Source organism: Elaeis guineensis, chromosome 2 (genome assembly GCF_000442705.2).
Source record: "Elaeis guineensis isolate ETL-2024a chromosome 2, EG11, whole genome shotgun sequence".
Lineage (NCBI taxonomy): Eukaryota > Viridiplantae > Streptophyta > Magnoliopsida > Arecales > Arecaceae > Elaeis > Elaeis guineensis.
The window spans coordinates 5666104-5738192 of record NC_025994.2 but is presented as its reverse complement, the minus strand read 5'-3'; the positions used below and the strand labels follow the sequence as shown (position 1 = coordinate 5738192).

The following is a 72089-nucleotide window of genomic DNA, read 5'->3' as shown; positions in this document are numbered from 1 at the left end:
ATAGAAGATGGAGCACTTCGAGATCTGTGTAACGGATGCATGATAGAGGATGAAGTACTTTGAGATCTGTGCAAGTAAAATAGAAGATGGAATGATTTGAGATTTGTGTAGATGGATGAATGACAAAGGATGGAGTGATTTGAGATCTGTGCAAGCAAATGGATGATAAGGATGGAGTGCTTCAAGGTCTGTGTAGTTGGATGGATGATGGGATGGATGCTTTAAGATCTTTACAGAAGGATGGATATTGGAAATGAAGTACTTTAAGATCTTTGCAAATAAATGAATGATAGAAGATAGAGCGCTTTAAAATATATGAAAACAGATAAACGGTTATGGACAGAGCGCTGTAGGGTTATGTAAAAACTATGATCTGGCTTCTTTGAGTTAAGAATATTTTTGGCTTTTTTCTCAGATCATATTAGATATTACAATGAATTTGAAACTGTAGCTAATTAGTAATTTTTAAACTTTTGATTGGCCCAAATTTGGATGTTTTTTTTTTATTATTTTTTTTTATTTTTGGTGGAGAATTATCCAAAATTTTAATCGCAGCTATGCTCGCCTCGCACGCAGCCATGGCAAATTTCAGTGTTAGCATGAACCTCGTGAGCGACAACTTTCGTGACCGGACAACGACATGCCGTTCATGCTTAAATTCGTTCATCCGGCCCTTCTAATATGCCTTTTATCATGATCCCACTGCAGCCTTTTCCTTCATCATGGTGAAGCATGACAATATCACATCACTCCTCACCAGCACCCGGCGATGCCTGGGGCGGTTACAACCAGCAAGTAGTCCAATCGAATCAAGTTTGATTAAGCCCAGATATTGAAATTAATTTTATATTTTATATTTTTATTTTATCATTATTATGGCCAAGGGCTTGTGGTTTGAATGGGTCGGTTTTCGACAATGCTAGGAGCACTATGTTACAGTGTAGGAGAGAGATGACATCATTAGTTTCAGATTGATTGTGAGTTAATAAAAATTTTGATTTATATGGGATGAGACCTTCTCTCCTCTATGAGACTTTTGAAGGACAAAATCATGAGATCTTGTGTTATAATGGTCAAAAACTGAAACGGATAATATCTCACGTACGTAAAAATAGAGACTGATCTATCCGAGCCATAAGCCCTTAACCATAATATTGGTGTGCCAGATAAGAAATCGATATATCTTCAATGGATTGTAATGCGCCTTCTGCAATCTTATCCAGAATCTCTCTTGATTGGTTGGTAAAATGTCCGATGTTCTCTTGGACTCAGGGGTACAATCATAAGTTGAAGTGGATAATATCTCACATATACATATATACGACAGTGGAGACCAATATATCTTCGACGTACTATGGTGCACCTTCTGTAATTTGAAGATATGGTTAGAGGTCAAAATAGATAATACCTCGTATATTCAGCAACGGAGACTCAATCATTCGAGCATGGAGTTGATTCAAAATGGATCCAGCCATAATTTAAATTAAATTAAAAATAATTCAACGTCAAATCAATGTTGGCCAATTAAAATCATGCCAACGTTTTTATGGGTCGGTTTTTTTTTTTGGTAAAAGGTTCCTGTGGTTCGGGTGCCATCAATCAATTGAGGCATGCAATTTTTTTTTTTTTTTTACCAAAAAAAATTTGCATGCCTCTAGTCACACTAACTAGCTAAATATGCACTCTGACAGCAATCCACGACGCCCTCCAAATCGTACCAACGTGCAACACTGCGAGTCTGGAACAACAGGTCATGTTAACCCAATTCCATCATGGATCACGTTAAGTTAATCATCTCCAGCAGAAGCTTTCCAGCTTCAAAGCTTTCCGTGTCGGTACGAGCTCCGGCTAAAAAGTTTGACCGGTCGATGGAATGCCACACAACGTCCGGTCCACCTCATTTTGTTATATTTCATTTTCTTTCTAGACTAATATATAAAATTTCGTTTAAAGATATCGTAAATTAACAAAGAGAGGCTGACGGCAACGTTTTCCGTCTATTGAGTCTGAATGCTGAGCTGGAGCTCGCAAAATTCCGACGGTGGCCGAGCTGGCACTCGAATATTCCGTCTAAATTTCACGTCGTGGATTCGCTTCACGGAATGGAGACAACCCGAGCCAGGGAAATTGGCGGACAGAAATAGGCCAAAAAAAGAAAAAAAACACCCATATCTCTCTCTCTCTTCTTCTTCGAGCGCGCTGTGCTCCTGGAGAAGAAGGGTGGCCCGAGGCAGAGGCGACTAGGGTTTACAGTCGCGCACCATTCCCCAGGTTTTTTTGATGTCGTTTTTTTGGGTTTTAGATAATCTGTTAGTTGGATTCGTAGATCCATCAGTTTTCTTGGTTTTTCTCGTGGAATTTGTGCAGATCTTTTGTTCTTTGAGGTTTCGAGGGTGTTGATTTGTTTTTGGGGAGGGTTTTAGTAGCCGCATTTTTTAGTTTTCGGAAGATAGATGCTTTGGATCAACAAAGCTCGAATTTACCTGTATCTCTTGGTGCTCCTTTTTTGTTTATCTTATCATGAGTTCTTTGGAGCAAAAATTGGATCAGGTTTCTACTTCGTTAACTAGAGATTTTTTTTTCTTTTTTCTCTTCTTTTTTAGTGCATGGAAAATTCTCGTGTGTGATTTGAGTGTACTGTGTGTGATTGGAGTGTACTGTGTGTGATTGGTATATCAAAATCCCTTTTTGGGGGTTGTGTGGGTAACTAGGAGTCTACTTGTTGCAAGAAAAAGCAATATGAATTTGAATGGAGATCTGCCTTGAATAACGTACAATATGTGTTTTAGCTTGTGATAAAGGGGTAGTTTTGATGATCTTAAAGGATTAGATGTGCTCTTTAGTTTGAGCTCTCGAATTTTTGCATCGGAATGGAAGTGATGAGCTTGACATTTTGCTTTTCAATCTTAAATGAAGTGTATGGATGGTTTGCTCACTTTATTTTGGTTCCATTTTTTATTTTTGTATTCACCTGAAACTGACTGAAAGGCCCACAGCAGCAAACTACCTTTTCTAGGTTTAACTTTTCATGCCCATGTGGTTGCTTCCCAAAATGCGTTTTGTAATCAGGTGCATACAAAAGAGAAACCATTGGGTTTGTTGGTTATATATCGGTTGGGGATAGTGATTGATGACCTCATCATAAATTTGGGATATATGCTTTTATTCGAATTGTGATTAGTTGTACCATCCTTAAGTAATGATGTCATGTTTTTCAAATTCCCCACCTTATAATAAGGATATATGGCAAGTATGGTTGAAGATATACATGATTTCTTCACACTTTTCTTACTCATTGCTTCATGTTTCTTGTTTTGTCTTCATTTGATTTTTCTTGAATTCTTGTTTCATGCTTTTTGTTCTCATGATTTTACTTATCTCACGATGCATATTTATGTGTTCTTCTATGGTTGCAGCCTATCTTAAAGTGCTCAAAATGGTTGCACAGGAGTTCACGGTGGACTTGAGTAAGCCTCTTGTCTTTCAGGTAAGATAAAACTTGTAATATCTTTTATTCTTTTGTAATGATCATTTTTCTTTCGCCATCAAAGGCACTTCAGTGCTGATGTTCTGAACTGTTTTACTTAGCACTTTTATATAATAGTGGAGAGAGAGAGAGAGAGAGAGAGCGCTCATTAGCATGTCCTTGCATTTCAGATATTGCAAGTGATGATTTAGAGTTATGACCCATCTTCCCTCCTATGGTATTATTGGCTACAGATGGATCAGTTGAGTCTGGGGTTTGCTAAACGCAATCCAATCTCATTTGAATTTAGATTTAATATCTAGATCCAATACAAGCTTATTTATCGGGTTGGTTCAAGTTGATTGCTCTGCTTTTGAAATCAGTTGGGGATAATATATTGGGGAAGGTCTGTCTAGATCCAAGCCCAACACCATATCTTTGGAGCTGGGTTGAGGTTGTCTTTGGATTTTTAAATTTTCTCAGAAAAATATGTTGTAGTTGTCAACAATCACTGATGAGACTATTACAATTCTCTTGTAGGTATGAGAAACTTAATTTATGCACACTACAGCTATGTATTTTAGATAAATCCATCAGAATGTTTTGCATTACAACTGAATACTGCAGTATACATGCTGTAATAAATAAGGAAATCTACTATAGAATTTGTAACGATATGCTGATCTAACTTTATTCTTCAAAGGACTAGTTGATAGGTGAATGCCTCGATGAGAACAACAATAGTTTGATATAATTATTTATTAATGCATCAAACTCAGTTTAGCATAATGTGATGCTTTCCCTTATTGAAATTGACTGTGTATTTAATTTTATGGATATTTGAATATACGATCAGGAGTAGGGTTTTAATTGGGTTGGATTTGTTAACTACCCAACCTAATTGGGTCTGTAGGGTAGGATGGACTGGGTTTGATCAGAGAAAAGAGGATCCAAATCTGATCCACAATATAAATGGGTATGGACCTTGAGCCAATTCTGACTGTGATTTTATGTTTTTGGTTTGGTTGGCCTTACTGGGTTGGATTTTGGGTCTGATCTTGGAGACCTATTCCATTTGCAGCCTTAGACTTTAGTAATTACAAACTATGAGACATGCATAAAAATCCAGCAAATCTTTGTTGTAATCCTGTTTAATACAAAATATATAACATGCTTGAATTTTACCTCATCTATATTTTTCTCACTTGCAAATTATGTTTCTATTTTGCTTTCATAGTTATAGTTCTTTGTGGCAAATTCTATTCCTGTTCTTATGGACTATCCTGATCTTATTTCCATACTGTAACTCACTTATAAATGCCTAACGATCAATTAAAAAAGCTTGTTTTATTGCAAACTTTAAAGGTTGGTCATCTTGGGGAAGCTTACCAGGACTGGGTTCATCAGCCTATTGTTAGCAAGGAAGGTCCACGATTTTTTGCAAATGACTTCTTGGAGGTATTATTGCATTGTCTTAAATGACTGAGGCACATTTGATACTAGCTTCTAACCCCTGTTATTCCAAATATCAGTTCCTAACATGCACTGTATGGTGGGCGATTCCAACAATATGGCTGCCAGTTGTCTGCTGGTTCATTACCATGTCTGTCCGAATGGGCCATACAATCCCTGAAGTAGCTCTGATGGTTATGAGTGGAGTCTTTCTGTGGACACTGATCGAGTATACTCTGCATCGCTTCCTTTTCCACATGAAAACAAAAACTTATTGGTAGGTTTATCTTTCACTTCAGTTCTCAATCCATGGCCCCAGATCAATCTCTTTCTGCCTGGTAAGATGAATAAAATATAGGTTAAAAGATTTTGAAAATTATGCTGCAGGGCAAACACAGCACATTATCTTCTTCATGGGTGCCATCACAAGCACCCTATGGATGGACTCCGCCTTGTTTTCCCCCCTGCTGCCACAGCTATTCTATGTGTGCCGGTAAGTAAATGCATTCCAACATCCTTACATGGCTGGTAAGAATTAGACACACTTCTCTTTCATGAGTTTATAAGCATGTTACTTGTCACTGATGCACATAGTTGTGACTGCATGGTGTTAGATTTTCTAGAATTTAAAAGATGATGATCATAAAACTGATGCTTACAAGATACTGATGAGAATCTTGGGAACAAATTAACTAGGGAATTCTTTTTCCACTCGATGCTACTACCTGAAATAATGAAGTTTAACTAGTGAGTAAAAGCTACTGACTCTACACGGATTGTCTTTCAGTTCTGGAATATGGTGAAACTCATTGCAACCCCATCCACTACCCCTGCTTTATTTGGTGGTGGTCTTCTGGGTTATGTTATGTATGACTGCACTCACTATTATCTTCACCATGGACAGCCATCCAAAGATCTAGCTAGAAATCTCAAGGTGAGAAAAATTATGGGCTATCATTTGGATTCTCATCTGACAATTCCAGATCTTTAGGTGTTATTCTAATAAAAAGTTGCTTGTCTACCAGCGGTATCATCTGAACCACCACTTCAGAGTTCAAAGCAAGGGTTTTGGGATAACTTCTAGACTATGGGACATCGTGTTTGAGACATTGCCTCCATCAGAAATTTCTGGGAAAACCTGTTGATTTTTTCCTCTCAATTGCTTAAGAGAATGTGATTTATCAAGGTAGACTCTGTACATCCCCATGTGGAATGATTTTGCTTTTATGATTGTACTATGTTAGTTATGGTGTTAGCTTTCCCAGTTCTAGCAGGAATTTCTGTCACCTTATTTTTCCTTTATGTGCAATTCTTTCTTGCAGATTGCCTGTAAGATTTGACTGGCAGTTCTTGTTTTATGAATTTTATGAATGAGTTAAGCATGGATACTCCTATTCCCATATTCAGGATGCTTGACTGATCTATGTTCCTGAGAATTACATGTCAAGAATTCTTTTATGATGTGCACTTCCATGGTATCTCAGATAAACCTTGTGTGCTGAATGTGGTTGAAGGCAATTACTGGCATATAATGGGTTGGTTATGTTATTTATTTGAGCCTAGTTTATCTGTGCAAAGACAATCTGGTTCTATGTTGAAGTTGGATTTTAGATCCTATCTTGCCTTGGCAACTAAGGAATTTGAACAGCAGGAGAACAGAAGCTCTAATACTAAATTGATATACGACAGAGGAAGAAGGAGAGCGAAGAAGAAGAGGAGAAAGAGGAGGGAGAGTGCAACTTAATATTCTCAAATATCAAAAATGCAAATTGTATTATCAACTACATAGCAATAGGTTTATATAGATAATTCAGAACAATAATAAGAGTCCACATAGAAATAGAATACTAGAGTTCTCATAAAATTCTAATCGTAGAGTCACATAAAAAAAAAAAAATCTAATTTCTACAGTTACGTCTGACAGAAGTGCATTTAGATTTCTTGTAGGATAGTCCTCCACCAGTAATTTTTTATATTGGGGAGTTGGTAATGTTGGTGAAAATAAATTTCTACGAGCACTTAAACTGACCCCTTAATTGCTTTATTCTGTTCTACTGAGGAGTTGTTTGTGTTAATAGTTGGGATAGCTAATTCGCTGCCGAACTAATTATTAAGATGTAAGCAATCTAAATATCACACCCGGAATTCTGTAGGATATGCTGATCCCTCTCCTTGAGCCATTGTACATTTTCGTACGCATCCTGGCATATATGTGGCATTTTTTTGCTTTCTAGCCATGATTTGCCTCAGCAGCGGTCTAAAATTCCATGAGAACGGTGGGGGTGCATCTTTTCCTTTCTTTTCTTTCTTTTATTTTTTTTTTCCCCTCTTTTTTTTGTGGGGATTGGGGCAGGTAGGGTTGAAGGAAGATTGCATCTTATGAAAAAATTTGCAGCATCCTCTCTTCTTCAAAGGGGGTTATAGATGGATGCGTATTTTAACCATTTTAGAGTTGTTTCTGAAAATTTGTGGATAGAAATTGTGCATTCTGAGACAACTTAATCCAGACAACCTTAGTTCAATTTTATCTTTTTTTGGGGAAAAAAAGAAGGGATGAGTTAAATTTGCTGCTGATTTACTTATAGCAAGCATGGATTTAAGCCATCAGGACATCAAGATGGAATACTATCCCAAAACTTCTGCTATTATCCTGATGTCCCGATAGATATCCTTTGAGATATCCCTATCTCAAGTGTCAAGAGGGGAAGGATGCCCGGACATCGGAAAATTGGACAGTTCTGTCCCATAGAATTTAAAATCTAAATTAGCTAACCAACATACACAGACCTTAGTAATGAAGCTACAAGGTTCTCAGTGAGTTATCACATCAATGTACTAAATTTCACATTGGAGTCTGCCTGGATGTTGGATGGAGCTCTTTCTAGCATCTTTTGCTCGGGAGAAAGCAAAAAAAAAAAAAAAAAAAAGGAAGAATAAAAGTGAGGAATCTGAGGTTGGGATATCTTTATTTTTTAATTATGAAGATCTCTTTTTAAGGTACTGCTTGTGCTTACAGCTCTATCATGTCTGCTTGTTTGCTCCCTTTCCTTTGTGAACTTCCCTCCAAGCAATGCTGTGTTTAATCCAACAGACCCTAAGCGATTATTTACAGCTAAATAGTTCCCTTACCATTCAAAAGCTAGCTTGCTGACGCAAGTCACTATTAGAAAAGATGAAAAAGACATTGTTCCCTCCAAGGTGCGACTTTTCCTTGCTCGTTGTACCGAGGGCAGCTGGAATGGCCCTACAAACACCAAAATATATGTCTTTGCGCGTTTGTACGCGGTGTCATCAACCTACAAAATTATATTTTATAAAAAATTATAAAGATATACCTTCAAATTTGGATCAGTTATATTTAAATTTTATAAGTTTAAAAAATTTCAATTAGAACTTTATTTTCATTATAACTACGGTATAACCCCATACATGCATGGGATATGATTTTTTTAAAAATAATATTTAATTTATTTATTTATTTTATTATATCTATTCTATATATATTTTAAAAATAATTAAAATAATTAAAAAATATATATTTTGTACCTAACCTGCATTATAAGCTATCAAACAAATTTTGTGAAGATCTGATGATCCTGATTCCATAAAGTTCTTTTCTAAACCTATCATTTCTTACTATTTTTATTTTAATCATTTTTAAACCCTTCTATCTCTCTTTCTCCTTCTATTTCATTGCTTTCTTCCCACACATCTAACTCTCCCAATGGTAGCTCCAATAATGTTGTCCGTCAAGCATTGTTGCTACTAATAATAGTAGCATTTTCAAGTTTGAGTTAGAAAAAAAATATACCAATATACGGAACTTGATCATAAAAATATTTTCGATAACCATATTCCCGTCTCGGGTGGGAAGAGGCAGCGATAAGCGAGAGTCTTGTGAGATCCCAATTAGGAGTTGGCTAGTGAGCATATCTTTAACTGATGACTCAAAAGAAAGCTCAACTTTAGAAATTAAGAATTTTTTTCGATATTAAAATTTTGAAAATCTAAACTTTAGAAATCTTTTATTTTTTAAAAAATATTTAGAGATTTAAATTTTAAAAATCTTTTTTTCATATCTTCTTCCACTTCTCTTTCGATAAGTCTCAATCGGATTCATCCTTCTTCCATCATTTAAGGGTTTTTTTTCCAAGAAAAAGATTTTTTTCCAAGTAATTTGTGATTCACAAAAACCTCGGATGATAGTAGTGAGGATTCCAAATCCACGACAGAAAGTATTCTTTCGCAATGGCTCTTCATTGGGTGTCATTTGTTGAGCAAACACATAAAAAGTTTACCTACCATGATCTCTTCTCGATCCTGCTTAACATGCCTCGCTAGTGCAGTTTATTGATGAATGGTGGGGATTAAAAAGCATGGGAGTATATTATTTGGCAGGATGCTAGGAGGATTTTTTTCAAATAATTTGCGATTTCAAGTAATTTATGAAGATGAGTCCATCATATTTTTTTTTCAAAATAAGATTTTTTCCACGAGCGCATAGCGAACGGAGGCTCTACTAAATAGATGGCATAGCGAACGGAGGCTCTGCTAACATAGATGCCTCCATTTTAATATATATAATTAGATGTGGTCCAACCATCTATCTACATCCTGACATCATTTATGCACCTACATAAAATTTAAAGTACTCAATCCTCTATTATTCATCTATCTGTATAAATCATAAAGCACTTCATTCTCTATTATCTATCTATTTACATAGATTACAAGTTCTTCATCTTCTATTATTCATTCATGTAGATAGCTCTCAAAATACTTCGTTTGCCATCCATTTGCTTGCAAAAGTCTGAAAGCACTCCATCCCTATCATCCATCCATTTGCATAGATCTTCAAACACTTTATCCTCTGCCATTCATTTGCTTGTATAGGTCTTAAAGCACTTATCCTCTATCATATATTCATCTACACAGATCTCGAAGTATTCCATCTTCTCTTATCGATCTACTTAGACAGATCTTAAAGCACTATCCTCTATCAAGATCTACCTGTATAGATCTTAAAGTACTCTATCATTTATCATATATTACCTATACATATCTCAAAGTGCTTTGTTCACTATCATCCATCCGCTTGCATAGATTTTGAAGCACTTTATCATTCATTCACCTATACAAATGTCAAAATACTTTCCTCTATCATCCATCCAATTGTATAGATCTTAAAGTGATCCATTATCTATCATCCACCACCTGTATAGATCTCAAAGCACTTCATTTCTATAATCCATCCACTTGCACAATGCTCCATCCTTTATTATTTATTTGTTTGTATAAATCTCAAAGCACTTCATTATCTATTATTCATTCACTCGCACAAATCTCCAAGTGCTCGTCATCTATCCACCTACACAATCTCAAAGGGCTCCATCTTCTGTTATCCATCTTTTTGCACAACTATCAAAGCATATTATCCTCTATTATTCATCGTCTATACAGATCTCAAATCTTAAAATATTTCATCCTCTATCGTTCATTTACCTGCATAGATCTCAAAGCACTCCATCATTTATCATCCATCCACCTGCACAATCTCAAAGTACTCTATTTTTTGTCATCAATTCATTTGCCTTGATCTCAAAGTGCTCTATCCTTTATCATTCATCTAGTTATATAGATCTCAGAAAATTCTATCCTATGTCATTCTATTCATTTATATAGATCGCTAAGTTAGTGGAAAGGATAGTTTTAGGAATTTAAAAATTTAGAGCCTATTTGGATGGTTGGGTCCAAAATCCTATAGGATTCATGGGTTGGACCAGTAGAACTATGAAAAAATATTGAATTAGGAGTGATTCCGTGCAGTGCAGCAAAATTGACGTGAAGCGTACCATTCGATCACAATGAACTACATAGCACAATTAATAATGGGACAGATATTTAATACTGTCAGTTTTTTCTTTCTCAGATTTTTAATGATAAAATACTCTTTTCCTCATAGAACAAAAAAAAAAAATATTATTATTTTTTGATGCCTTGTATGATTTTTTATAAATATATATGATATCCTAAATAAATGTATGACTTGCTATCTTTATATAATATCCTAAATAATATCATATTTTTCTGATACCTTATATGACTTTTATGAGTATATATGACATCCTGAATAATATATATGACTTTCTGTAATATATATGATATCTTGAATAATATATATAATTTTTTAATATCTTATATAATTTTTTATCAATATATATGATATCTTAAATAATATATATATTTTTTATAAATATATATGATATGCTAATAATATATAATTTTTTGATGCCTTATATGACTTTCTATCAATATATATGATATCCTGAATAATATGTATAACTTTTTATGGTTATAATAATCAACAGGAAGTCATATAAGCATCAAAAGTTATAATACCCAACAGGATGTCATATAAAGATATAACACATTATATATATTATTCAGGATATCATATATACTCACATGAAGTCATATATATTATTCAAAATTCATATATATTGACAAAAAGTCACATAAGGCATCACAAAGTCATATATATTATTCAAGATGTCATATATATTTATAGAAAGTCATATATATTATTCAGGATGTCATATATATTGATCAAAAGTCATGTAACGTATCAGAACTCATATATATTATTCAGGATATCATATATATTCATAAAAAGTCATATATATTTATTTAGGATGTCATATAAAGGCATAAGAAGCCATATATATTATTTAGAATGTCATATATATTTAAAAAGTCATACAAGGCATCAAGAAGTAATAATACTATTTTTTCTTTACCTATAGAGGAAAGGTATTTTTATCATTAAAAGTCTGAGAAAAAAAGCTGAGCAGTATTAAATATCTATCTCATTATTAATTGTACTACGTGGTCTAATATGATTGGACGGTGCACTCCACATCAATTTTGTTGCACCGCATGCGATGCACAAAGAATTTCTCATGAATTAGAAGCTAGGCTAAGCATATGTGTATGGCTATCCAAGACTATCTCTTATATGGGTTGGCTGAATCCCATAAAAAGAAAAAAATGACCTTAACAGGTCATTTTTTTTTCTCATTATAAAATTCAGGCCAGTCTACTCTAAAGGCCTCTAGGTATTGAGAATATGAGTAATTCTTTGTGCACTGTGTGTGGTGCAATAAAATTGACATGGAGCACACCATCCAATCACAATAGAGCACATAGCACACTTTATGATGGGATAAATATTTAGTACTGTTCAGCTTTTTCTCCATCCAATTTGCAGTAATGAAAATATCTTTTCCTTCATAAAATAAAGGACAAACAGTGTTATTACTTTCTGATGCCTTATATGACTTCTTATGAATATATATGATGTTTTGAATAATATATATAATTTTTTATATTTTTATGATATTTAAATAATATATATGACTTTCTAATATCTTGTATGATTTTTGTAAATATATATGATATCTTAAATAATATTTATAGCTTCTAATGTCTTATATGACTTTCTGTGAATATATATGACATCTTAAATAATATAAATGGCTTCCTAACACCTAATATGACTCTCTGTGAATATATATGACATCTTGAATAATATATATAGCTTCCTAACGTCTTATATAATTTTTATTAGTTATAATAATTAATAAAAATTTATATATATTATTCAGAATGTCATATATACTTATAGAAAGCTATATATTATTCAAGATATTATATATATTGATAGGAAGTCATATAGTCATTAAAAGTCATATATGTTATTCAGTATGTCATATATATTCACAGAAAGTCATATAAGGCATCAAGAAGTCATATATCTTATTTAAGATATCATAAAGATACGAAAAGTTATATATATTATTCGAAATATCATATATATTTGCAGAAAGTTATACAAGGCAACAGAAAGTAATAAAATTATTTTTTCTTTATTCTACGGAGAGAAGGATATTTTTGTCAGCAAAATTTTGATGAAAAAAACTGAGCAATATTAAATATCTATCCCATCATTAACAGGACTACGTGCTCCAATGTGATTGAGCAGTGCACAAAGACTTTCTCTTGGGAATATAAGTTTATCTAAAGCTTCATTTTTCTAGTTGAGCTAGTTCAAACCCATGAATCCTATGAGATTTTGGGCCTAAACATCCAAATAGGCCCTTAGTTATCAAGTGATTCTTATGTGATAACATTTGGTAATAGAAATAGATGCTGAGTCATATTACAATAAATTTGAAGTTTTAATAGTCGATACTTTTAAATTTTTAGAATCTATAAATAGTCCAAAATCAAAGAGGCTATCTATAATTTTTCTATATTTTATCATTGAAGATCCTCAATAGGTAAATGGACACCTACCTAGAGCTGTAAAGATAGGCCAGCCTGCCCTGACCTGCCTATAAAAGGGGGGAAGGGGGGGGGGGGGGGCGGCTAGCCCATTTAACTGGCAGGTTGGCAAAAACCCCAACCTAATTCGACCCGCCATGGGTTGTGGTTTAAACGGACCAATCCACCAAAATTTTTAAAAAAAAACTATAAACCTGCGGAAGCTTGCCGAGGAGTGGGAGAGGAGGGGTGGGGGGATATGAGCGTGACAGCCGTGGGGTGTCATGGGAAAGAGGCGCGGAGGTGGGGTGGGCTGCGGGTACGGGGGCGAGGGGCGAGGTGCGTGTGGCCACTGGGAAAGTCGTGGGGATCGGGGTGCGAGCGCCGGGACAAAAGATGGCCATCGTCGGGGAGTGGGGGAGGAGGGTGGCCAGCATACGAGCGTCGGAGAGCGCAGAGGAGCTCACGAGAGGTCGAGATGCGAGTGCTGGAGCAGAGAGGGAGGGTGGTGGGGGGTGCTAGGATGCGGGTGTTGGGGAGTATGAAGGAGCTCGCGGGGGTCGGGATGCGCTCGCTGGGGAGTGGGGGGAGGAGGGGGGTCGGGGGCCGTGATGCAGGCGCCGGAGAGCTCTCTCGGTCTCTCCTCTCTTTCAAATTCACCTAATCCTTGAAGAATGTTCGTGAGATGGGGGATGGGGGAGGCGGTCGCGATCGGGGCGACCCCACTATGATCGGTATTGTTGGATGTTACCTTTACCTTTCAGGAGTTGCCACACTTTTACCTTATAAATATTCCTTCGACTCATCGGTGTAGATGAGATAAGCCCTCTTGTTTTTATTCTACTTGGTTACTTTCACCTGCAAAGTACCAATCTTAACACAAATAAAAAAGAGAATTATCACATCTGAGGATCGATAATTTTGATACTAAAAATTGAAAAAAAAAAAAAAAAAGCGGACTAGCCCATCCTGATCCGCCAACCCAAATGGGCGGTCATTTAACCCGTTTTTAAATGGGTTGCTAAAACATGAACTTAACCCGCCCTATTTACTGACAGGATGGGCCAATCTGATGGACCCATTCCAAATTGACAGCTTAATTATCATGTGTTTTAGAGTTCAAATCGGATGGAATCATGTTCACAAGATGCATAGGCTTTTTTTTTTTTTTTTTTTTGGAGCCTTGACTTTGTTCACCGGCAAACCGATTTTTAATTTCTTGGTTTATATCAGGGGTTCATATCTTTTTCCATTTTATTAAGAAGTGCTGGTTATGGTGATATCACCTAGGCCTCGTGCCAGGATTTATATTGGATGGGTTTTGAAGGTAGCACATAGAAATTTCTTTTTAATTTCTTGGTTTATATCAGGGGTTAATTTCTTTTTCACAGCTAATAGCAGTTTGGAATTTAGTATTTAGCTTAATCTTTCCTCCTGTTCTCCTTCACCATCACCACATAAAAGCAGGATTAAAAAAAATTAATAAAATTATAAAAATACCCCCTTAACTTTAGATCAATTTCAAAAATACCTCTCGATTTTAAAAAATATTTAAGGAATCCTTCAAGTTTGCAAAGCATTTCAAAAAATTCATGCCTTTAACATTTGATCACAAAGTAGTATCATGTGACCATCATATAATAGTATAAACTTATAGTATGACCAAACTGCCCTTTATATCTTAAAAGGATTCATTGCACAATAGTATTAAGACATTTCTATTTGTACGGGTCTACTGTAGGATCATCCATCGTGTAAATTTCAAGATGCTCCAAACTCCTTTATTTATCCATCTGCACATATCCAAAACAACCAATGCATAGTTAGGATCATCCATCTATTTATATAGATCTCATGGTGACTAGTAGATGATCTACAGTATTCATTTGCTTGTACAAATCTTAGAACAATTGTATGGATGATCTAGATGGTACATTCTTTTGCACATATCTCAAAATAATTAGTGGATGATCAGAATTACTCGACCAAAAGCATTGACCTCAAAGCAACTGCAAATGACCTCAATGCAACCATTGATGATCCAAATATTCATCTCTCTGCATAGATCTCAAAGCAAATACAGACGATGCGGATAGTCATCTGCCTGCATAGATCTCAAAGTAACTATAAACTATACAGATATTCATCCATCTGCATAAATCTCAAAGCAACCATGACTGATACTAATATTCATCCACTTGTAGATATCAAAGTGACATGGACGATCTAGATATTCCTCCACCAACACATATCTCAAAGCAACAACAGAAAATATAGATATTCATCCTCTTGTTTATATCTCAAAGCAAATACGGACAATCCAGATATTCATCCACCTGCTTCAGATATCCAACTGCTTAAATCTTAAAACAACCATACATGGTTAGATATTCATTCGCCTGCACAAATCTCAAAGCAATATGGATAATTTAGATATTCCTCCAATATAAAACTCAGAAAATATAAGTGATCCAAATATTCATTCATCTGTATAGATCTCAAAAAAACCACAAACAATCTGGATATTCATCTGCCTATACAGATCTCAAGGCAACCACACATAATCTAGATATTCCTCCATCGCATTAGATCTTAAAGTAACTACGGATGAAACATATATTCATCCATTTGCGCAAATCTCTACCCACACAAATCTCAAAGCAATCATGAACAATCCATATATTCCTTTACTTGCATAGATCTCAAAGCAATCAAGGACAATCCAAATATTCATCTATGTGCACAATTCTCAAAGCCACTATATAATATCCAAATATGCATTTGCTTGCATAGATCTCAAAGCAATTGCAGACAATCCAAATATTCCCCTACCTACATAGATTTTTAAAATAATCATGAATGATCCAGATATTCATCCATCTGCATAAATCTCAAAGCAACATAGATGATGCAAATACTCCTCTTATATAGATCTCAAAGCAATCACAAATGATCAGATATTCATCAGCCTGCATAAATCTTAAAGCAAATATGAAATTTAAATATTGATCCACTTGCATAGTATAAAGGCACTAATGTATGATCTAGATTATTAGTATGCATGCATAAATCTCAAAGTGCCCACATAGATTATCTATATTATCCTTTTGCACAAATCTGAAAGCAATCAATAAATATATGTATCATCCATGGTTGCTTTAAGATCTATGCAAATAGATAAACAATCCTAATCATCCACTATTTGCTTTGAGATTTGTGAATGAGCATCTGGATCTTGTGGTTGCTTTAGATTTGTGTAGGTAGGTGAATATCTAGATCATCCATGATTGCTTTTATATCTATGCAAGCAGATGAATATCTGGATCATTCATTGTTCTTTGAAATCTATGTAGCAGATGACTAATTATGATCATCTAGTGATTGCTTTGAGATCCATATAAACAATTGAACATTTGGATTATCTATGGTTGCTTTGATATTTGGGCAAATAGATGAACATCTGAATCATCTGTAGTTGTTTGAGATCTATACATATGGATGAATATTTGAATCATTAGTGATTGTTTTAAAATCTATTAGCCGAATAAATATTTGGATGATTTATCCAGATGGATGAATATCTGGATTATCTATGGCTGCTTTGAGATCTGTGCAGATAGATGAATTTTTGGATCATCCATGATTGCTTTGAGATTTATTCATATGAAGAAATATCTGGATCATTCGTGGTTGCTTTAAAATCTGTGCATCATATGAATATCTATATTATCTATGGTTGCTTAGAGATCTTTGTAGACGGATGAATATATAGATCATTCGCAATTATTTTGAGATCTATGTAGGCAGATGAATAATCTTGATCATTGATTAGTAGCTTTAAAATCTGTGCAGAAGAATGAACAATCTAGATCATCAATCCAGTCACTTTGAGATTTGTGCATTATATTAACAATCTAAATCTTTCATTTGTTGCTTTGAGAGCTGTGCATATGGATGGATGATCTTGGTCATACATTAGTCCTTTGAGATTTGCACATATGGATGAACAAAAAATTTGGAGAACTTGGAGATCTATGCAATTGATGATCTAAATCTTTATCTACCTATATATAGATCTTAAAGCAACCACATGAATGATCTGAATAATTTGTTAGACTGATCTCCAAGTAATCATGTGCATGATCTGGATTATTCATGTATATGCATAGATCTTAAAGTTGAAATAGGCTAAAAAAAAAAAGTATTTTCATCAATTGAAATAGTAGACTAATATCATCTACTGGTTAGAAAGTCCTAACACCGGTTTGGAACAGTTTACCAATATAAAAAATTATTTGACATTTTTTAAAGTCAGGAAGGTGTCTTGAGATTGATCCGAAGCTGAGAGGTATTCTGTAATTTTTTAAATTTTTTTGAAACTTAGAATCCCACTTGCTACTCAAAACCAATGCAACATTTGAGTTTAAATGTCCAACACTGTCTAAGCATATGCTAAGCTAAGCAGTTGTGAAGATTCACATGAAACAATGATGCTAGAAAATATAATATGATAAAAGAGACATTAGCTTCATAACGCTGTTTGAAAGTTTGAATCATGGTATCTCAGCTCTGCGTATCAGTGTGGTTTCCATATTTGGCTGCAGATGAAAAAACCGGGAAAAAGAAGCTCTTGGCTCTCTCCATATGCAATATACATGAGTGCATGCTGGAACACCGAGATCTTTGCGTTACATATGGTCGACAGACAAGTGCAACTCATACATCCCATGGACGCTTTTATGAATGGGTCAAGATCTAAATTTGAAGTATGTATCAAAAGCAGGTGATTAAAAAGTACAGTTAAGTTATAATGTGAATCAAATATTAGTAAATAACTTAAAGTAGTCCGTAAAATCCTACATGATATATGCTAGAAGATTTCTACTTTGGGGAAGGATCAGATCAGGGAGGAAGTTCCATTTTGACGTCTTAAATGCTTAAAATACAACGAGCCCATGTAATTATAAGATGAAAAATTACAATTTTGAAAAAGTTCTTGATGTACATCAAAGAAAATGATCTTGATGGTTTGAAATAATTTATAATTGTCATAAATTACCTAAAATTATTTCATAATTACAGGAACAAAATGTCCACCTTTGTGGTGATCTCTTAAAGGGACGTTAAATAATTACGATAAATGCATTAAAATTTATATAGCTATTCAGGGAGAAATGAATCTTCTGTGGTATTTTGGAGACTTATGAACATACGCGTGCCAAATAGAAGGTTTAATGTAATTGGGGCTAAACTGTCATTTTAATATCCTAGTTAAATATGTGGTCTGATATATGCAATGCATGCAAGAGATGCATAGATTACTCCCAAACATTTAGAGGTGGAGTCCTGCTTTTCTTAGAGAGAGAATCTTAGTAATAGCAAAAGTGGAGTCATGCCCCCAAGGTCCAAGCATTGCCGTAATGTAGAGATGACACATGGCATCTCAGCTAGATGACTTGATTTCTTTTCGAGCACAACCCATTCCATAAGCCCAATGGGTTTCATCCCTCGAAAGAACTAACCAAAAAACTGAGCGAAACCTATCAACAAACATAGATGAGCAAGGGTTCAGGTTACACCTTCCACACGAAAGAATGATTCATCTTCTTTCACGGTGTACGCTATTGGATTGCACAATAACTGGTATGAGATCTGTGCATGCAGATGAAAGAGAGAGTTAGGAGTATATTGAGATCTGTGCGAGACATGATTCATCAGTTGATGTCACGAAAGAAGATCAATCGTTCTTTTGCACCAAAGATATACCCCAAACCCAATGAACAATCCTCTGTTCCACACCACGCGCCCACATCACCAGGTAGGAAGCTCTCTACATGATTTGCGGCCAATCCTATTTAACTCTTGGCCAAACAATTGAATTAGTTTGTGAAGCAAATGACGTAAAGAGAATATCCAAGTAGATCATCTAGGAGGAAGAAGTTCGTGGTCTAGACAGCTGATCTCGTCGAACCGTTTCCTTTCATTGGTGTCACAAAGTACAGCAAGTTTACCTACTAAATTTAACTATTCTATCCCCAAAAATGTCCAATTTACATGTAGACGATAACCTTTTAACTCATGTATGCTCATAATTTAATCCAAAAAAGTCTTTGGCCACAGGAGACAGACGACACAAGGTACTTTTCATAATTCGCAACGCCACTGGGAAATCAGGCAAAGATAATCTCCATAGCTAGGGGTGCTAACTCGTCTGATCAATCCAAGTTCTACAGGTATTCCTGTTGAGGTTTCAGGTCTGAACTTTGCCATACACCAATACATTGAAGGATTGGTTCAGATCCATGTTAGGGTCACAAAACTGTGTAGAGGGTTTAAGCCAGAGATCAGGTTCTAGTATATATAAGATACCCAATATTAAATATTAGGAGTTAATTAAGCTAAAAAATCCATACTTTATGAAGTATATCAATGAAGTATCCGGTACAGGCACACTCAAAGCCTGATATAAATTAGATTTTACCTCTAGTCCAGTATAAATACCCAACATGCCCTGATGCACACTTAAAGTCCAGTATAAATACAGACCAGGCATATGAGCTTTGGTTTAATACCGATATTTTAGTAACAAATTCAATAAATATGTATAGTATTTAATATATTAATTTTTTTATTATTATTATTATGAAAAGCTGGTGTGTACAAGTTGTGCATTTGAAGAATATATCAGATCCATCAATCATCCTGCATTTTATTTGTGGTATCTTATTTATTTTATAGGATAATAGTGAAAAAAAAGCTCACAATCTCAACATTATCTCTAAATAAATTAAGAAATCATACATAAGAATCGTAGCTTTTCATAACTCACTGCTAAATTTGATTTTCTATTAACCAATGATGTGAGACTGTTAACATGCGAAATCCAATCTATAAAATAGTTTGATCTTATAGACAGCATCATCGTGCTAATAATCTTAATGCCAGAGGAATTACCACAAGACATAGAGAAAAGTCATAAACACCTATACCGTGAAATCTATTTTCGACGAAATGAAAAAGACCTATTTGGTAGAATTGTAACCATAGAATATGATCCTAATCAAAATGCATGCTAAAAAAATTAAAAAAGAATTCCATTATAATTAGCTAAGGACACGAAGGAAGAAAATAAATGGATCCAGAAATTACTCATACTCAAAATGGTCCTTCCATTCCTGAGATATTATCTCAACAAATAAATAATTGTAGAAGTAAAGCATTAATACAATTAGCAGCAAACAGCAATTCTGAGTTAATAAAATCAAAAATATATATATATAGTGGGTTAATGCATGTGTACGTATGTATGTACATATATATACATGCATGCATTCAGTAACAAATATGAGTTTTGAGTCATGTATATAAACCTGAAACCCAAACAAACTAGAAGTGTCATCGGTTTGACATCCTACATAGCAGAGAAAAATTGCTGACTGGAACAAGCAACTCAAATTTTCTTCCCAAATTAGTTCCTATCAAGTCCTCGCATACATTTTTTTGCATTTTGGGGTGCCATTTCATCATGCAACATCAATTGACCTATTTCACTGCAGCCGTATGGACTTGTAGTGGTTAATGATGATCAAATACATGAAAAGACCTGATATCTGAATAAATCCAACCATGGGTTTTAATCAAATGAATTGTCTCCAAATATACTTTATAGCTCGTATTATTTCAAGTTTAAGTACCAAGTTAAAGCATTCCATGTGACCAAACAAGTACAGTTTTTCATGTATCCGACCATCCCATCATCAGTCCTTTCTGCCCCTTCATTTCCTAAGGCTGTAAATAGAATCTACGTTTAGAGTAGCACAATGAAAGCTAGCACTTTTATCTGGTAAATTGCTTAAATGAAGAATGCTAATGGCACCCATATAGCTCGCAAGAACAATAACTTCATGTCACCGGTTTCTTCTTCATTGTCCAAAAGGCTGCAAAGTATCGATTCTGCAAGTCAGAAGCAACAATGAGATGTCTGCACCTTACAATAGCGTCGTAAAATACCTGGTCTAAACTTCTACTTCAATAACATAAAAATATAAGTGTTCTCAGAAATTAGAGCACTTCGATCTATGCATGTGTACTTGGCATCCTGATGGGAGTTTAAGTGCAGGGTATTCCTGTCAGCCATACAGTCTAGCTTAAGGGCCACGTAGAATTTCATAATCAAAAACAGGTTGTATAGGTACCAGCTCAGGATATGTGATTTGGCAGAATAAGGAGGCTTGGCTTTGATTATATATGATCATCAAATATGAAGATGTGTTATAGTTCTTAACATTTTCCTCAATTCAGTGTTGATCAAAATATAGGTGTGCTGCAGATTAAGATAATCGTAATATGTCAAATGGATATTGATGAATACAGATCTGCAGTTACCATTTATCAAGGAGCACAAAAATGTGAAAATAAACCAAAACGATAACAGGCTTACTTGCATCATTGATCGAGGATTTGCAGTGTAAGTTGTCTCAATGATTCTCTCTATCTGTCGTTCATGGAACAAATACATGGAAACATGAATCACTGAACTTATCTAAAAGCCATGAAGTTAAAAATTAGTTGTAGCTACCTCCATTTCAAATCCATAATGGAAAGCGACTTTCTTCACATCTTCCAAACTGAGTTCAATGGACATCTCCTGGATGTCAGAGGAGAACAAGTTACAGCTAGCTCATTAATTAAAAAAAAAACAACCCATTATATATCATATCTGCACTTGAAATCATATACACATACATCATCAGGTGAGTATGAGTCTGCAAAGTGATAAAGTAGAGGACCCAAATTTATCCAGACCTGTTAGCATAACAAGAAGTATGAATCATTCATACCTTTAGAAGACAATACTTATTACTTACAGAGAAATGAGGCACAAAAACTATTGGTTAAAAATTTGCATTTGCTTACAAATGATTTGAGAAAAAAGATGGGTAAGGTCCACGAATCTCTGAAAAGTTACTAAATGCAGAAGTTTATTCTAAACAGTTTCAAGAAAACTTACTCCTCCACTTTTGAGAAGTTTTGATATTATTTCAATGTATTCAGCAATGTTATGTGCCGTATCCAGGAAAAAACATGTTACAACAGCATCCCAAAAAGCTGCAAGAACAAATGGAGTGCAGTAATCATATGAAAGAATTTCAGCACAATTATAGTGTTAAAGTACATGAACTGAAGAAAAACTCCTGCTGGATTGCAATTACAGAAATGATACACCTAGTTATCAACTCTTAGTGGAGGAAAACAGATTGCTGCAAGCTTTCAAGTTTTTAATATATAGCATAAGCCATAAGATGCAACTTTTGGATGATTCTTTTTTTTTCTTTTTCTTTTCTTTTTTTTTTTTGGGGTGAGGTGGGGAGACAGAGCATGCCTTGTTGGACCCATGCATATGGGGTCAGCTTTGTGAATCCTCCAGAGATTAATAAGATGACTTCTTGTGTCCATAATTTCAAGTCCCAGTGAAATTACAAGAAGAGTGACAATTGAATTCCTTGCAAGAGTTGCAACCAAAGAAGAGACAACTCTTCAACCCTTCTTTTTTTCCCATCTCTTTTTTAACAACTTGTGGTAACCTCATTATAAAGCTGCACCAACTCTTTAAAGTAAACTTATGAGCAAGGTTCGCCATCTCAATACTGATCCCGTAGTGGTACCATCCTATTATAATATCAGTGCTATTCAGTATGGTACGAGACAATGCACCGAGCGCCAATAATGTACAAGGCAGTATAGCAGAATGGGACTGGTATGATAACCATGCTTACAAGATTCCTGCTGAAAGGTTATGTATAGCTAACATTATACCTGTCTAAATCAACCAGTAGCTTTGGAAATGCATGTTTGATTACTTAAACTTCAATCTAGAATCCCAACACACTACTGATGTCCTAATTTCATGGTCTAAAGCAAAGTTTCAGTTTTCGTTGTGTAGCTATTTTTTAAAGAAGAAAGATTTTCTAAGCATGATCATAGAGCTACTCATAGAATTGTCTTCTTAAAATCTATTCCGATTATACCTTCTTGACTTTCATCATTGTAGACCTCAACAAAGTCACCACCACACATAGAAAAGCCTTCAGTAATTCCTGCACTGTTGGTGATTCAAGGGCAATAGTAACAAGAGGAGAGGATAAGACATGTCAAACAGCAAGGACTAAAAAAGGTAAGGTGTGTTATCGGATACAAACATATGTATAAAAGGAACATAATAAAAGATCAAATATATAGGCAAACACAATAACAATTCTACCCACCATTTTTTTAATACTGATTGGCAATAATATGGATGTCAGACTTTACCTACATTATAAATAATGACAAAATTAACATGAATCATCAAAACATCACATTGTATTGCAAACTGAGAGTGCTTAGGCAATTAATAACATAATGACTTGAGTGATAATATGAAACATTTAAAATACCTAAGAACCCGAAACGAAATGTTTCTAAGTATTCTTTTGTCAATGCATCAAGTAGCCATAAAACAAATGGATTTCAATAAGAAAACATACGTTTTATTTGTGGGATGTATAAATCAAGAATCACATTGTTAACCATGATCAACTTAACTTCCAACACATGAATCGATTCAAATGATCTAGCTTCTTCTAAACCATAAACAAAAGCAAACTATTTATCTTGTTATCAAAAAATGACCAATCTGCCACCACTCAATGCATGATAACATAGTGAAAACAGTCCAAAACATAAACTCTATACTTGCTTGACATTTCAGATGTTGCATATCATCAATGATGAACTAGATTAATTTAGATAATGCATCAGGCATTTGCACCAGTAATATTTAAGGTTTGATCCCCAATTATAATAGTCATAATGAAGCTGCACATTTGACAACATGTAATGCCGAACTGCCTGAACCACTTGGCTTGAGGTGTACTGAAACATACCGCCCCCAAACGAGGATGGTACAACCATTTGGCTTGGGACAGCAACTAAATCAGTGGTTCAGGCCCAAACCGAGTTGAACGACCCATTTTGGCTCGATTCAAGGCGGTTTGGCCCTCCCTTCCCCTTAAATGATTGAGAGGGAGGCAAAGGACTCCCGTGCCTTCTCCACCTCACCTCCCTTATTTTTTTCAACCAAAAAAATCAGGAAAAGGACAAATTTTTGTGGATTTAGCTTAGATACAACCACAAAATAGGTAGAAGGGCCTTCTCCCCTTCCCTCCCCTCTCCCTTTTCTTTTTCATGCCAAAAATCAGCAAAAAATGGAGAAGATGAGGAAAAATCATGCTAGATTTCTGAATTTTGGCATGATTTCATGATATACCGTAGCTCTACAAATGATCTATACAATACAGCCAAAGTAATAATTTTTTGATATATCTATAAATTTATAGATTAAAAATATATATATTCATATTAAAGAATAACAATAAATAAAATAATATACTAAAATTTTCTGCAAATTGGTAGCATGTTTGGGAAATGCATACCTTTCCATCTCAATGCAGTAGTAATTTATCTAAATTTGGGCATGATCATGTGCATAGAGATCTAGGCTCAAATTTAAATGAATTTGAAAACAAGTGATCACTTACACATATCATGGGCTAAGAAAAATATATGTACCACCACTAATAAGGTGCTACGTTGATCCAAATTAAAATTAATTTTTTGGATATTTAATAATTAAATATTATTTTTTATTAAGTATTATATTTTAAATAAAAATAATTAAAGGTTTTAATAATACAAACAATGAATATATAGAAAATTCAAATGGTCTTCTCCAGTAGCGGTGAGCACAACTGGTCTATGTTTGCCCTTATCCACAACAAATAGAGGATCCTCTCATGTAGAAGCACTTGAATGATCTTGCGTATATCCATTACGATCTGCACCTCGAATTAAAGTGTATTGAAGAGGAAGTGGGGCTAAAATATGATAATCCACTTCACAATAACTTTGTATATGATTAAGAGGATCCAAAAATTAGTTGGCTTGAGTGCAATTAGCCACAGCTACAGCAAGATGAGCCAGAATCACCTTTTCAACCAGCCAATTTTATAGCAACAGAAGCTAGGGTAGATACAGAACAACAGACAAAATGACACATGCTATGCTCACATCCAGACAAGTAGTCTCAAAGGTTAGAAAGAAGCCAATCATTACAAGGCTTCATGTCCGAGACAATCTGAGAAAAAGCCACCACAATACTCGATCTACTCAAGGTGATGGGTGCAGTCAATGACAGAGCTAGGCAGATGGAAGCATCCAGAAAAAAGCAGTTCCTCGGGTCAACAAGGAAAGAAAAGAGAGCTACAGTTCCATTAGAAAGAGACAACAAGTCAGTTTACTTGGAGACTAGGGAACTCTTAGATAACCAATTGTCCAGATCATTCCGTAGTACCAATGAAAATGACAATTCTAGCAATGATGCTTCAGGTGACTAGGGAGGTATTGTAGTTGTGGCACTATTAGTATGACTCGGTGCCTAGGACCTTAGATTCACTAGGAGTCTCGATTCATTCATGCCATCAAAGATAGAGACCACAAGGCACAACTTGGTAAAGCCTGCAAGCATATCATTCCATATAGGAGATTCATCAAGGTTGTTCAGAACATGATGCTACTACTGCAAATTACCTCGCACATGGAATAGAATTCCTGCATGTATCTATATCCAAGTCATACACCAAGGCCTATTCCACACAGCTAGACAATGACCCACATGGATATCCTTCATCGCAAGCATCATATTCAAGTGGGTACCATCCTCCACAGCCCCAGTCAACTTACAAGTCAGATTTGGTTGTCACGAAAAAAAATGGCTAGCCCATTACCAGACAGGGATCAGTATTAGGATGGCCATCAGCAGGCACACATTAGGGAATGCAAAAATATGAGGTAGTCCTCTTGGAGGTTTGGAGTAATATCCCAAACCTAGACTATGATCGCGATCCCAATATTTGCGAGGGACATCAATACTCTACAAAATTTTAGATGTCGGTATGTATTTTGTAATTTAAATCCATTAAATCCACTCTATTTGATATATTGTACATATATTCACTTATAAATGGTTTAATTGTACTTCAATTCCATTCCATGAGCAAAGACATTACAATAACGTCAAAATTATAAATTAAACAACCCTAATCATCAAAATAATATGTGAAGAAAAAGACTGAAAATTTTGAAAAAAGAATAAAGAAAATGTCACACTAGTCAGATGACCAATATACCATCCCATACCATGTATCAGTACAGTACCAAATAAGTACCATACTGTACCAATGGCCAACCAATATGGCACTCGATACTAGTTTGGCAATCTTTGTTTGACACAACTATATACAAGCACATATACATATAAATATATACTAGAGACATATGACAGGTGCTCTTCATATTTGACAATGTTGAACATGTTGTTTATTAAATTCTTATAAACCTTCTCTCTTGTTTTTGGGCACAATATGACCACCTCTCTTTCATTGCATTATGAAATGGCAGGTTTTGCCACATATTATCGGTTAATTTGAAGGGTATCACAGAAATTAGACAATGGTAAATTTGAAGGACAAACATAATGCCACAGCAATCCAAACAATCTTCATCCTTTCTGTAATAAATTTGCAGACTATCATCTAGATAAAAGCTTACAGAAAGAATAGTTTGCAATTATGATCAGTTATTACTTAATCATTATGTAATCGATGTGATAATCTCGAAAGTGGATAGCACAACACATGACATTTTTCTTGTTATTGCATTAAAATTTGCAGATTACCATCTAAAGAAAAGCTTATATATAGAATAGTTGGCAATCATGAGTAGTTATTATTTAAACATTATATAATCAATGTGAAAATCTCAAAAGTGGATGGCACAACACTAGGCCTTTTCTCTTGTCATTGTGTTATAATATGTCACACAGGGAACTATGAGTTGTAAAGAATGGTTTTAGCATGATGTAGGGAAAGCATGTTCAAGAATGTGATAATGCAGCCAACTTCTCCTAACGGTATTCTGTTTTCTTGCAATCCTCCCCTTGAAGAACCCACTCATCCCCTATGGTAGATGCTCTTGGTTGCCATCTTCAGACATGGGGGGGTTTGGGGGGAGGGGGGTGGTGGGGGTACAATAAATTAGTGGTTCAGTAAAATGATATATATCAAATTTGCAAGTGAGACTTTTCCTGTGGCAATATTTGACGAAAGGTATGTAACAACTTAATGCAATGATGTAACAAGTTGGGGTTATCAATGCTGATTTGTTCATGTAGTAGTACAGTAGACATGGTACACCCCCTGTATCAACTCACGATTCATTGGACCAAACAATACCTCCATGATGATAGGCATCAAGGCAGTATAGTATAGTTGAACTTTCAAACCTTGGACTCAGGGTTAACTTCAAGATCCATTAGAAGCATCAGACCCTCATGCCTTGGACTCAAGGTAAAGATCTAACACCATGGTCTTTAATTGTACAGCCAGAATTAGGACAATACTTGGAGTGTTATGACATCTGATTTCTTATAGAATAAAGCAGAACCTTTCCATTTTGACAACATTGAAGGGCTAATTTATATTGATAAACATTTCCTCGACATTTAGGCTTTTTCACTTTCCAGCTTTATTCAGTTCTATGCCATTTAATTTAAAAGATTAAGCATCCAATTAGTCAGTTTTTGTCCAACTACTCATGGCTTACTATTAAAGTTTTCAACCTTTTGGATGGGCACCCCAGCATTATTGGCCTCAATATGTTTGAGAGTTCGTGATATTAGCGTGAAAAAGATGAAAAGAGTTGGGAGCATGGAAAGTGTGGAGGAAGTATTGCGATGGTATTTTCTTGAGTTGGTCTTTAATATCATATGGTAGGAAGTGGATCAAGAACCCACCATCCACAAGGTTATGTAAAACTTCAGCTTTGAGCCTTCAGAGTACATCCAACAGTTATTTACTGGGTAGAATCACCACCCTAAATCAATTCCAAATATGGGCTCCTGTAAGCCAAGTGTGCCCTTACAGACAGGATTTTCCACTTTCCACTGTCCAACACAAATAACAGTTAATTTAAACTATGGACAACTCGGCCTTGTAATGGTCCATCCATTTGATGACACATAGTAAATAAGCTTCAAATGTTATCAGCCTTTTGGAACTTGTTTAAGTGTCACATGAATAAAAGAATCTTTTGAGACAAAAGAAAATGAAAGAACAGCTTTTCAAATATTATCCGTCTTTTGGAACTTGTTTAAGTGTCACATAAATAAAAGAGTCTATTGTGACAAAAGAAAATGAAAGAACAGCTGGCTGGTGATGCTGGCAATAAAGTTTCAGGGCACACCAACAATGAAGAAAGTGATGAATAACCAACTGGGCAATGAAGGGCCATAAGCATAGGGGGTTATAAATTCTGAAAGTGGATCAGGCAAAAGGTATGAGGTGCTGGTAGGATATATGGTGAGGAAAAATCCAAAAGACTTGCATTGAATAAAGCCTTGGCTTTTGATGGAAACAAACAGGTCTGAAAATTTCTATAATAAAGACAGAATGAATGGAATAAGGTTGGTTGTTTATGGTTACAACTTATAACGAAGGTAGTCTGAAATTCCAATTAGTAGAGCCTTTCATATTACAACTTTCCATACTTTACTTTCACCTACTTTTTTGAAGCACCATTAGCCCATCAAATGGCATCAATTTTCTTCAGATTCGTAGAGTGATAAAAGCAACATCAAGTATGGGATGAATGATAGGGGGTTCTTGACTAGAAAATGTGGCTAAAACATACTAACAATTATCATGTTCTTCAAAGATTCTTAAAAAAGATAAATAAGTAAAAATTACGCATAGAAAAAAAATTAGATTAACAGTCACACCATTATAAGAGAACTTAATATAGGGTAAGCACCAAATACCTTGCTGGATGAATATCGGGAAATGAAACAGGCCGAAGTTGGTCATTGTCTGAAAGAGAATTACAATTGCTATGGATCCAAGGATAAATCGTCCATTCATTAACCACCTGAGTACTGATAAAAGAGCAAAGAATTTGACTTAACGGGATTGCATAAGCATGAAGAATAAAGAATTACATGATATTTGATTCTGATCTTCTGATTGTCTAGAAGGTTAATAAGATGAAACAACTCGAAAGCAATCCTAATAACCGACTTACTGGTTGAGGATAAAATTTGAGCAGATCATCATATAATATGAGAATTCATTTCCTTGGCTTATGAAACCTGTTCAATGAAGGCAACGAGTGGTAACTACCAAGCAACTAAGTAAGAAAAGTAGTTATTAATTTCTGCTGTAGAATTTTCTGCATACCAAGACATGAAATTTCCAACGCTAGCCTTCCAAGTCCAGCACCAGGAACCAAACAACAAGGAGGCCTACAAAAGTTAAAAAATATAGGTTAAAATAACCACTAATTAATGACAGCAAGGCATTGTTCCTAATTTATATGATAAGTATAGCTGCTCCATTCATATAACATACATGGTAACACGGTCTGCAAGACCGGTATTGGGAATCATATTGGTATTTTACTAGTTCAATAAGGCATTGTACATAACCTGTACCGAGACTTGGTCTCAACACTTTTTTCTCACTTCCAACTATAGTACTGCCTGAACCATACCACAAAGTATGGGGCAGTTCCACTTGGTTCGAACCCGTAGGACTGGCTCAGCTCATATACCAGATAAAACCTTGGTGCCATACTCGGTACCTTACCAGTATGGCCTGAGATGGTTGGCATGGGACAGTAAGGGTTAGGGCGACAGACCTTGCATGGCAGAGTGTTTCAACATAAGATCAATAGGATCTTCGACAATCAGGTGGAAAAAAAATGTAGAGGATAATAAAATAACTGCAAGGAACTCTACATGCTGCCAAATGTTATGCCTAAACAACTAGGAAGTCATGAGAAAGTTGGTCAGAGGTATGATTCGATGAAGATGTTAAAGTATCAATTTATCTATGGCATCACCTCTATTTCAAGAAAACATCATTATATTTCATCTACTTTCTTCCTTGTAAAATTCTCTCTCATACTAATTACGGGATAATGTATGTATTTTCCAGTTTCGAAACTTAAAAATTTTTTGATATTGTGAAGCTCTGTATTCTCTAAAATTTGGTTTGCCATAACATTCCATGCCTTCTTAGTTTTCTTATGATTTTATCTATTCCATACATTTACCTATGATAAAATCGAGGGATCGAAATTCCTTCGAATTCGAAAGTCTTCAAGTCTTATTTTTTCAATAATCCATATTTGTAGCAATGAATCCATATTTTTTATTTTATTGAAATTTCATTTTACAGAATAAATCTAACAGATAAGGTAATAGTTCTCCAAAATTAACAGTGGCTGCTAATGGAAATAGAGTACCTTTCCTTAGATCGATCTGGAAATAGGCGATTAAGCTCTGCAAGGATAGGCTTATAACATTGGTCACGCTCCTTTTGACCCTATGGAATAATAAGAAACAAAAAATTAGAAAAAGAAAAAATCGTTTTGCGATTAGAGGAAAGTTTGTGGGAAATAAAAGGAACCATCCAACTTTGTAGTACATGTCATACTAAAGCCACTAAAAGATAAGTACCTCTGCTGCCCAGTCTCTGACTATGTTCCTTATGATACATCTTACCTGACATAAACAAGAGAGGACAAGACAAAGGCATAAGAAGTATTTAGACATGAGTTGAATTCTCCGAAGAAAACATGCATATAGTGTTCTTTTTGAAAAACAAACAACCAGCAGTCCTAATAGAGATAAGAGTAACTAACAAAATATATGAAGCTCAAATTCCAATAAAAATTTAAAATAGATCAAACAAAATCCTCATGCCAAATGGTACTGGATGGGTTGACAGCAGATGATGCAGTGTCGTTTTGCTTGGTTCAGACCATATGGACCAGTTCAGTTCATATACCGAACCGAACCTCACTACCTTATTGGTACAATACAATATGGTCAGTACAAGGTGGTAGGACTCAATATGGCAGACCTTGCTTTAGAGAGCTAAGAATGTAAATAAAGCACATTCCCAGATGATACACTAAAACAGGAGCCAAAATCATCTGAAAAATTACATGCACTGAACGACGGCATGCCAATAATTTAGTCAAAAAAACTTGTCAGCTACAACGATATGCCCTTAATATAAAAATATTCAAAAAATTCTAAAATTAATTAAATACAACTGGATATTGCAGATCTATATTCGAATACCAAGGCAAGAATTGTTGTCACATGCTCTTCACAAGTACCAACTGTAATTTTTTGTCATTATCTTTAAGGTTATGAATACTTAAATGAAAGTAAAAGAACCAGACAAGGCATAGAATACATGTGGTATGTCAAACAAATGCTACTTTCAAGGGAGCAGCCTTGTCACCACAGCATGATACTATGACCAAGGCTGATGTGATAAATAAAAAAACCATGTGCTTGAGACATTCCAAACCTTATTATTTTTCAACGTTTGCCGAACCGTCCCAAACCAAGAGGTTCAGGATATTCCGAGCCATACCAGCAGCAAACTGGGGCAGTTCGGCCAGGTAAATCAGAACACTGGAGGAGGGACAGGGAAAGAGAGGGAGAGTGAGAGAGAGGAGGGGAGGGAAAGAGCGGACGGCACTGCCAGAGGTCGGTGGTGGCCCACCAAAGTCCCCGAAGGGCCGCAGGGCCTCTGTGACTCAGTGTCACCAGATAGAACGTTTAATCGACAGAGGGGAGAGCGATGGTAATGAAGGGGGGCGCAACTAGCGAAGAAGCCATCGGAGGGCGTCGGGTGGCCATCATGGCCACCAGATGGCGGAAAATGCGCGGACAGAGCAGTGATCACATTTTTTTAAAAAAACCTGTAAAACAAGACCCCCTATTTCATGCCCGTAGTGCCGCAAGCCGCGATTGCACCGTCCAGCGGCCATAACAGCCAACCGAAGGCCCTCCAATGGCCTCTCTGGCGGCTTCCCTCCTTCTTTTTCTTTTCCTTCTCCCCTCTCTCTCTATCTCTTTCTCTCGGACATGATTTGGCAGAGGAAGTGGAGGCCTTAGTAGCCCTCCAAGCATGCCAGTGGCCCGCCTGTGGCCACAGCGACGTCTCCTCTGGCCACCCTCTCCCTCCCCCCTCCCCCTCCCCTCTTTCTCTTTTTTCCTTCTCTCTGGTTCCCTTCTTCTCTTCTATATTGGTTCGTGCCAATCTGGTCTGGTACGGACTCATATCATCAGCCGGCTGCCACAGATCCCGATTTCGGTTCTACAGACCTTGTTATTTTCTATCTTTCCATAGAAAGTCATGTAGTTTGTTGCATATCAATGTGTTTTTCCTTTTACAAGACTTACCAGGTTTCAAAAATCAAAAATAATCATGGTGGTTGAAAGAAGTACAGGCAAATGGTTGATTGTGAGCAGTAAATTTATACTTACTAGAATGTGTCAGCTCATATACCTGAAGGTTAGTATAGGTAAAGAATGGATTAAAGATCCAGAAAGCACTTACATTACAGAATTTTACATCTTCAAAGAGGCCTTTATGGGAATATGTTGGTACAAAAAGGTAACTTCGGATAGAGTACCTTAAGAATTACAAGAAACTAACATAGATTATCATAGTTGCACTATATTTCTAGAAAAGAGGGCAAACCATCAGTACATACAGCTGAAACAAAAGCAGATGATGATATTAATGTAATAATTTGGGCATGAAAAGGGGAGAAAGATATCAATGAAATATCTAATCCATAAAGAGCAAGAAATACAAATCACACAAAGTCAGTTTTGGTGAAAAAATATGCAAATACTATTTAGGCTGTGTTTAAATGTTTTTAGTCTCAAAATCATATGTTTACTCTTTTCCTAGATTTAAAATTTTTGAATTTTGGAAGCTGAGGTTTTATATAAGGCATTACGTTGTTAAATGAAGGAGGCTCAAAAATGGTCAAATGTAAGGAAAGGAAAATGAATTTGAAACATTCTGCCCAAAGTAGAAAATTCGCAAATAACTTAGTTTTAGGACTTTCATGAAATTTCATTACACAAACACAACGCTATTATAAAATTAACAAATGTAATTTCAACAATCATTAAATTTCAGGAAATATCAAAATTTGTTTGCACATGCAAGCAAACCCTTAACATGGAGATGACTTGTCCAATAAACCTTGAAGAAGGGTTACATTCAACATGGAGAAACCGGGAATTGTGAGATTCATACAGCCAAAGTGGTGGTAAGCCATAAGCTTCAAAGGTATGTGCATAGTTAGGCATAAGGACCTCATGATATTCCAATACAATTTTGCAAGCTTATTAGTGAAATTAGATTGATTTAGGATCACTAGCTTATTAGTGAAATTAGATGGCATTAGGAGACTAATATATGGAATGTGATCCTAGACGATGAAGTTGCTTGATGACATGAGTAGAGTGGTCTAATAATTAAAGGTTCAAGCAACACGCAAAATTCTACAAATGATTATCTCATGCTGAGACAAATAAAGGTAGGTTGGCCTCTCCGCTAGTCCCCCTTTGGCTTTAAAGAAACTTCCCCTTGGATCAAATTGGCATATGGGAACTCTCAGTGAAGAACCTAAACCATACTACAAATGTGGAACAAAGATTTAAAGGCTGTGACAAGCAAATGCAATTCATATGAAGAAAATCAATATTTGCAAAGGATTTGATGCTTAGGTAAATCCAAAAGATTTAACATATGAGGTTACCTAGTAGACTCATCACTTTGAGGTGTCTTACAATGCTACATCAAGGTTACTCAAGAGACAGTAGGGTGCAAAAATGAGCGTACAGAAACCTATAGCAAGAGCAATGCGTCTCTAACATCAGACAGATTGCAGGAACTATCAACCTGAAGCCCGTGTTTCTTCATAATAGTCATGCACATATTCATGCAAATACTCCAAACAGAAACCCTCAGCAACCCTTAACACATGCTATTTCCAAACACAAAATAAACAATCCAAACAAGCAACAATTAACACTTAACTGGCCCATAAAATAAAATTTCAAGGATAAAGAAATGCCAGTCCATTACTCCAAAGACCAAATTGGAATATGAAATGCAACTTCAATGGATGTGTTGGGACAATTCAGCTGACCCCTCGATTCCGACTCTTAATCAGCCTCATAAGCACAAAATGCAGACTATCAACCAATTGGCCGACCAACGGTCAGCTATCCTCAACTATCGGCAAACTCCAATTATGATAACTCGGTTAATCTCAGACCAATGACCATCGGCATATCAGAGTTACCGACCGATGCTCATTCGGACTTCCACGACTACCAACATACGATCGACGTACTGTGATTACCGACATATAGTCGGTTTATCTGAAACTGCCAGCGCAGAAAGCGCATAATGGCCAAAACATAATCAGTGGCGGGTATAACCATCCATCCTACGATCATATAATGCCGGAACGAGCGAGATCCACGTGTCTAACCGTTACAGATGGTTACCAACTACTCGCCTATAAAAGAAGGTAAACGAACAGTATTTGGTAAAGTAATTTTGAGCTGATACTCTGCCGCTTTCAATATTCTATCTGCTGTTCACCACTCCCCACTAACTTAAGCATTGGAGGATCCCCGCCGTATACAATTTCGATCAGTGTGAACTTATTTTGTAGGTGCTCTTCTCCAGCGACATGCACAATAGGAGATTGACCGCAACAGATTAGCACGCCAAGAGGGGGCGAATACAAGTAATTATGGCTAAGACCAGAACTCAACATTCTACAAGATCCGCGAGGCAATCTTTCCGCAGGGAAGATATTCCTTCCCCACCTCCATTGGCAGAGCCTATCTCTTCACGTCCTGTAGTCACTACGGATGCATAAATTACTGCTCTACTGCAGCAAATGAAGGTGTTAACAGAGGCAGTCCACAGCCTCCAACAGCAACAGACACAGCAACAGCAGTAACCGCCGGCGGAAGAGCTAGTGGCTCATTTGGTGCCATCCAGGCACAGCCGCCGTCCTCCACGACGTTCACCCTCTTCATCTCCAGAACGACGACCGTCTTGGTGCTCTCACCGAGTCGAGCAACCGTGTTCTCGGCATTCCCATCATGCCGCTCATCCTTCGCGGCGTTCTCCCTCTCCTTCCCATGTACATAGTATCAAGAAGGAGAAGAGGCTGCGTACACTTTCTGCTTCTCCATCTTCGAGTTCTTCAGGAGATTCTATCTCTGGATTTTTTCAGCAACGACGGCTCAACGATTACGAGCGCAAGTTCAAAGAGATCAATCACCAGCTCACCCGACTTCAAATGAAAGATCGGAAGTCCTCCAACGACTACGACTTCTATACTGTCCAACTTCTCTCTCAACGTATCTTGAACGAACCGATTCAGTCTCGATTCAAGATACCGCAGATGGAGCCATACAACGGCTCCATCAACCCAATTGATCATTTGAAGAGCTATAAAGCTCTCATGACGATCCAGAAGGCAACCGATGCTCTCTTATGCATTGACTTCCCAACAACTAGTTAGAAGGCTACTCGAGCCTGATATCTGAGCTTCAGCCAGAGAGCATAAACTCTTTCGAGCAGCTCGAGCATTCTTTCGTGGCCCATTTCAGCACTAGTCGAAAGATGCCACGGACATCAGACAGTCTCTTCTCCATCAAACAGTGCGAGACAGAGACATTGAGGAATTTCATGGCTCGCTTCAACGCAACCACACTAGAGATCAGGGACCTCAATAAAGATATGGCCATATCGGCCATGAAGAGGGGTCTGAGGAATCCAGATTCATTTATTCTCAGGATAAGACTCTCCCTCAGACCTATGCTGAACTCTTGTAGCGCGCATACAAGTATATTCGCACAGAGATAAAAGAAAAAGATCAGAAAAAGAAGTAAAATAAAAGTAAAGCTCCGACTGAACCAAGTTGGCCAACAACCAACAAACGAGCTTCACCCCGTCGACGGAGTCTAAGACCGAACAACTATGATAGGTATGACTCCTATACTCCTCTTTCTGCTCCTCGTGTACAGATCTTGATAGAGATCGAAGGAGAGGAGTATCTTCGACATCCCCCGCCAATGAAAGCACCGTCGAGTCGAAAAAAGAAATACTATCGATTTCATCATGATCACGATATCGAACAGTGTATTCAACTCAGGAACGAAATAGAGGCCCTGATTCGACATGGCTACCTCAAAAAATTTCGACAAGATCATCCGACTCAACCTCCCACCAACCAACAACCTTAGCCACAAGCCAAAGAAACGATCAACAATCGACAAACGACGGGAGTGATTAACATGATCTTTGGACGATCGAAGGACTGAAGGGCAACTTTCGAAGAAGAGTCGGTAAAGAAACGACGACTAGACAATGTAATCTTTTTTTCGAAAGATGATGTTCGGAGAATGCAAACTCTCCATGATGATGCTGTCATCGTTTCAACAACGATAGCAAATTATGATGTAAAAAGAATTTTAGTTGCTAATGGAAGTTCATCCGATGTTCTCTTTTACTCAACTTTCTTCCGAATGCGACTACCGACTGATCAACTTAGAAGAATCTCGACGCCATTAGTCGATTTTACTGAACAGGCAGTTACGGTGGAAGGAGAAATTACTCTCCCTTTAATAGCGAGAATAGATCCACAACAAAGTACTGTTCTCCTGACATTCACAGTCGTCTGAGTTCTATCGACCTACAATACCATACTTGGACGATCTGGACTTAATACCTTGAGAGCAGTAATTTCAACATACCATTTATTGGTCCGATTTCCAACAAAAAACGAAATCGGAGAAATGCATGGAGATCAACAACTTGCTCGACGTTGCTTTATGGTCTCTACAAAGAATAATCAATCTGAAGACTTTGTCTGTTGATAAATTGGACCAAAGAAAAGATAAAGAAAGAGGTGAACCAGCCGAGCAACTGGTTTCTATCCCGTTAAAAGAAAAATATCCTAAAAAGACGGTCCAAATTAAATCATAATTGTCTGATCTGGAGTGGCAACAACTGGTGAATCTACTGAGAGCAAACACCGATATTTTTGCCTGATCGGCAATCGATATGCCAAAAATTCCTCCGAAAGTAATAATCCACCGGCTGAATATTGATTCTAAAGTTAGACCGATGAGACAAAAGAAAAAAACTTTTACTCCTGAAGGACAGAAGGTCATCGACGAAGAGATCGACAAACTTCTCACGGTTGGCTTCATCAGAAAAGCCAATTATCCTGATTGGCTCGTTAATGTAGTGATAGTGAGAAAAGTTAATGGAAAATGAAGAATCTACATCGACTATACAAATTTAAATGAAGCTTGTCCGAAAGATAATTTTTCTTTGCCAAAGATCGATCAACTAGTTGATGTGACTTCGGGACACCGACTTTTAAGCTTCATGGACACCTTTGCAGGCTATAACCAGATGCGGATAGCACCCAAAGATGAGGAGCACACTGCTTTCATAACCGACAAAGGCATCTACTGTTACAAAGTAATGCCATTCGGTTTAAAAAAAACCGCAGCTAGTTATCAACAGCTAGTCAACAAATTGTTCAAAGCACAAATTGGACGAAACATGAAAGTTTATGTGGATGATATGCTGGTGAAAAGCCCTCAAACTTCTGATCATGTTCGGAACCTGAAAAAAACTTTCGACACACTTCGACGACATCAGATGAAATTGAATCTGACTAAATGTGCATTCGGAGTAACTTCCAAAAAATTCTTTGAATTCTTTGTGTCACAATAAGGAATTGAAGCTAATTTTAAGAAAATTAAGGCTATCATTAATATGAAGCATACAAGCTCCAAGAAATAGATACAACTTAATGGAAGGATCGCCATATTCAGCCGATTCATCTCAAGGTCGACAAAAAGATATTTACCCTCTTTCAAGATCTTGAGACAAACAAAAGACTTTCATGGTCGGACGAGTGCCGACAATCCTTTGAAGATCTAAAAAGATATTTGGCATCTCCACCATTACTTACAAAACCAAAAGTCGAAGAAACTTTGTATCTCTATCTGGCGACTTCGACAGAAGCAGTTAGTTCAATACTCGTCCAAAAGGATGAAAATCGAATTCAACGGCCAATTTACTACACCAGCAAGGTGCTTAATAATGCTGAAATAAAATATTCAAGAGCGGAGAAGATGATCTACGCTCTAATCATATCATCACAACGACTTCGTCCATACTTCCAAGCACATCCTATAGTCATCTTGACAGACCAGCCGTTGAAGGTAATTTTATACCAACCTAATACTTCAGATCGAATGACGAAATCGGCAATAAAACTCAACGAATTTGATATTCAATATCACCCGCGACCGTCAATGAAGGCACAAATTTTGGCCGATTTCATCGCCGAGTATACCATATCTGACAATAATCCTGATGATGGACCCAACGACAAATTAAAGCAAGATAAAACTCCTAAGGCTGACTTAACATCAATGTGGGTGCTACATATTGATGAAATATCCAATGCACAAGGCAGTGGAGCCGGTCTCATCCTCATCAATTTCGAAGGAATTGTAATCGAATATGCTCTTCGATTTAATTTTGAAGCTTCAAATAATCAAATCGAGTATGAAGCTCTCCTAATCGGCCAAAAGATTGCCAAAGAACTTGACATTGACAATCTGAAGATTTTTACCAACTCGCAGTTGATTACCGGATAAGTTAAGGACGGTTTGAAGCCCAAAACCCCGTTATGATGAAGTATCTTCAGAAAGTGAAAGATCTTACATCGACTCTAAAATATTTTGAAATCTCTCACATTCCAAGAACAGAAAATGCTCGAGCTGATACGCTTTCTCGACTCGCAACCACGTCATTCGCTCGATCGAACATTCATCGAATGTCTTGAGCAATCGAGCATTAATAAAGTCGAAAAAGTGTTACAAATCAATGATGAGCCATGCTGGATGGACCCGATCATCTAATATTTGACTGATGGAATTCTACCTGCAGATCCCTCAGAAGCCAAACGACTACGATGGATGGCCTCGCAATATATTTTAATGAATGAATCATTTTATAAAAGATCATTCTCTTTCCTTACTGAAATGTTTGAGACCAGCGGATGCCGACTATGCACTCTGAGAAGTTTATGAAAGGATTTGTGAAAATCACTTGGAGAGCAAATCTTTGGCTTATAAATTTTACGATAAGAATATTATTGGTCCACCATGAAAAAAAATACAGCTGAACTTGTCCGAAGATGTGAACCATGTCAGAAGTATGCTAACAAACAACATCAACCGGCCAGTCAGCTGACATCAATTGTTGCACCATGACCCTTCGCACAATGAAGAATCGACATACTTGATCCTTTCCCTCCGACATCCGATCAAAAAAAATTTATAGTCGTTACTATTGATTACTTTACCAAATGGGTAGAAACTGAACCCTTGACACAGATTACTAAAAATAAGATGGAAGATTTCATTCAGAAGTCAATCATATACAGATTCGGTCTACCACATACCATCATCACCGATAATGATCGATAATTCGACAATCAGAACTTCAAAGAGTTTTGTGCGAAATTTCATATTACGCACAAACTCACATCAATCGGCCATCCACAGTCCAACGGTGAAGTGAAAGTAACAAACCAAACAATCCTACATGGTCTCAAGATCAGACTGAATGAAGCTAAAGACCTCTGGATGGAAGAATTATATTCGATCTTATGGGCATATCGGACAACTCGTATACCAACAGGAGAATCACCATTCAATCTAGCCTATGAGACAGGCGATGATTCCACTTAAAATCGGATTACCATCAGCAAGAGTGGAATAGCATAATGAGCAGAGCAATTCTAAATATCAGAGAGCCGACCTAGATTTACTTCTGGAAGTCCAACAGCAAGCTCAAGTTCGGATGGCAACATATCGACAGAGAGTAGTCCGATATTACAATACAACAGTCAAGCTGAAAGTCTTTCCTCCAGGGGACTTGGTCTTAAAAAAGCAGAAGTTTCAAAACCTTTGGACCAAAAAAAATTATCTTCAAACTGGGAATGACCCTACAGAGTAACCGAGACACTTCGACTGGGCGCCTATCGGCTAAAAACTCTACATGGAATGATTATACCTCGAACTTGGAATGCCGATCACTTAAAGATGTACTATCAATAAAGTCGATTACATGTATGTTCACATATATACTAGATCTTGAAATCTTCAATCAACTACAAATTATCAACAAAATGGCATCAAACCGACAAGTAATCAATCAACTTGTACCGACTGTATCTCGATTTTCACTGTAAAAACTGACTTAAGTCAAACGATGACATCGAATCAATAAATAATCGATCAACTTATACCGACTATATCTCGATTTTTCACTATAAAAATCGATTTAAATCGAATGACTATTCATGCTGACTTAGCTTTAGCTAAGCAGAACATTACACCGACTCGACTCCGATCAAGTGAAAAATACACCGACTTGACTACGATTAGTCGAAGGATATTCGACTTACCATCGTCTATCAAATATCTAAATATATCGGTTTGACTACGATCAGTCGAAGGATATTTGACTTATCACCGTCTATCAAATATCTAAAAGATATATAAGCTATGTCGACTGACACCCAACTAGCGGACGAACTCTACTACATTTATTACTGGACATTCAATTCACCGATGGATAATCGATTGTCCGACTGTTATTCCATAACATTAATAAAACAAGTACAAAAAGAAAGATTCCATACTTGAAAAGTTTCTTTCCATTTATTGAAAAAGGAAAATTACAAAATTGGATCCAAGATCCGATTACAAAAGTGGACTTTGTCCGATTACAAAAAAAAAAAGGTATTGCACCGATCACCAATCGGCTTCTTCATCACCTTGCTCCGGTATAACTTTGGTGGTTGGAGTAGATTCTGGTACAGCTGATGCAGCCGGTGCATCTCCTTCAATCGGCACGGCAATCTCCTCAGCAACCTCTTCTCCCGAACTAAGAGGAACGACGCTGCTCATGTCCAGGTTCGGATACAATTTTTCAACTGCATCTCTGCCGTCCTCGTATCCGATGCAGTAAAAGGCAAATCTGCCCTCAAGAATTTCATCCTTGAATTCTTATGAATCCTTTAAATTCTCGATAGCCAAACTCAGAGCGCCTCTTGCCGACTCAGCTTCTGCCTTTACGAAGGCTGACTCTGCATCGGCCAGTGCCAGCCTCTCCATGGTGGCCCGATGCCTTCCACGCCCCGCTTCAAGCTCCTCGATGCATCCATCTCTTTCTGGAGCTGATTGATGGAATGCTTCTTGCTCTTGATCCGAGATCCAAGAGACGCGATGCTCTGACGAGCCGACTCAAGTTCGGCTTTGGAGGATTGTAGGTCGGCCATCAAACGGGAGATCTCTTCTTGGAGCATTTTCTCCCATTCAGTTGCCGTCTGAAGCTGTTTAACGATAGTAGTCTTTTCGGCATTGGCGGCCGCCACTTTGTCCATCTATGCCCGACGAAGATCGACGATTTTTCGATATCCGCTCTTTAGAGCGTACATATCATGCGTCCACTGAAAGAAAAAGACAAGTCAGATCAAAAAAAAAGAGAGGAATGTCGAAATTTACCCCAAGTATCATCGAATAAAATGAAGAAAATATTTCGAACACTGTCCGATTTCTCTTGTTCTCCCTATGAGTCGGGAAAAGTACAGCTTCGATAAGTCGTCTAGCCAATGACGGATTGGCCAAAGCCGACTCACTGATAGAGATTCGGATGTCAAAGAGGATGGCGAGGCCCGCAAACGACCCGTCATCGGCAAAAGTAGCCGGTGCCTTTCCCCGATCCCCAATCGGCGGTCATGCGCTTGAGACCGCCATAAAATCGATGCTTGACTGCGTCCGAGATCACTCCGCTGGAGGAACAGCTGGCGCAGTAGCAGATTGTTCTGGTTCGGTTGCGACTTTTGATTCGATCCAAACCTCCATTGATGGAGCCGCTGATGGTTCTACCGTGGTATCTTCGTCTCTCGCCGTCCCGACTCTAGCTGACGGTACTTCAATCGAAGGAAGCATTGTCGGAGCCGACAACGCTATAACCGACTCGGGAGCTGTCACCGATGGATCATCGAGTTCCCTTACCGGTACTGACTGGGAATCAATCCGACTTTTTCTCGATGGTCGGGAGGATCCAGCGTCGGTCGTTGCCCTCTTCTTAGCAGCGTGTAGATGGATGCCAACAGTCGAAACTCGTGCTCTCATCCACATAGCTACAATCAAAAGACAGTTCCGTACAAAATTCAGAAACAAACAAAAAGAAAAGTGACGTGACCAGCTATGCTATACCTAAAGAAGTTATCAAACTAAATCCGGCATCATAGAGAGTCTGCTCTGTCATCAGCTCTCATTGCGGTGGAACTTCCATATCTTTAAGTCGAAGAAAATCTTTCCGATCGATGGTATCAACCCAACTATGCTCGTTGGGGTTGGTTCTCGGATCACCCCAGCGTGAAGGAAAATCCCAAAGAGATGAAAAAATGAAGAAAAATTGATTCTTCCACCCATGAATGGACGATGGAATAGCGGAGATGAAAAAAGACCCTTCCTTGGATTGAAAAACCACCAATCTTTGACCTTGGGATGAGAACGAAGAACAAAAATCTCGAAAAAGAGAAGGGTGAGGATTGGTTAGGATAAGACGACACAATAAGGCGGAGCTGATAATCAGCCAGATGGAGTTCGGAACTAGCTGAACGGGACAAAGATCGTAATAATCAAGAAGTTCCGGACGAACCTCGAAATCGAAAATTGAAAACCGGCCCGAAGGTCCTCGACATAGAATGCAACCTGATCCGGAGAAAGAGAGTTCACCCGACCGTCTGGATCAGGAGCAGAAAGCTGATATTGCTCCAAGATACAATACTATTCCCGTAGCCGTTCGATTTGGGCCCGACAAGAAAGAGACTCATCTCCGGATCCGAAGGAGAATCGTCGACCGAATTCTCCGATCGACTATTCCGAGAAGATGAAGCTTTCGTTTTCTTACTTGCCATTGGAAATAAAAAAAATCTAAAAGAAAAAGAACAAAAACCTAAGAGGAATGAGAACTCAACCTGAAACTAAGGATGATGCGAAGAACAGAGAAACTTTGAAAGCTCCTAACACTGGGGCAAAACCTTCTGTTGTAGAGGAGGATGATGAATGCAAAAACAGAAAGTCCAAATGAAAGCGACTTTATATATATAGGACCCCTCAACGGTCCGGATGAAGTTATTCAAATCAGGATTTTTTCAGATGTCGATATGTGGCTACATCAAGACCAACCATTGATCGGACGGTTCGACGCACCTACTCCCAGATCACTCCACCTCACCATTATCCGCGTGAAAGGCATAAAACCAATGACATCTGGACACATGGTCAAAATCTACTAGTCAGAATCAAATCGTCCAGATTCCGAGGACACCGAATTACCGTCCCGAAACGACACCCCAACGATGATCTCACAGTTATTGAAATAACAAAATGACTGGAGATCTTACGTATTTCGAAAAATCATTATGCCTGCAGCCGAATCAGAGCTCGAGACAACATGTGGCAACTCCCTTCGTCCAACCACGTGATGACACACGTGAGACCATCTTGGACTTGAGAGTGGGGGGCAACTGTTGGGACAATTCAGCCGACCCCCCAATTCCGATTCTTAATCAGCCTCATAAGCACAAAATACCGACTATTAATCAGTTGGCCAACCCACGGTCGGCTATCCTCAACCATTAGCAAACTCTAATTATGATAACTCGATTAATCTCAGATCAATGACCATCGACATATCAGAGTTATCGACCAATGTTCATTCGGACTTTCACGACTATCAACATACAATCGATATACTGTGATTACCGACATATAGTCAGCTTATCTGAAACTGCCAGTGCAGAAAACGCATAATGATCAGAACATGATCAGTGACGGATATAATCATCCATCTCACGATCATATAATGCCGGAACGAGTAGGATCCACGTGTCTAACCGTTACAGACGGTTACCAACTACTTGTCTATAAAAAAAAATAAACGAATAGCATTTGATAAGACAATTCTGGGCTAATATTCTGCCGTTTTCAATATTCTATCCGCTGTTCACCACTCTCCACTGACTTAAGCATCGAAAAATCCCCATCAGACACAATTCCGGTTAGTGTGGACTTCTTTTGCATGTGCTCTTCTCCGATGACGGACGCAATAGGAGATTGGCCACAACAGGATGATCAACCAAAAACTAACTAAAATGAATGTCATAAAACCGCAGATCTAGCATGGAACAGAGTGGGGAGGTAAATGATGATGATCTTAGTAAACTAGAACTTACTACATAGTGACAAGGTGCTGGCAGCAGAGACTCACAGAAAATACTATCATACAACATGATAGATATCTATGTTACATAGGGCTGCACCTACCTCAAGCAGGTTAGATTGGGTTGAGGGAACTAACCAAACCAATCTCTAAATCTCTCAATCCTAACCCAACCCATCCCAGTCCTAGGTAGGGAATTCTCTAACCCAACCCCAACCCATCTTAAGCTAACTTTGATTTCGGTAAGGTTAGCCTAGTCAAGTTGGGTCAGTCAGCTTGAATTCCGTTGTACCATGTTAATTGGATTAAATCAGGTTCAGTTAGGAATTCTAAATAAGGAAAAGGTTTAGAGCATTCTTATTGGATTAATATTGGTTGAATTGAGACCTCAATCATTCAAAAATTTCAATGCTACACTTACATATAATTTAACAAGATTGGAGATATAACTATATAAACATATAAATAATCAATACAAATAAATCTATAAATTAGAAATATAAATACGAATTATTTATTCATTTATATATTGTGTCAAGACAGGTCAGGTTAAGTCAAGTTAAGTTGGTTCGGGGTGGATCAGGGACAGATTTGCGTTGGTTTGAAGAACAATCCTAATCCAACCCTATTAAGGTTGAGTTGCAATTTTTGAGCCAAGCCCAACCCAAATTTATAAAAACACAACCCAACCCTACTTAATAAGTGGGTTGGGTAGGCAGGTTCAAGGTGCCCAAACCAAGTTGCATGTTTAGTGTCGCAAGGATTCAGGCTTGTGTGACAGGTGCAGATATATGTCCAAGTTTTAGATCCTTTCAATATCTGATGTTTGTTTCATACACAGTTGTGCCCAAGTGCCATACCAAAGTTTGTTTTTAAGTGTCATGGGGGTACTTTGGGCTAAATCAAAGTATCTAGCCAACACAGCTAGGCATATCATATGGAATTATGGATCAAAGTGTTTGGCTAATAAATAGAGAGTGTGTAAGGACAGGAAATGTAGGAAAAATGAAGGATATTAATGAGGATGTTTGGTACAATGGTGGAGACAGAGAGCTTTAAATGAAGCCCAAGAATGCTTCAAAAAGGGTCTCAAGTTTAAGTCCATTAAATGATATCATCTATAAAAACAAAAGATGAGAGAGGTGCATGTGTGGAGGCAGCTACTATCATGAACAAGAGAGGCAAAAATGGGGCTTAAGTTTATGTCAACTTAGGGAGGCAATGCGAAAGGATACAAAACTTGGCCTAGCTATTCATTTAGCAATTATAAGGAAAAAATGATGCCAGTAAAGGATAATAAGTTCAGACCCAAGTGGATGGGCATAGGATATCTTAAGAACATAGTTGATTAGGTGTTGATTATAGAAATTGCAAGCTAAAAAAAGGCAGTACGATTATTGCAATAGTGAAGGAATGATATTGTATGGGTTAGTTTGCTTTCTTGTTCCACTTGCAAATACATTACATTGTCCACTTGCCTTGGTGTTGCTTTCTTTCTTGTTAAAATGCCTCATCATTGAAATGGTTTTGGTCATAAATAGGGGATGTAATTTCTTGGCCAACAACTAATCTTAGCAAATCCTACCCACGTCCACTCAGTATTGTAAGCCCAGAATGCTGAAGTACCTCATAGAAGACTCACATTACATCTCATGACCAACTTTAAAAAATTATGAACGTTATGAGTAAGAGTTTGCTCCACAGCATAACCCTCCGTACTCTTATGGTGTTATCAAGAAAATATACTCCATTTACATGTTACTCTTGAAACATATAGAAATCCTTTTAATTAAATAAGTGCACAGCAGCTACATTGTTCAAAAATAATGCATAGCACAGAAATCATACCTTGTCAACATCAACTAGAGGGACATTCAACTCCAATGATGAGTCCATCAAATCACATGGTGAAGTAACCTAAAATATGTAAAACACTAATATAAAATACAAGGAAAGAAAATTATGTACTACCATAGTACAATTATCCTACAGCAAATTATAATCTGTACAACTCAGCATGACCAGAATTTCCACTTCCGACATAAACTTCAGAAAGACGGTGCGACATGGACAAAGAGCTGCCACTCAGCACCCAGGAAAAGCAAGCAGATGCTTGCACGAAGAACTTTAAGCTGATGGATCAATAATGGAAAAATGTACAATAGTTTAAATTACAGATAGAAGTAGAACCATCTTACATTTCCATTATCAGTAGAATCATGGCAGCATGAAGCTGGACCACCATTAACCTTCATGTCATCTCCACTACTACACGATTCTGTATGGTGTTCGGATGAAAAAGATCTGTCTGCAACAGAGTTGCACTGATTTTCTGGATGGATCTCCTGTTCGTATCCACAGAAGTCAAATTTCTAAATGAAATGGTATTGAAGATTCCCGACGGTAAGCTGTACCTGGCAGCCTTTTCCAGAAACCATGTACTAGAATTTCACGGAACATGAAGTATTCTAGATGATTCATATGTAGTACCTTTTTTTCATTGCTGCTTTTCCGAGAGCTATGAGTTACATCATTCCCTCTGCAGAAATTAGATGACCTAAGCCCAGAAATAATGCTTCCAGCAGCTGAAACAGGTTGCCCTGCACAAATATCTCTCTCTTGAGAGTTGGAAGAGACTTCTGTTTGAATATGATCTTCAGAGACATTCTTTAAGTTCCCATGTTCATCAATATCTATATCCTGGCTCATGTCAAAAGGAGGTTCAAATGCCTGTAAAATCATATTGGAGCAATAATCACAGAGGAAGCGTTACTGTTTCAGCCTTTGGCAGAGCTCAGTAAGTACTTGAATATGATTCCAACAGCTCTTTTATCGAGAGAACCATCCAGAATCTAGCAAATATTCTCTCAAGTTGAGGATGATAAACATCAATCATGGTTAATGAAATATGTCTGGTTAGTCAGAGGAAAAATGATAGAAAGATTTACCTGAAGCATGCTCATAATAAAATGTGTGTTCACAGATATGCACCTGCAAAGATAACCAACCGGTCAAGATCTGCCTCTGTGTTCATGTTCCCCAAGAAATATCACATGCATAAGCACAAAGATACTGCATCGTAAAAGATGTAACCGACAGTCTTTCTTCATACTTGTTTAATTCAAGTAATATGATAAAAGAAGTTTAAACAAAACTTGATCAGAAATGATCATGAAGCATGTCAATTTCAAATAATAGCATGTTTTTCCATGTATGCATATGTTATACCAGATTGTTACAACCATCCAACTTGGACAAGGGTTACCGGTTTACGAAGTTTTCCAACTCATAAGTTCTAAAGAATCCAGTAAAAGCATCATCATCAGGAGAAGAATTAATGCTCGAATGAGTATCAAAGGAAAAATAACAAGCCCCCATGAAAAAAAAATAAAGCATATCACATGCCATTTAAATGAAAGGCATATGCATATCATCATTTTGATTACGTCAAAATTTAACATAAGGAACATGGATGACTATAACTGTAAAATATAATGTTATTTAAAAAGCCAAGATGGTTGTAGGTGCTTTTAACTAGACTTCCCTACGGTTTCAACTTACTTAAAAATAGTGATATAATTGATTTTAAGTAATATAATTGATCTTTGATACAATCCATAAGAATTTGAATCAGTGAGATGAAAGTTTTAAAGCATGGATGTTTGCCTCAGCCACAAGAATAGAAGAGGAACCACCGCAGCATCAATAGTTACATCATGACTAAAGAGCATGAGGGCACAAGTGTTAAAGGATACCAGCTGTGGCTAAAGACTAAATTCTTGCACATCAACTTTCATTATCTTAACATGCATGACATATATACATGTATGAATGTAAAAACATGCACACTTTACATTTCAGGCTGAACCACCAAAATCAGAAAGTAATACTAAACTAATTTATTTTGCAGATTACCTCATATAGTTAGGATCAATGTTCACTATCTCGGGACCAAACCCTGTATGGGTATTATCCTATTACAGTGTTAGTAAGCATTACAGTATGGTAAGATTTGTCATATGGAGTGTTGAGATGGTACGGTACAGCATATCAGTTCAGTACCGGTATGGTATGATACTGATCGATACGGCAAGCCTTGGTTAGAATATTAAATTATGTTCTTGATCTAGTCATTTGAGCATGAAAAGACTATATAGATGCATCTCTATAGGCTATGGCACCAGCATAACCTTCAAAGCTTAAATAGAAATAGAAGGATGGATGACAAAAAACTAATAAGACTATAAATTGTTTATGTTTTCCACACTCTAGATGCCATAGGAAGGAGAATGGGAGCAAAAATTCAAGCAGCCTCAAAGACCATACTTTACACCATAACTCACTTCTTTACCCACATAAAAAAGGGGGGGGGGGGGCAGGGGAGAGAGAGAGAGAGAGAGAGGATCTGCATCTTCCATGTACAATAAGTCCTAAGAAGAACTTTGCATGTTCAGTGGCTAGAATCTGTTGTTTGGGTTCCAAATTGGCATGGAGGCTGCTTCCCTCCAACTTCTTGATACCATTACAAAACCCCCCTCCCCCCCACCTTCTTTTTACCCACTCCACTCCCCAAATACCCACAACAGCCTTCACCTGACCGATTTTTATCACTATAGAACCATTCTATTATTTAAAAAAAAAAAAAAAAATCTTGCACAAACGCTTTGTGTAACCTTGCTACCTAATATTATGAATGAACCACTTCATGCTTCCAGATACAAAGACATTTATGTATTATTAATCATGTCCTAATTTTGTTTGCAAATTAGAAGCCACATTCTGGTTCTCTCTAAGTAGTCGATCCAAAGCTTAAAACCTCTAACAATACATATAAAAGGGCGTCTCAATACACAAGAATCCTGCCACTACAGAGTCTATGGAGGGTCAGATGTATGCAGCCTTACCCCTGCATGCAGAGAGCTTGTTTCCATGTTTCAAACGTGTAACACTCAGGCCTGCCCTCTCATCTAGCAATGCATATATCATGCATTAAACATAGTGTCTAATAAGCTCCAACTAATATATGAAGTTCCATTCATGTTCACATCCTATAGGTTGTAAGCTACATTTTTACAGCCTACTTAAATGGATATCAGAGATCCTAAATTTAAAGATTTGAAAGATCAAAATCCTGCAGTCAAGTTGATTCAAAGATGGGTGGATGTGGCTAACTTTGCACTTGGCATTTAAGATATTGATACTGATGGGAAAGGATCATATCGATGGTTTATATGGTTTTATAAATATATAGCAAAAAGGATTTGAAAGATCATGATCCTACAGTCAAGTTAATTCAAACATAGGGTTGATGTGGCTAATTTTGCACTTGGTGCTTAAGAAATTGATATTAATTTAGATAAAAAAGAATCATATATAAAGTCTACACGGTCTTATAAAAGGATATAGCAAAATATAAAGTTTGTAGGGTTTTCCAAGCATATAAAGTTTCGCAATCTAACTAAAAGTAATTTATAGGAGAGGGGTTATTAACATAGGTGTCCTCTATTGGTGATTGCATTGGGTTTGTCTCTTGTCCCTAACTTGCATTAAAGAAAGAGTTTATAAGCCTTGAGCCTTGTCAACCCATGGCTCATCTTGGATGTGGACTAATCATATACAACATATTAAATGAATGAATTCACCAACATGAAAAGCTAATTAATCAACAGAGAAGTGAGAAGAACAACTAGAAGTCTAGAATTATAACAAAATTAGCAATAGTTAACAAATACATAATACATAAACACACGAATACCAGAATCAGACGTTATTTACTTATTCAGATTGAAACTCAAATCAAACATTATTTACCTGAGATCAGAGCTTGGTGCAAGAGCTAATTTATGTATGCAATCAAGAAACACTTAAGGAAGCAGGTGCGTGAACAAATTCCTGGAGAAATTATAAAGTGAAGCAACACCTTATGTATGAGTCTCTATTACCATAAATTGAACTAGTAAGTCTAGAGTAACCAGCATCTATCCAAATCTACTTTCTCTCTCTTTTAACAGTTTGTCAAAATCTTCTTTTCTTTCTACATCACCTAACATGAGGGCGCACACAGCCCACTGAGAAGCAAAACCAGTATCTAGAGGTGCCACCCTGAAAATACCTACTTCCTCATAATCATAAACACACCACCAAGGAGTTCCTTCAAGCCATTTACTTTTAGACTCTAAATATCCTAAAAGCAATTTCCACAAAAACACTATGAAAATAGGGATCCTCATGCGAGTAACAAAATAATATACATCATATCTCTCCAATACAAAAGGAGCATCTTTCTTTAGTTTAACAAACTTGGATATAGAACCTCAACAAGCTTATTGTAATTATAAGCATTTTCATCCCCATCACTTCCTCATTTTACACTTCTTGGTTATCTTCACCACAAAACCATCACCAATTAGTAGGAAGCACTGAAGCACAAGGTTGTGATCAAGGTTTCAAATACCACTCAAAAGGGACTTTATGAATGGTACAGAACCATTCTAGTATGTTTCTGTCACTAATACACGCTATGGCAATACAGGATGCGGTCTCACACCATGTGTCAGTGCACAACACTGTATTGTTCCAGCAAAAAATCAGTACAAGGCCCGGTACTGCTATTTGAAACCTTGGCTTTGAATGGTGGCAAGCCAACATGTGCCCTAGGTATGCACATCCACTCTAGAGTTCCAAATGCCAAGCCCACCTGAGAAAGGGAGCCACATCCACAAGACAATACTGATCACTTTATGATTTGATAGTGCTATGATATAGCGATCATGTACATTAAATGCATAACTAGTCATTAATGATCCATGCCCTTCCAAAATAAAAACTGAACACCAATAGATAAGAAAAAGTTTGTGTGATATTTACGAACTTAGAAATACAGAATGTCTTTGAGTTCCAAAACACGGCATTACATATGTAATCTCCATTTCATATTTTGACAATTGTATTAAGTATATAATCTCCAATTCACATTGAGACAATACAGCGACCAGTCTAGAAAGCATGTGAACATATTCCTGCCATGAAGATAAGCTGGCAGGCTTCTTTCAAAATCTTTTGGTACTTTTTTGTGACAAAGGTTATAATGACCAAACACCACATTAAATTTCTTTGCACATTGGATTCTGGATTATGATATGAACAATGTTAATCTGAAAATTAACTTACCATCTAAGTCTTCGGAATTTTGAAGGAAGATGAGAGAGAAGACCCTGCATAACAAGCATGAGAAAATAAATACATAGTTGCAGTTACATAACACAGAATCAGCTCCTTATGATTGCCAACAGCTAGATTGATTACAATGAATGCAACAAAATGCAAAAACCCAGTGGCAGAAGATAGCAGCATCAATAAACCAATGTAGGATTAGAATATCCGCTATTTCATGCAGTAAAATGCTTTAATTAATCCATGGAAAACTGACAAAAGGACAACAAAGGTTAATGGAAAATTGAAGGGGGGACAAATCAAAGTTATCTGATGTGGAAAACACTCACCTTATGGGCAGGTGAAAGTTTTTTAAATGATCTTTCATATCTTCTAACATCCGCCTCAGCAGCATCAGGATAACTGAAAATATGTTATAGTAAAGGGGGCAAAAAAGGAAACAGAGATCAATAAAGATGATGATGCTTAAAGACTATATTCCAAAGAATACACTACATATTCATCAAAACAAAAGGAGAACATAAATAAAAACAACCTTTACAACAAAAAAAAAAAAAAAAGCCCCACTGGAGACCAACCGTATAAATTTAAGAAACTGACATCATGTCACTAAATAGCAACTTCTATGCAAATAGCAATTTTTCCTTTTATAAAGATCTTGGTGAATACTGAGTACAAATAGACATTGAGAAGACTTCTACATAATAATCATGGAAGATGACAGCTCATCAATCACAATAAATATTGTAATGCAAGCATATGATTTCGTTTTCTTCAACCGACAGAAAAACATCCTGAATGTGCAAATGAATGATAATGATGTATGGAGTCATGCAATATACAGGGGAAGATCTTGTCTACATTTGTAGAACAAAAAATAGGGGGAACAACTATATAATTTTCTTCCCAAAATCGAATTATCTATCCTTTACTCAAAGTACATTTTTAGAAGTAAAACATATTTAGATAGGATTAATGACAGAACAGAAAGCAAAAAAAGACTAGAACAAAAAATCATTAACCACAACAAGGAATTTGCGATCCATAAACATGATAGATGAAGAGAGATCAGGGTTACAAAAATGACATCATTTTGCGAAAAAAAAAAAGGCTGGTTTTCCATCCAGTCCTTCGTAATAGCTGCCTGACTACACCCTAGGACTTAGACAGGATGGCGGTCTAAAAAAAATGGATATCTAATATTTACTAATATTTGAAGGTATGTTCAACTTTTGACTACTATCATGAGTTTCTAGATCATGCTCATATGAAGATATCAAGAGTCATTCTGCAAAATTGTGAGAAAAGTTGGCAAATTTCTTGATAATGCACTCTCCCTCTCCATGCAGTCATGGTGTTTGAGCATAAGTCTAAACGAATTCCAACATCGCACAAACCCTCAAAAAGCTTCGAGTTACCGGGCACGTACTGGAAAACTATTCATATCATAGGGCTCAGCAAAATAGATAGGATTAGAGTAACCACTTTAAATGCTACAAACCATGAGGAATCAAAAAAAAAATAAAAATCAAAAAGACCCAGCTGGAGTAAAAATTGCCGATGCTTGTCAGCATGCCTTTCAGCGGCGATACAAAAAATGTCCCACTTATAAGTTAATCGAAGAAACAAAAATCACAAGAAACATCAAAATTGTAAGAAACAGGGAAAAGAAAGCAGTAGGAAAAATTTGTTCGAGAAAGCTAGCAGAAATGGGGCAAACATCGAGACATTAGCATCCGCAAGGAGGCGAGAGGAACAGAGATTGGAGTTATTACTTCAGGTACGAATTGATGATTCGGCGGAGGGATTTGATCTCGAGGGCTTCTTCAAGTTTGCTGTAGCGCCGCTCCCCCATCGATCCTTGCTCGACGGACTCGCTGTCGAAGGTAACGCCGCCGCTTCTTTCCGGCTTGTGGCCCAGCCGAGAAATTTATAGAGCGGGTTGGGTGTCTCTCCTGGGCTGTTACTTTACCCGTTCCAGCGCTCTACTTGAGCGGCTGAGCCGCTGAAAGCCCAGGCTGGGACCAGGCTGATTATGCGGTATCGGGGGTATAAATAGGCTGGATTGAATTAAATTATATTTAAATTTAACTTCAATTTAAAATATTTTAAATTTAAAAATTTGACTTCAAAACCGAATAAGTATTTAATTAGTTCAATTTAATTTGAAAATTTTGAATCAAATTAGACTGAATTTATAGATTTTTACATATATTAGACTGTAATTTAGATCATAATTCAAAAATAAATTATATAAATTCTATTAGAATCAAGATTCTACGGTTGTTGAAGTTTATAAAATCTTACGATTCTACAATCAGATTCTATGATTCGATCCTGATTCACGAGGATCTCTCATCGATCCTAAACAAGATCTCAATTCTGATAATATTGTATATTAGTACTACTACCAGCAATTTTATGTTACACTACTTTTTTTATGTCAAAAATATTATCAGTAGTATGTTTATTTACTATATAAAATAACATAATTGAATTATAATGATATATGTTTGTTATGTATTATATATGTTCCTTTTTTCTACTCCTTCCTATTAATCAATAACTATTTGTGGCTACTAGTTTGACACCAAAGAAGAGTTGGATTCAATAGTTTTTGTTACTTTTATTATTAAATTTCTATTTAATTATTATTTTTTTTGTTATTCTTAATTAGTACTATATTGTTAAATTAAATGTATAATTATTTATTAAAAGTTTTATAAACATTATTGTTATAGTTTATATTATATTTTGTTTATAGTATATTTATTCTATTGTATATTTGGAAAAAAATTATTATATATTGATATATGATACTTTTTCTATTTTCATATCATATTAATAGAATTAAATCATATATATTATTATACTAAAATATATTGTATATATTGAATTATATTATATATTATTATATAAGTATTATATTACAATATTAAATTACTATATACATATACATATATTAAATTATATATTATTATATTAGTACTATTTTATAATATTAATTTATTTTATATGTGTGTGTGTGAAATCCAAAAGTTCAAATTAAAAGAATGGATTGGATTTAGTTTGCACTAATAGTTTGAACTTTGGATTGGATTTGGATTCTATAACATTAAATCCAAATCCAAATCCAAAATTCAAAATTTTTAAAAATTGACTCCAAATCTAAAACCAAAGTCTAAAAATCTGACCCAATTCTCTACTTTGGTTTGGATCAGTTTGGATTTTAGATTTTTTCCAATCCACTTACACCCCTATGTGGTATAATTGCTGGTGTTGTTGCCTGAGGTGTTCGTACCTTTTTTTTAGAAGTTTATGAACAAGAAAAGAAAATAAAAGCCACATCAGTATCTTTTTTTTTTTGATAAATCGTATCAGCATCTGTTAAATGCATCAAATACCGAAGGTAGTGTTTGGTTGGATAATTCTGGATGAAATAAGGGCTTATTCCATCTTATTCCACCAAAGGGCCTAAACAGGTAAAAAAATGATGGTGGGCCATCCTAGTTTAGCAATTCTGATCAACCCTCCCTAATTTTAGAATACTAATTCCATGGTGGATCATAAAATTGATAATTCTAGATCCTACTATTTTCAGCCCCCTTGGGGGTATTTTGCATCATTTTAACAAAAAGGTAAAGACAGAGGTGAAACCCTATCTACCCCCTCTTTTACCTCTTCATATTCACGCCGCAGCCGCTGCTCACATCCTCTCATCTTCTCGATGGCTTAAAATCCTTCACATACCTCCTCTCCTCCATCCCTTGCACTACTCTAGTGTCTTCCTTCGTTCAATTTGGATTTCATAGCCATCGACCGTCACTACACTTGCCTCATACCCTCTCGGTTTCTCTGTAAGTAGGTCTCCTTCCTTCTATGTATGGTTGTCTTCCCTCTCGATTTCTACTCCACTCCGACGACTCTTCTGCTCTACTGCTCCTACCTTTAATATAGCTTTGAAACTTTTTGATTGTTATGCTATTTTGTTATCAATAGATGCTGTCTTATATCTGTCAATAAAACCTGTGAATGTTGCCTTATGTTTTTCTTTTGATTGTTGTGCTATTTTGTTATCATCATTGCCTTGTGGTGTTGTCTGTAGATGCTATCTTAAGTCTGTGAATGATACCTATGAATATGCTATGTTGCCTATAAATGCATTGGCTTTTATGTTGTTAATTTATTGGTGGCTTCCTTTTTCTCCATGATTTTAATTCCTTCTTGACTTTGAACTTTTGTGTTATGTACCTACTTTGTATCTATACTAAGTTTGATATTATTTTTCTTTTATTTTATTTTGACAATGATGATGGGCTGCCTTAAGATTGAGCATGGCTGAGAGACAAAGGTTTAACTATGTAATTAGTTTTTTTATCTTGTAGCCGCGATGCTCCACTGAGTTTAACTTCGCATGTCCTGAGCCACCTTTCAATATTTTTCTTATACTTAAATATTTATTATTTATCTTATACAATCAAATTGTAAATTGTTAAATAATGTAGCCTAGTTTATGCTATTTTGTATCTATATTAAGTTTTATATTATTTTTTTTTTATTTTGACAATGATGATGGGCTGCCTTAAGATTGAGCATGGCTAGGAGACAAGAGTTTATCTATGTAATTAGCTTTTTTATCTTGTTGCCGCGATGCTTCACTGACTTTAACTTCGCATGTCCTGAGCCATATTTGTATTTATATTTGTCTGATATTTTTTGTATTTGTCTTCTAATCAGAGATGTCGTTGGATTTTGTATGCATGATTAGATAACCCATTGTTGCAATCAATTGTGCCTTATTCTTGTATTTGCAAAGTTTGCATTCATATAGCTAACATATCGAAAGCCCATACGATTGATAATTCTGAACGTGTGAGGATAGGATCATCATATAGGAGGGCATCAAATTGGACTGATGCCCTTGATTGGGTCATGCTTGTCTTGCTGAGGTAAGAAAATGATCAAGGCAATTGTCAAAATGGTTTCTTCTCTCGAAAAATTTGGAAGAAGATGATGAATACCTTTAATGAGCAAACTAAGAAGACATTATAGAAATCTCAAGAAACAGTTGAGGTCTTGAAGAAGAACTTCAACATATATTTTAGCTTAGCAAGTCGATTCGGATGGGGATGGGACCCGATGCTCAAAGTGGCTATCCCTGGCAATGAATAAATGTGGAAGGAAGTTATCTCGATGAGTGCTGGATAGCTATTAATATCATAGCTAGCAAGCATATCAGCACATGATCATACTTATTTATTTGTATTCATAATAGATAAACAAGAAGTATGCTTGCATTAAGAGCAAGCTTTTTCTTGTCTATGATGACATTGACATCTTTTTCTCAAAGAGCACAACCAATGGTAGGCACGGGGACACATTTGCCCTTCCTGACGGGGTTTTTGACAATGACACCTCTGAGGATATGGTAGATTAAATTAAATTAGAGGCTTTGAATCTTAATGATGGGCAACCCTCACAACCTAGTGGTGGAGTCTCTGTCTCATCATCTTCCCTTTTGAACCTTCTGAACAGAGTATGTCCAATGTACCTCCCAGCAGTCTGACTACCTATGCTTCGACACTACCCACCGAGTATTTTTCAGATGCACGTCCGTCCTCCTCCATCGGAAAAAGGTCTAGGTCAAGCTTCATGACTCCTACAGCACGTAGGACTAGGATGAATACTGATGCAATTGATGCTCTCCTAGATTTGATAGATCAAGGGAGAAGGAGATTAGAAATTACTAACAAGATTCTTAGGAGGGATAAGCTTGTTAGGCATACATTGTATTCCATTGATGAGTGCATGTCGAAGCTGGAGAGGCTTTCCGATGTTATGCATGAATGCATCCTTGCTACAGGAGAGACATTTAAATATGAGACGAATCGATGGTTCTTCATGCATATGAGGGACCACTATTGGAAGCTTGGCTCAAGAGACAAATGGCTGACTTCTACCATGTCCCACTATCCATGATAGCCCCTTTCGGATCAAATGTATTTGTCCCTAATATTTTCATGCCTCCTCCCATACATGTTATGAATCAAGGTGGTCCTAATCCTTTCATGATAGCCCTTCTCAAGGTAGTACTTAGTCTCCTCATGGTAGCCTCCAGACTTTCATACCAAGCTCAATTGTACCTCCAACCCATCCTGATGACTTTTATAGCCATGGTGTTGAATTTTTATGTTTTGGCAGTCTATTTTGAAAGCACATTTGATGTACTTGTAATCTGTGCTTTATATACTTTTTATTTTAGGACCTTGACTTTATATTTAATCTTCATAAAAGAGATATGTTTTTGAGGCAGCCCTTTATTTTATTGTGCATGTGAACACATTTATTAAGTTATTAGGATGTGCCTGTATACATTTTAGATAAAATAGTTTATATTATGTTGTAATGATATACCTATTGGCAGCCTTATAAAATTTACATGTTCTATGTTCATACTTTTTTTCTATCCGTCATTCCTGCCTTACTTACTACTGGAATTAATTTAGTTTGGCAGCTCATAGGACCATTGACTTGATTGCATAGGTGCAATCTGTGCTCCATATTCTTTTTTTCTTTGGGATCTATGCTTTATATTTAATCTCCATAAAGGAGATATGTTTTTGAGGCAGCTTTTTGTTTTGTTGTGCATGTGAACACATTTGTTAAGTTATTGGGATGTGCCTATGTATATTTTGGATGAAATAATTTATATTATGTTGTAATGGTATACCTATTGGTAGCCTTATGAAATTTACATGGTTTGTCTGTCATTCCTGCCTTCCTTACTGCTGGAATTAATTTAGTTTGGCAGCCTGTAGGATCATTTACTTGATTGCATAGGTATAATCCGTACTTCATATACTTTTGTTTTGGGATCTGTACTTTATATTTAATCTCCATAAAGGAGATATGTTTTTGAGGCAGCTCTTTGTGTTGTTGTGCATGTGAATATATTTGTTAAGTTATTGGGATGTGCCTGTGTACATTTTGAATCAAATAATATATATAATGTTAGGCAACCTATAGGACCATTGGCTTGATTGCATAGGTGTAATCATAAACTATTGTCTTTTTTTTTAAGATGGACACCTTGCATGAGCTAATGGAGTTTTTGATTGATGAGGATAATTATTGACAAGATGTGATAACCACACTCATAAGTAGTGGAATCATTCATGTCGAAAATTGTAATGTGGTTTTGAAGATGTCTTGTCGAACCTGTCCATTCTTGGGTCACGATCTCATAACAAACATATTGAGTGGCCATCCAGATAGAGATTACGATCACTTTAGAATAACAAACATAATATTTTTATAGCTAAAGCAGTTGCTTGTGTCATGTGGTCTAATAGTTAGCATCCACAATGTGACGGCACAGGAGCAATTGGCTTATTTTCTATACTGCATAGGTCATGATGTCATCAATAGAGTTTTGATCGAAACTTTCCAGCACTCAGAGAAGATGATATCACGGCACTTTAACAATGTACTAAATGCCATCTGTTCATTGAAATAAGAGTTTACAGTCCAACCCGATGAGAATGTAGGTGTGCACCCATGCATCCATGAAAAATATTTTCTATCCTTATTTTATGGTACCTCTGAACTTCTTTAAGCTTAGTCATTAATTTTCATCTTCATAGTTGATGTCTTAATATAGTTAAATCGCATCACAGAATGCTATCAATTCAGTTGATGGTACGTACATACCTATCCAGATCAAGAAGAGCAAATAACCTTATTTTCACGGTCGAAAGGGCACCATTTTCCATAACATTATGGCTGCAGCTTCATTTGATCACCCATTCTTTTTCATTTATATTGGATGGGAGGGATCGACAGCCGACATGAGGATTCTCTATTGGTGTGTTGAGTCAGAAGGGTTCAATGTGCTAGAAGGTATCCATATTCTCTCAACTTTAGGGTTATACCTATTTTAATAACTTTTGAAGTCATTTTCACATTGTATGGTGGGATACAGAAAAATATTATCTTATTGACTCAGGATATACTAACACGAATAAGTTCTTTGCCCCTTACCGGGGCAACAGGTACCACCCAGATAGCTTCAACAATTCTCAAACACAGTGATATTCCAATTCTCGAGATCTATACAACCATCGATATGTGCCATTGTGGAATTATGTTAAGAAGGACTTTGGTATTCTAAAGAAACGATTTAAGATATTGAGAAGTTCCATCTCACACCCCTTCAAAGTGCAGAAGCATATTGTTATGGCTTGTTGCATCATTCACAATTTCATAAGACTCAACTAAGGCAATGACAAATATTTCAATATATCATTGGCACCCTTGCCTACAGATCAGGACGAGAATGATGTCAACCTCTATTTGATTGTAGGAGAGGATAAAACCCATAAAGATGAAGAACTATGCAATTTGATAGCTAATAGGCTATGTGTTGCTTATAACCAGCAAAGTACATTTCATTGGGGACATATAATGAAGTTCATATGCATATTAATTGTAGCATAGTTTATGTTATTATGTATGATGTGTTTGATACCTGTTGTACATAAATACAAAAAATCAAGGGGGCATTCAGTGAGTTGTAGTGATATCTTCGAAAAGATTCTATATGATTTTCGAGGGATGTTCGGGAGATATACAACTTCTGATCTGAGTGTCAGCGAAAAATTTTTGGGTATAAGCATGCCTTATATAAGAAATTTAAAACTAAATGAGAGACCATTGCTGCATTTGAGAGCTATCTACGAGCTCCTAATAATCTCTCTCTCAAACAATATGATGACAATAAGTTTAAAGAGGATAAAAACCTTGTTGGTAGCCCCATGAATGTGTGTGCATATGATGATACCCTGCTTCTGGTTGTAGTTGTCTTTGTTGTAGGCTTTCTTTTTGGACTTGTGGCTGGATATCTTTAATTTGTATTGTGTTTCTTATTATATTGGATACCCTTTTTACAGGCTTTTACTCAAAGTACTATATAATTTAATGATGTATTTGGATTTAACTTTAATTTTGACAGCCTAATGATGTATTTGGATTTAACTTGTTGGCAGTCCATTTTATGCTATGTTTAACTTGTTAGCAGTCCCTTATGTGCTATGTTTGGAGTGCTTTATATTATATTTGGATTGTTTTCATCCTTAATATATTTAATGATGCCTCATCCTGTGATTACTACCTTCGATTATGGGGTTTTTCTAAAGCACTATTTACCTTATGCTAATATTGCCTAACATAAACATGTCAAGGCCGATATTCTGTAACATCGATACTGCCTGTGATAGAGGTGTTTGCAATGATGAAGTGGCAATATATAGCCTGCCAGATGCATTACTTGAAGGCATGCCTATTGTATATCTCCATAGTCCAATGTGATGCTATAAAATACTTCTGAGCTTACGGCCTCTTAGAAGTTCATATTTATATTTGTTTTTGGTTTTCATTCTTTACTCTTAATTTATGTACATGCTCTTATTTTCTACAAGTTATCTCACCCATTTTATATATTTAATTTTGTTTAGCAAATGCTAGGAGATTCACTTGCCATCTACACTTTTTTTCTCTCAGACTTGATGCATCAAGAATTGGTAATGGAGATGATCCAACAACTATATGGTTCTCACAATACTTAACCAAATAACCAACTCTCTGTACCCTAAACTTGGCTAGGGGCATGCTTAAATTTTTTTGAAAATTTCATCCTCTATTCCTCATGAAATAGAGGCTTATTCCCAGTCAACTAAACACCAGTTGGAATAACACTGTATTAATTGCACTGGAATAAAGGTGGAATATCAGTTTTCTAATTAAACAGAAATCTGGAATAACAAGGATGAATAGCTACTCTCCAAGAATTCATATTCCTATTTCAAGAATAAAATTTAGGTATCCAAACCCTAAATAGAAACTCTAGCAAGTGAGGGAGGTTAGAGTAGTGACCACATTTGCCAAATGGTTTGCAGGCTGACTCTTCTCTTCACATGAGTAGTCTTCAAATTATTATGTGTCAGAGTTTTCAATTATAAAAATATTTAAATTTTAAAAAATATTCTAAATTTTAGTTGTTTAAAAGTTTTAAAAAATCTTTTATTTTGATTTTGATGTTTCTTTTTGAAGATTTATGGCTATTCTGAAGAGAATGTTGGTTTTCAATAGGTTGCGATGTTTCCAAGATATCATATCATCTAAAAATTATAATATCTTCTCGATCACTTGGACAATATCTATAAATAGACTCTAGATATGTCTGGACATCAGAACACTATACAGATCTCTGATTCTTGTTTCTTTTGATGCTTTCTTTGGTATTCTAAGATAGAGATTATCTTTTTTTTTTCAGTCATTTTTTCTTATTTGAACAAATGTTGTCTAGATATAGCAAAACAATGGAGGAGGATGAATTGAATTTTCAAAAAAATTTATAATCTTAAAATAAATATGTGCTCAAATAAAGTAAACTAAATAAGTGTACATTGGAAGTAATAAGTATGCACAGCAAAATAACTGATAAAATAATGAACAAGATAAAAATAACTATAAATAACATAAACACAATAATTTATAGTGATTCGATATCAAATTCAACACCTACATCTAATCTTCGAGTCTTTCTATTTGAAAATTTTACTATAATTCTCTTGACTACATTATGATCATTTTAACCGGACTCATAACCAACTCAACCGATTATTTTAGTGGGCTCACAACCTATTTGATTTATTTTATATAAGAAATCAATAAAAATCTTTCCAACTAAATCACTTCTATACCATGTCTAATTATGGACTTGGATAAGCCTAATCTACAAATTTCTATCATAAGAAACTTGTAAAGAAAACAAATAAGTATAATAAAATAAATATCAAATAAACTAAAGCTCATGAAATAATAAACTTGTTGAAGCATAATGAAGTCAATGATAGTTGCTCTTTGAATCTTAAGCATTTTAATTTTAATGAATAAGAGTCTATCCTATGATTTGCTGTAGATGATCTCTTAATATCTCACAAAATTAATGTTCAAAAATTCTCTCTCTAAAACTATCTCAATGATATTCCATGCTCTCATCAAAAACTTATATTTTTTTCTTTTCTTCCCTTTTGGATCATTCTTTTAATTAATTTTATATCTTAAATATACTTAAATTTGGTTAGATAAAGTATACTAGCTGTTGGAAGTCAGATTTGTCCGTTGAAGGTTTACAAAACAACTAATCATTAGACTGTTAGTCAAATCAACTCGGATCAACTAGGGATCGACTTGAGGTAACTTAGAACTGAGTCAAGATAACTTAAGATAGACTCAAGTTTCAAGCTAAAAAATATAGCTCTCTATTTAATTTGAGATAGTCGACTTGACTTCCCAGGGATTGACTCTAGAAAACTTGGAGTCGACTCCTCCACTTCAGAAGCTTCCAAAGCACCTTAAATATTTTTTCAAATACTTTAAATACTTCTCCAATTTTAAGATTGATTCTTCTAAGTCTTTCCATGTTTCTTTAAATATTCAAGCTGATTGTGCTCCTTACAAGATGAATTAATTACTCCAAAAACAAACAAGCATTAGTATCATACTCAAAATCGATCTTTCGATCGACAGCAAAGGAAGTCATTTAGATTAGCCTCCTTAGTGATCATGCTCATTAGATAGATGGAGCTAAGTTGAGTTCTTATACATTGGGGACAAGATACCACACCCACATACAGGGGGGTGAATCATGTTATTAGAATAGTATTCTCACATGTCTCAATTCAGGCAAACTCTTTTTAATCTTCTATCTTATTTTAAGTAATTTTTGCCTTTTATAATCTTGATTGAAGATTATAATAAAACTAACATGGTAATTTCTAGATAAGAATTATTTCTAACCATATAAGAATGTGAGTTGTGATTATACCAAAAATTGCTATTAGTCATTTATCAAATTTAATTGATTGCATAAAACTAGATTTATTTTATTTGTATAGAATTAAAAAGCTTTATCATTTAAAAGATGTTTTCTTTTCAAAAATTAAACTTTTAAGAAATTCATATTGCTCTAAAAATAGTATAATCTGATTTTCTGTAATTTTTGAACTATTTCTTCATTTTTAAAATTTTTAAAGGATTTTTTTTGCTACTTTAAAACTTGTGCACAAATTTTCTTGATCTTTAGATATGTGCCAAAATTTACTATATTTTTAAAAGCTATGTATAGCTTTTTTTAGGAACTCAATATAGAAATTTTGCAGCAACTTTAAAGCCTAAGTAAAAATTTTTTGCATCTTCAAAATATGTGTAGAAGTTTACTACAACTTTAAAATCCATATAAAAATTTTCTATAATTTTAATTTATGTGAAAATTAATTATTGTAAGCTTTAAATTCTGTATGCAATTTTTTTGTATCTTCAAAGTCCATACAAAAATTTTTTGCATCTTCAAAAATTATATAGATACTATTATAGGGGCTGCCCAATTATTGAATCCCATCTTCTTCCTCCAGACAGCGGTCGATTGCCTGTTAATACCATGGATGGACGAAACTATATCAGAACACCCAAGAAATACCTATTTGCTCAGGATCAGGTGGCACTGTGGCACTGGCTAACACCCAACCACCATCTCAACCTATCATCAACCCAAAGGTCGGGATCCAACCCACAGGGAGGGGGCACGTCTCACATACCGTGTGGGCATGGGCACATCCAACATGAGGTTTTGGCCCCACTTCGACCTCAAACCACTAGCCACTCGACCATACATGTAGCCCCTAAAGCTCTTCAGCAGCCTTTCAGATGTAGGGGTAGCCTGCGATTGACGTCCATGACTAAGCACTAAGCTATTTACCATATATCACCATAAGAGAGGCCTTAGAAACCATGCCTCTTAGGAAAAAGAGTCCTAATCATCCTCTCCAGTAGACTGCCACCTCTGAAAAATGTCAGCATTAAAGGCCATGAATTCCAAGGCCCCCCAAATTGGAAAGCCCTCCGCTGGGGGGGATGACTGGGACTCTTTTCCCTAAGAGACATTGTCTCTCACCTACAACTCCACCTCTATTTAAAGAGAAAAAAAGGGGATCCTCAGATAAGGGTGGAGAGAGGTAAGTCCAACACCAAACATAGAGCTCTCCTTCCACACTGTCTCTCATCATTCTTTTCTCTTCATCTGTTTCATAGACTTTGACATACTTAGCCATCGAAGGGTACCTCACTAAACACGCCTCAATAAGTGAGCTTTTCTTGCAGATCTAACTACTACGGAGGGTAGCCACAAACCATCGAGAAGCCTAGCTGGTCCTTGATGTGGTGTTGCCAGAGCCAAATGACAATAGACATAGATTTAAAATTTTATAAAAAATTAATAATAATTTAAAATCTATGTAAAATTTTTTTTCTACAACTCTAAATTCTACACCAATTAATTTTTGCAAGCTTTAAATTCTGTTCAAATTTTTTTGCATCTTAAAAATCAGTGAAAAAAATTTTTGTATCTTAAAAACTATGCAAAAATTTTTATCACTTTAAAAACTATGTATATTATTAGTTTTTCAAATTATCAATTCCTGTTGCTTTTAAAAACATGCAGAAATCACCAATTTTACTTAGTATATTTCTCAGTATTATTATTTAATTTTGTTGCTCTTTGTTTCATTTATTTCAAAATCTAGCTTTGTATTATTGAAAATTGTTAATTAAGTATTCATATCTATAAGGTTAAATCTCTTGAAATTTTGCATTTGGCATGGTAAGCTTTGTCATATGAATTTTGATTGGATGCTATAACTAACTTAACCTAATTCTCTTGATCTAAAAAATTAACCACTAAAAATCTTTTTCTTCTTGTTGGTGCTGCTATGGCTTAGGGATCTTGGGGATCTTCCAAACATACCATTATATCTCATAGCACTATAAAGGCCGAGTTGATTGATTTAGATACCACTTATATAGAAGCAGAGTGGATCAAATATTTTTATCTCATAAATTTGTTAGACAACTCAAAAAGAGTAATGTCATTTAATGGAATTTGTCAAGTTTGAAAAAACTTGGCATATTCATTAATCAAGGAGTTATCTAAGAATGCAGTCCTAGGATCATCAAGGGAGATGGAGCTTAAGTCCACTATATGGTCATCGATAGTGGATATCCAACATTTATGATTGAAGATCCCATGAATGAGATTCAATATAATAGAAAGGAAGCTAATTGAGTGATCATGCCAAAGCACACTCTTGGCATATATCTCCTTTCATTCCTATGATAAATGCCCTTATCAGTAACAAAGTAAACTTGGAAAGGTTAAGTTATACTCTCAATGAGCCCAAAATAGAAAAATCTGCAAAATGTTAGGTCACAAATATCCTTGGAGGACTATCTATATGAGAATTATCATATAGGCATCGGCTACGGGTTTGGATTAACCCTAATAAAATTTTCATGAAAAATCAAAATATTAAGTGTAAAGCCTTTGAATAATGCTAACCGCATAAAAACCCATTTGATCTGTATTATATGATAAGTTGAAGTCTGAGTTAAAAAGCCTAATTCAATGTCTAATTCACTATGGCTTGTTCTGATGGATACTATTGACACTAAGTTAGATTCAATTTTAAAAGACACCTCATCTATTGCATAGAATAAGATGCCCATATATTTCTTCTTTATATTTTTCAAAATTTAAATCTTTTATGGGAGATTGTTAGAGTTTTTAATTTATAAAAAGATTAAATTTTAAAAATAAAATCAATCTTTAACTCTTAAATTTTAGTTGTTTACAAGCTTTAAAATACCTTTTATTTTAGTATCTCTTTCTGAAGAGCTATGACTTTTTGAAAGACAATGTTGATTTCCGATTGATAGCGATGTTTCCAAAACATCAAATCAGCTGAACAAAGTCTATAAATAGACTCTTGATCCATTGGGCTTGTAACATCGAAACACCATGCAGATCTCTTCTTCTCACTTCTCTTTGGTGCTCTTTCCTTTTGAGATAGAGACCGTCTTTCTTTTTTTACACTCATTTTTCTTATTTGGAGATCCAAAGGAAGTTATTTGGGCCAGTCTCCCTAGCATCATGCTCGTTAGAGGAGGATCGAGCTAAACCAAGTTGTTGAACCTTGGGGATGAGATTGTAGTAGACCCGCACATGGATGGAGTCATGTTCTTAAGGCAATGTTCTCCCATGCCTCAATGCGACCAAGCTCTTTTCAATCTTTTATTTTATTTTAAGTAATTTGTTTCTTTTATAATCTTGATTTAATATTATAATGAAAGCAACATAGCAATTTCTAGATAAGAATTATTTTCAATGTTATGTAATTTGATTCCTTCGATATGCTAGTTGGTGTTACTTTGTACATATAGCACTATAACCTATATATGGCAACACCCAACTTAAGATCAAGTCTTTTTACATGGTAAATTTTGGAAGTGTCTGGCTTTTTTGGATGAATATTGTGCTATTCATGTGTAGATTTATTATCAAAATAAAGAGAGGAAAATTGTACTACAGATTTATTATCAAAAACTATTTCACTTGATATTCTAGGAGATAATCAGGTTGTTGCCTATCAAAATTATACTTTACATGTGACACTTTCATGCATTATTGATTTACCTTTCATTTTTTTTTAAAAAAAAGCAAAAAGAATATCCATGGTTGAGTTGCGAGCCATTCTTTTCTTAACTAGTTGCCACCACTTGTAAGATGTACATGGCTCCACTCTTACCTATAAAGGAGAGCTAGGACTCCAAGCCCAAGCAATCTACGGTCCAATGCATGTCCAACTATTAAAACCTAATGCAAGTATAGTAAAAGTATAACCCCAAATCAAGATAGTGCAAATACAAATTTAATAAAGTCCAAGCACACTCTTTGAGCCTGAATAGCACTACCCGAACCTAAAATGGCAGATTATATTGAGGACTCAATTTGATTCACGAGAAGTAGAGGGAAGTGTGGTCAGTGGAAAGTGGAGAGAAGTGTGGTCAACGAAAAGTGGACAAATCCACATCTTATTTAGTTAGAGTTTTCAAAAGAGAAAGATTGGAAAAAGATATTTCTCTAGGAATACAAGTTATGTTTCATGAGAAAGAAAAATCCATGTGAGACATGGGGTTTTGGCTTTCCCATGAGATGGAAATTAAAAGCTCTTTTATCTCAAAAATATCTTTTTAAGCCACCAAAAGATTTATAGCTAAAATGAATATTCTCTTCATCATGGTACCTCAAACCCTCCTCTACCATGATCTATGACTAAAAATACTCTTAATCATCATAATTTTGGTTGGTGCAAAAATCCACCTGCGCCGGAGAAGCTGGAGTTGTGGGGGTCGCGGTCACCGTCGGGACCTGCAAAAGAAGTCTAAACCGGAGGTGGGGTTGCTCCGGCAAGACCCTCCGACGCTCAAGTCAGTTCTCTGCCTCAACAAGAATGGAGTGCTCGAACAGAAATTTTAGTAGAATTTTTAGGTAAAAATGAGGGCTTAAAGAATAACGTATCTGGGGCCCCCTTTTATAGGCGAAGGGGGCAGCAGACTGATAGCGATATCTGTAACGGTCTGGCAGTGGGCTGCCCAGGGTCAGACGGAGTTTGTTGCGAAGAGTAGTGGAGTAGACCCGTGGCTATCACCGGGGTGTGCCACGTGGAGTCTGCCGCGGGAAGTGGAGCGGCGTCCGTTGTCGCGACTTGCCAGAGGATGGAAGAATCGTGCGGTATCCGTCGCGAAAAGTGGAGCAGAATCGTGGCCGTTATTGTGGCCTGCCCGGGAGTGATGGAGCCGCATGGAATCCATCGCAGGAAGTGGAGCAGTGCTGTGGCCGTTACTGCGGCCTGCCAGAGAGTAATGGAGCCGCGTAGGATCCACCGCAGGGAGTAATGGAGCCGCGTAGGATCCGCCGCAGGGAGAGGAGCAGAATCGTGGTCGTTACTACGGCCTGCCAGGGAGTCCAAACTTGTCGGCTGAAGTTCGATTGGAGTCTGTAGCTGGAGTCGGAAACGAAGTCCGGCTCCTGTAGGAGCTCGGACGAGGTCTTCCTGCAGTCAAAGTTGGGGACGAAGTCCGGCTCCCGTAGGAGTCCGGATGAAGTTTGTCCATAACCGAGGTCGGAGATGGAGTCTGGCTCTTGTAGGAGTCCAGACGAAACTTACCATCGTTCGAAGTTGAGGACGAAGTCCGGCTCCCGTAGGAGTTCGGACGGAGTCTTCATTCGATCAAAGTCGAGGGTGAAGTCCAGCTCCCGTAGGAGTCCGGACGAGGCTTACCAGCTGTCGAGATCGAGGATGAAGTCCGGCTCCTGTAGGAGTCCGGACGAAGTCTGCCTGTAGTTGGAGTCAGGGACGAAGTTCGGCTACCTTAGGAGTCCAGACGAAGTTTACCTGTAAGCGAAGTCGTGGGTGGAGCCCGGCTCCCGTAGGAGTCCGGGCGAAGTCCTTGTGCAGCCGGAATTGGGAACGAGACCCGGCTCCCGTAGGAGCCCGGGCGGAGTCTTCCTGCAGCTGGAGCTGGAGACGAGATCTGGCTCTCGGAGGAGTCCGGGCTGAAATCTGGTAGTTGTAAAAATCTACCGTTGGAGAAGTTCAGCCGTTGGCGAAGTTCGGGGTAGTTCGGATTGGAGTTGAACCTGGCTGGAAGAAGTCCGGAAGGGATTCGGGGAGCAGCTGATAGTCGTAGAAAGTCGGCTGGCGGCGGAGCTTAGTGAGCGCTTAGGGTGGTTTAATAGATAACTGGGGGAACTCATGTTGAGGGAGCTCGGGTGGTGTAGTGGGAGTTCGTCCGTCGGGGAAATTCAGTCAACACTGTGGAAATCCGGCTGTTGGAGAAGTCCGGAGAGATACCGTCTGCGGTCGACAGCCGGAGGAGTCTCGGGAGGGTCAATCCTGTTAAGAACTTCGGCTGAGGGTATTTCATACCCAATAATTTTTATTTACAAATAATGGTAAATAAGTTTTTTTATTATATTAAAAATATTGTAGGTAGTTTACATAGTATTTATAAAAAAACTGGATATTCATCTAAACAAAAGCCACTCTAAAATAATTCACTTTTCCATGGTCAATCAAATATGACAAAACTACTTTTATAGATATTATATTCCTAGGAAACTGCTTTCTAGGAATAACATTCTAGAGAAAAAAAATTCTTGTCATGAACCAAACAAGTCCTAAAACTATAAACTCGCTTTGTTGTTATGCCTTCTCTTATCTAAATTGGGGCGGCCCTATCTCCAGTATAGCACTGCACTACCACAACACAATGATTCTTTATAACATCTTCTATACGGCTCCCCATGATTTCGTAACCTCTGCCATTGCCATCCGATACCTCACTCTTTGGCTTGTTATCAAGATCGTCATTCTCGACTTAATACCTGCTACATCGCTACCTTGCTCCATCATTGTTGCCTCCATTGTTGATCCAAAGTGCCCATACTTGCTTTTAAGATGACTGTTGGTGCAAAAATCCACCTACGCCGGAGAAGCTGGAGTTGTGGGGGTTGCGGTCGCCGTCGGGACCTTCAAAAGAAGTCTAAACCGGAGGTGGGGTTGCTCCAGCAAGATCCTCCGATGCTCAAGTCAGTTCTCTGCCTCAACAAGAATGGAGTGCTCGAACGAAAATTTTAGCAGAGTTTCTAGATAAAAATGAGAGCTTAGAGAATAACGTATCTGGGGTCCCCCTTTTATAGGTGGAGGGGGCAACAAACTGACAGCGATGTCTGTAACCGTCTGGCAGTGGGCCGTCCAGAGTCAGAAGGAGTTTGTTGCGGAGAGTAGTGGAGTGGATCCGTGGCTATCACCGGGGTGTGCCACGTGGAGTCTGCCACGGGGAGCGGAGCAGCGTCCATTGTCGCGACTTGCCAGAGAATGGAAGAATCGTGCGGTATCCGTTGCAGAAAGTGGAGCAGGATCGTGGCCATTATTATGGCCTGTCAGGGAGTGATGGAGCCGCATGAAATCTGTCGCAGGAGGTGGAGCAGAGTCGTGGCTGTTGCTGTGGCTTGCCAGGGGGTCCAGGCCTATCGACCGGAGTTCGGTTGGGGTGTCTGGTGGAGAGAGGTGGCTAAGTACCCGTTTGAGAGGAGCTTGGAGTCCGGCTCTCGCAGGAGCCCGGATGGAGTCTTCTTTCAATTGAAGTCGGGGACGAAGTCTGGCTCCCACAGGAGTCCGGACGGAGTCTTCCCGCAGCTGGGACTGGAGACGAAGTCTGGCTCCCGTAGGAGCTCGGGCGAAGTCTACCTGCAATTAGAGTAAGGGGCGAAGTCCGGCTCCCGTGGGAGTCCGAATGAAGTTTACCCTCAGTCGAGGTCGGGGATGAAGTCCGGCTCCCGTAGGAGTCCGGGCGGAGTCTTCCCGTAGCCGGAGTCGGGGATGAGGTCTGGCTCCCGTAGGAGTCTGGACGAAGTCTACCTGCAATTAGAGTCAAGGGCGAAGTCCGACTCCCGTAGGAGTCCGGATGAAGTTTACCATAAGTCGAGGTCGGGGATGAAGTCTGGCTCCCGTAGGAGTCCGGACGGAGTCTTTCCGTAGCCGGAGTCGGAGATGAGGTTTGGCTCCCGTAGGAGTCTGGGCGAAGTCTACCTGCAATTAGAGTCAGGGGCGAAGTCCGGCTCCCGTAGGAGTCCGGATGAAGTTTACCATCAGTCGAGGTTGGGGATGAAGTCTGGCTCCCGTAGGAGTCCGGGCGGAGTCTTTCCGTAGCCAGAGTCGGGGATGAGGTCTGGCTCCCGTAGGAGTCTGGGCGAAGTCTACCTGCAATTAGAGTCAGGGGCGAAGTCCAGCTCCCGTAGGAGTCCGGTTGAAGTTTACCATCAGTCGAGGTCGGGGATGGAGTCTGGCTCCCGTAGGAGTCCGGGCGGAGTCTTCCCATAGCCGGAGTTGGGGACGAGGTCTGGCTCCCGTAGGAGTCTGGGCGAAGTCTACCTGCAATTAGAGTCAGGGGCGAAATCCGGCTTCCGTAGGAGTCCGGACGAAGTTCACCTGAAATTAGAGTCAGGGACGAAGTCCGGCTCCCGTAGGAGTCCGGACGAAGTTTATCTGCAGCTGGAGTCGTGGGCGGAGTCTGGCTCCCGTAGGAGTCCGGACGAAGTCTACCTGTAATTAAAGTCAGAGGCGAAGTCCGACTCCCGTAGGAGTCTGGATGAAGTTTACCTGCAGCTGGAGTCGTGGGCAGAGTCTGGCTCCCGTAAGAGTCCGGATGAAGTCTGCAGGGGAAGTTGTGGGCGGAGTCCGGCTCCCGTAGGAGTCCGGGCGAAGTCTACCTGCAATTAAAGTCAGAGGTGAAGTCCGGCTCCCGTAGGAGTCCGGACGAAGTTTACCTACAGCTGGAGTCGTGGGCGGAGTCCGGCTCCCGTTGGAGCCTGGACAGAGTCT

General features: G+C 37.1%; 2 protein-coding genes across 3 annotated transcripts; one reads left to right on the top strand and one right to left on the bottom strand.

Annotated features, from left to right (window-relative positions):
• Nucleotides 1–2107: 2107 nt before the first annotated feature.
• Nucleotides 2108–6399, top strand: LOC105033213 (dihydroceramide fatty acyl 2-hydroxylase FAH1). 2 transcript variants are annotated; one of them, XM_010907926.4, is made up of 8 exons: nucleotides 2108–2271; nucleotides 3417–3487; nucleotides 4832–4924; nucleotides 4999–5195; nucleotides 5306–5411; nucleotides 5706–5852; nucleotides 5944–6104; nucleotides 6241–6399. In XM_010907926.4, the coding sequence occupies exons 2-7, from the start codon at nucleotides 3437–3439 to the stop codon at nucleotides 6061–6063; spliced, it is 714 nt and encodes a 237-aa protein (XP_010906228.1). In that variant the 5' UTR covers nucleotides 2108–2271; nucleotides 3417–3436; the 3' UTR covers nucleotides 6064–6104; nucleotides 6241–6399. The 2 variants fall into 2 exon arrangements, with proteins under 2 accessions (XP_010906228.1, XP_010906220.1); XM_010907918.4 differs by having other exon boundaries at nucleotides 5944–6320.
• Nucleotides 6400–20886: 14487 nt separating this feature from the next.
• On the bottom strand, nucleotides 20887–53763 carry LOC105033202 (uncharacterized). The gene is made up of 18 exons (XM_010907891.4): nucleotides 53526–53763; nucleotides 52080–52152; nucleotides 51748–51791; nucleotides 47526–47568; nucleotides 47068–47307; nucleotides 46776–46922; nucleotides 46426–46494; nucleotides 30852–30896; nucleotides 30638–30717; nucleotides 29569–29633; nucleotides 29414–29480; nucleotides 29154–29267; nucleotides 23269–23342; nucleotides 22251–22348; nucleotides 21986–22045; nucleotides 21819–21887; nucleotides 21681–21734; nucleotides 20887–21193 (listed from the first exon to the last, which is right to left on the bottom strand). The coding sequence occupies exons 1-18, from the start codon at nucleotides 53603–53605 to the stop codon at nucleotides 21143–21145; spliced, it is 1473 nt and encodes a 490-aa protein (XP_010906193.1). The 5' UTR covers nucleotides 53606–53763; the 3' UTR covers nucleotides 20887–21142.
• Nucleotides 53764–72089: the final 18326 nt, after the last annotated feature.

What these genes read in the sequence shown, in the direction of transcription:
- LOC105033213 (XM_010907926.4), top strand. Translation starts at nt 3,437, where the DNA reads ATGGTTGCACAGGAGTTCACGGTGGACTTGAGTAAGCCTCTTGTCTTT. An exon ending in GTAAGCCTCTTGTCTTTCAG is followed by an intron (nt 3,488 to 4,831) that starts GTAAGATAAAAC and finishes CAAACTTTAAAG; the next exon opens with GTTGGTCATCTTGGGGAAGC. An exon ending in CAGCTATTCTATGTGTGCCG is followed by an intron (nt 5,412 to 5,705) that starts GTAAGTAAATGC and finishes ATTGTCTTTCAG; the next exon opens with TTCTGGAATATGGTGAAACT.
- LOC105033202 (XM_010907891.4), bottom strand. Translation starts at nt 53,605, where the DNA reads ATGGGGGAGCGGCGCTACAGCAAACTTGAAGAAGCCCTCGAGATCAAA. An exon ending in TCAAATTTTATCCTCAACCA is followed by an intron (nt 29,268 to 29,413) that starts GTAAGTCGGTTA and finishes CTCTTTTATCAG; the next exon opens with TACTCAGGTGGTTAATGAAT. An exon ending in AACTTCTCAAAAGTGGAGGA is followed by an intron (nt 22,046 to 22,250) that starts GTAAGTTTTCTT and finishes TTATGCTAACAG; the next exon opens with GTCTGGATAAATTTGGGTCC.